Below are 72,089 nucleotides of genomic sequence, written 5' to 3'. Positions count from 1 at the left end.
CTGGAACATAAAAAGCACTAAGTCAGTGTTTGTTTCATAGAAAAACATAAATTCAGTAAACATTTAGTGAGGGTCCACCATGTGCCAGGTCCAGGCCAGGCTCTGGGGACACAGCGGTGAGCAAAGCAAGAACAAGAAGGACACAGCAGCTCCCTTGAAGAAAGGACATCTGGCCTCTCTCCCAGAGTGAGTGATTCAGTAGGGTAGGCTGGAACCCGTAATCTCTTAGGAAATGGCCCTGATAGCCAAGTATAAGCCTTGGAGAGGGGCAGGTTGTTGCCCAAAGTCTTATAGCTGGAGAATAATAAAAACAAGCGCATCCTTAACGTGTCAGACATATAGTTGTTTTATTATTGTCTTGTCATTGTCCCCGATTCACAAGAGAGGAACTGAGCACAGAGAGGTTGAGTCACTTGCTCAAGGTCCCACTGCTAAGGAAATTGTAGAGCCAGGATTGAGCCCCAGACAGCCTGGCTGAGCAAACAGCAAAATGAGACTAATAATCAACTGTCTTTCACTGAGTACCCACAACACATACTGCAAAACACATCATCTTCTTTTACTCTCACACCACCAGATCAAGTAGGTACCATTACTGTCCCCATTTCACAGATGAAGAAACTGAGGCCCAAGGTTATTATGTGATCAAGTTCTCACATCCAGGCAGTGGCAGAGCTGGGGTTTTTAGAAACTAGACCATCTGGCCACCCCAGAACTATTAATTCCCAGCAGCTTTTCCTAGCCTGGCTGGAGCCCGTGTTGTCCCCCTCCATCCTTTCTGGGCCCAAGGGAGTGCGTGCAGAGAATACAGAAGCCGTTGAACCACAATCTGGACAAATGAGCATTATGAGTCGAGTTCTTCTGCCAAGCACAGAAAGCCCTAAAATGTAGCCAGAGCCAAGTGGACGATGTCCTGGACCAGCCACAGCCCCACTCCCTCCAGCCTGACCCTGAGGTCCAGGGTTCTCTGGGAAGACTGGACTCTATCAGGCTCAGAACACACTAGTGGGAACAGCAGTGCTCAGCTCTGCTGGATCCTCCACACACATTATATGAAGGTTGAACTTCACAACCTTATGAAGAATGTTCTAGTTTTGTCCCCATTTTGCAAGGGGCAGGACAGTTCTGGAGACAGGCTGTGAGAGTTCCAACTTCAGCTCTGCCGTCTCCTAGTCACGGCCTCGGGCAACACTTAACCTCTCTGGGCCTCAGTTGCCTCATCTATTATGAGGATAATACACTAGTGGGCTTCCCTGGTGGCTCAATGGTTAAGAATCCGCCTGCCAGTGTAGGGGACACGGGTTCGAGCCCTGGTCCGGGAAGATCCCACATGCTGCGGAGCAACTAAGCCCGTGTGCCACAACTACTGGCCTGTGTTCTAGAGCCCACAAGCCACAACTACTGAAGCCTGTGTGCCTAGAGCCTGTGCTCCGGAACAAGAGGAACCACCGCAATGAGAAGCCCGCGCACCACAACAAAGAGTAGCCCCCACTCACCTCAACTAGAGAAAGACATGCACGCAGCAATGGAAACCCAATGCAGCCAAAAATAAAATAAAATAAAAATAAATTAAAAAAAAATACTAGTGCCTACACTCAGAGGGTGGACAAAAAATTAGAGATGCCAGGTCATGTGAAGCACTTAGAACAATGTCCAGCACGTAATAAGCACTATGCGTTTGCTATTTTAAGGAAACTGAGGCTCAAAGAAGTTCTATGACTTGCCCCATATTACACAAGTGCCACATGGAAGAGCCAGGACTTGGACTCAAGTCTGTTCAATTTCAAAGCAGCCCTCACATCACACATTAAGGGCATCGAGCTCCTTGATGGAGGAGCAGGACTTTAGATTGAAGGGAGACAGACATTTTAAGTTGAGGAAAGAGCATTCGCACAGAGGTGGGAATGGGCCATAGAGCTGCCTAGTAGAAGTGCCAGAGTCAGGGCCCCATCCCACCGTACCAACACCCACCCAGGGCCTGCCCAGTCTGATGGCAATTCAGATCATTTCACAAGTATTTCCTGAGCCCCTGCTATGTGCCAGGCCGGGGCAGAAGGCATGGAGACCAGGGGGAGATGCAAAAGATGCCTGGCTGGGATGCCCCAGCTGTTACTGGAAGGGCTGTTTCAGGGACCAAGACCACGTCACCCTTTTGCTATGGGCCTGCAGATGCCAGCGAGAGCGTGGGCTGAGGGCCCAGCCTCCCTTCCCCCGCTAGAACCCCATGACTAACTCTTTCCCTCCGTCTGCTCCCACACTTACTCGTCCCCCCACCCCCAGGCCCCAGGGAATCCGATCTCTGTGGGCCTGGTTACGGGGCGGTCACCTTAGCATCAGGCGGTAGTGGTGACAGGGGCTGAGCACCTTCCTTTCTCCAGCCTTAGCCACCCCTTCCTGAGTTTCTGACCTCCTCCTCCATGCCCCTGGGGCCTGGGACATCACCCCTCGGGCTCCAGAGGGGCCACCTCCTCCCCCTGGTGAAAGGAGCCATTGTGAGACCAGCCTGGGAGCTGGCAGGCACTGGGCTGGCACACATGGCTCTCCCAGAGGCCCTGGGTCCAGCCGTTCCTGCCTCTGGCTGCTTGGGCCTGCCCAGATGGGAGGGAGGAGGCGTGAGGAGGCTTGGGCTGCTGTAGGGGCTACTGGGCCTCCTGCAGGGGGGCCCCGAAGATATGCTGCATTCTGATTTCCACCTGCCTCAGGGCTGAAGGAGGAGGCTGGAGGGCAGAGCGCTCTGCTGGTACATTTAGAACCTTGGAGCAGGAAGCACTTGCCATCTGGCCCTGGCATAGTTGGGGCCTTCACCAAACTGAAGCTATGGTGTGCTAGACAAGGCCAGAACCTTGTTCCCCAGCAAGCCCAGCCAAGCCTGCAGAGCCCTGGAGGGAGAGGCAGGGCACCGAGGCCATCTAGGAAAGGTTATGAGGTTTGGGGGTGGACGGTGAGGAAGGGAGGAACCTAGGACTTGCAGTTTCACCACAGACTGCCAGAGACCTTCCAGACAGAGCCTGTGATGCTGATGTCATAATATTTAGCTACTATTTATTGAGCACTTACTAAGTGTTGGGCACAGTGCCAAAGACTTTATCTCATTTAGTCCTTAGAACAACCATATAAGGCGGGTGTTATCTATCTGTAGGGCTGTTGTGTACAGTTGTGCAGGTTGTTCACTGCACAAGGGGACCCAGCCAAGGCAGGTGTGCGAAGACTCCAATCCACCCAGTGCTCTAATCACCAATGGTATTCCCGGAGGTTTGTGTCTTTAAAATGTTCTTTTCTCTTTACATTACAGCTGAGGGAAAGTAGGTTCTGAGGAAATTAAATGACTTGTTCAAGGCTTCTTAACTAGTAAGTGACAGATCTGGGATTTAAACTCAGAACTGCCTGACTCCCGGGCCTTCCCTGGTGGTCCAGTGGGTAAGACTCTGCGTTCCCAACGCAGGGAGCCCAGGTTCTGTTGGGGAACTAGATCCTGCATGCTGCAACTAAGACCCTTTGCAGCCTAAATAAGTAAATACCAAAAAAAAAAAAAAAAAATAGAACTACCTGACTCCTAAACATCTCTAGTAACCACAGTGCTGTGCTCAGGCCTGTTCACTTGCACTCCTCTCTACCCTCTTCTTTCCTCTGGCCCCGGCTGTGCAGAGCTGCCATTGTGGTGGGGAGGAAAAGCCTGTGCAGGGAGGCAGGACAACTCACCTGGGTTGCAGTCCCCGCTCTACCACTTATTATTCACATTTCCTCTCCACACCTCATTCTTCTCATCTGTAATGTGGGTATGTCAGTTAGAGTTCTTGAGAAGCCAGCAACAGAAAGCAGATTTGGCTTTTCCTTAAATGACAACAAACAAAAGGAATGCCTTGGAAGGATCTGGGGCTGCCCAGAGAATGGGAGGAGGAGCTGAACTCGGGCCACTGGTATCCAGCAGCAGGGACCAATGAACAGCACCTTTAGGCTAGTTCCCTAAATAATAAACCAGGTCCTGTTATTGGAAGAAGAGGGCATGGTTGCAGCAGCCCAAAGCAACTCGTGTGCACATCTGGGAGGAGGAGGGCCTGCTCATAGGGATGGCCTGAATCAGGCGAGCTCTGGTGGGGAAGCTTTTGCAGGCTGTAAACGAGCAGGAGACGCACGGGAGCATCACGTGTCCCCCCTATGGGCCGAGGAGGCAGTGGCGGCTTCTGGTCCTGGCTTGGCCACTGACTGGTTATGTGCCCTTGGGCAGCTCACTTTTCCTTCTGGACCAGAGTTTCTTCATCTGCAGGAGGAAGGTGATCATCTTCAAGGCCAGCTTTTAGCTCACTTAAGGTGTTAGTAGTAACCCATTCCAGAAGGATTTTGGTTATTACAAGATGTTCCTGGGAGCCATTGCTCAACTTGAAAGAATGAATCATGAACGGTAGAACTTCAGGCATCCATGAAGATGGTATTGGGTGGGGGTTAGTGTGGTCCCACCAAGTGGAAAAACACCCAGTTTGCCTAGGAGACCAAGCAAAGAGAGGGGCAACATGAGCACAGGGCCCTGACCTCATGCCTCCAGAACCTCTGCCTCAAGAGGGCTTCAGAGATCCCTGCTTGGGGGCAAGAGGTTAGTCATGGTTGAAATTTCGTTTGCTGGAGGGCTTCTGGGCAGAGGAAGCAGAGCTAGCTGACAGGAGACAGGGGGCTGCTCAAGTCAGAGTTTGTTTGTTAAAGGGACACATCGACTTGTGCCAGCAGACTGAGGCGCCGTGCAAAGAGGACAGCAATGCTCCTCTCTGTGCCGCAGTTTCTACCTCTGTCAAATGGGGAGAAGGTCACTGTCATGCCAACTTCAGGGGGCCTTTCTGAGGATCCAATGGTACAGTACACATGAAAGAAAACCGGAGGAAGCATAGGGCCCAGGTGTTGGATAAGGACGAGAAGGTAAACCTCATGGGGCAGTGCCTGTTCACTGCTGGGGTCCAGCACAAAAATTACTTGTTGGGTTTCCCTGGTGCCGCAGTGGTTAAGAATCCAGCTGCCAGTGCAGGGGACACGGGTTCGAGCCCTGCTCCGGGAAGATCCCACATGCCGCAGAGCAACTAAGCCCGTGAGCCACAACTACTGAGTCCGAGTGCCACAACTACTGAAGCCCGTGCACCTAGAGCCCGTGCTCTGCAACAAGAGAAGCCACCCAATGAGAAGTCCACGCACTGCAGCAAAGAGTAGCCCCGGCTCGCTGCAACTACAGAAAAGCCCACGCGCGGCAACAAAAGACCCAACGCAGCCAAAAAAATAAAAATAAATAAAAAATTTAAAAATTACTTGTTGAATATTAATAGCTAACATGTAACATGTACTTATGTTCCAAGCACAGTTCTAAAGTTTTCCAAGTATGTACTCTGTTAATCTTTATAATACTACAAGCACTGTTATTATCATTCCCATTTAGAGATAAGGAAGCTGAGGTACGGAGAGATTATGTCACCTGCCCAAGGCCATGCAGGTAGTAAGATGTAGAGCTGGGCTTTGAACCCAGGCAGTCTGGCTCTAGGGCCTGGGCTCTTAAGCATGCCTGTCTGACTGAGTTACTAAATGAGTGACTGAATGAATGAATTAGCATAGGCATTTATGAATGAGTTTTGGGGTTCAGGGCCCTCAAATCTGCTTTGGGAACATGAGCTGAAGCTTCCAGCAAGAATTCCTCTTTTTTCTCAGTCTATCAGCAAGCTCTGGTGTTTATAGAAGACACTTTGTAAATGCAAGATTGTGTTCAAAACAGGTCTCATCATCTTCCTCCAAACCTGCTCGTCCTCTTCCTCTCCTTTTTCCCAATCTCAGCTCCTGCTACCACTGAGGACAGTTGCTCAAGATAGAAACTTCCAAGTCATTGTTGACACTTTTCTCTCTCTCACCTGGCGAGTCTCTGGCCAACTCCTCAAGGTCACAGCAGAAACTTTATCTCACAGCCAGTTGCTCCAGATGTCACCCCTCTCATCCTCCAAGTATAACAGCTTGCTAGGGGCCCCCTGTGTTTTAGGATTTCATGAAAAATGGGCTTTCATATCTTATCTCACTGTGATGGGACTCATGGCTGGTCTCTCGTTCCAGTTAAACTATTGCTGGAAAATGAATGAACCAAAAAGCTTAGTGGCTTAAAGCAATATCATTTTGTTACTATCTCACGGATCTATGGGTTGACTGCACTCAGCTAGGCTGGGTTCTTTCTCAGGGTTCTTCGTGTGGCTGTGATCAGATGGTGGATGGAGCTGGAGTGATGTAGAGGCTTCCTCCACTCACACATCTGGCAGTTGACCCTGGTTGTCAGCTGGGATGTCAACTGGGGCTGTTGGCCAGAACACTTACACGTGGCCTCTTAATGTGCCCTGGGCACAGCATGGCAGCTGGATTCCAAGAATAAGTGTTCCTAGAAATAGGAAGTAAACCTTCTAGTCTCTTAAGATTTGGGTCACTTCCCGTATTCTATTGGTCAAGCAGTCACAAAATCCATATTCAAGGGGAGGGCATACACAACCCCACATTTTGACGGGAGGAGTATAAAGAATTTGGGGACCACGTTTTAGAACGACCACACCTCCTAATCTCTCTGAGGACTCTTAGGAAGGGGTCCATTTCTCTTAGTCAATCTCTTCACTTCCTCCTTCCATATAACCTGCTGCTGCTGAATTCTTTATCTCCTTTAGTTCTCAACTCCCTTGAAGGCCCTTTCCACACCACTGGCAGCCCAAAGGTTGAACATAGCCTTCCCTTTGTAAAAACTTTCCCCAAGTTCATGTGTCAAGATGTGGTAGATATTCACTGATTCATGGGTGGTGGACGACGGGAGTTGCCTGGCAATGCAGCTGTGTACAGATTATTATTATTTCCCTGAACAGTTAGGTTCTCTGCCTCCTGTCCTTCCCAGGGCATCCCAGCTGCATACAGGGGGCTCTCTTCCCACAATTACAATGTCTTTTTAGCCAAGAGAACTGCTGGAAACAGGCAGTTCCCCCCACTAAGAGGAAATCAGGGGCCAGAACATTTCCCCTTCTGCACTCTTGGAGTTGGAGGGGCCCTGAGACATCCTCTAGCTCAACATCTTCCAGACCGTGTTCCTGGGAGCAGTTTTATTTCTTATGCTGCTCATAGATGTTCTGTAGAGGTAGTGTGATCAAATGTGTGTGGGAAATGCTGGGTTAACGTGAAGCAGGCCTCCTCTGACTTCAGTACCATCAGACACCATCCTGCTATCAAGGGAAGCCTCTGATCACTTCTGTACAATACGGTGCCACTGGCCACATGTGTCTATTGAGTGCTGGAAATGTGGCTGGTGAGGAACTGAATTTTAAATTCTAGTTCATTTAGGGCTTCCCTGGTGGTGCAGTGGTTAAGAATCCACCTGCCAATGCAGGGGACACGGGTTCGAGCCCTGGTCCGGGAAGATCCCACATGCCACGGAGCAACTAAGCCCGTGCGCCACAACTACTGAGCCTGTGCTCTAGAGCCCATGAGCCACAACTACTGAGTCCGTGTGCCACAACTACTGAAGCCCGCATGCCTAGGGCCTGTGCTCCGCAACAAGAGAAGCCACCGCAGTGAGAAGGCCGTGCACCGCAACAAAGAGTAGCTCCCTCTCGCCGCAACCAGAGAAAAGCCCACACGCAGCAACAAAGACCCAACGCAGCCAAAATAAATAAATAAATTATAGTTCATTTAACTTAATTTAATTTAAATAATCACATTTGGCTAGTGAGCACCATATTGGAGAACACAGCCCCAGAGCCTTTTATATTCTAATAGGTGTTAAACGGCTTTTCCCAACATGCTTGATCAAAGATTCAATCTCTTTCTCTTTTTTGTGTATGGTGTGCTATTAACCCCTGTTTTGTAGTTTGGGAAATCCTTCTCTGGTCCAATCCTCATTTGACAGATGGGAAAACTGACCCCGGAGAGGGGAAGGGACTTTCCCAAGGTCACACAGCAAGTTAGATGCCCAGCTGAGGCTTGAATGCAAACCTCTTCTCTCTCCTGGTCCAGCTCTACCTCTCATGTCTTTTGACTGCTTTAACTAAGGGTTGACGCCAAAAGAAAGGACCGACACTGAGTTTGTTTAGGGTCCAGTTCTGTGGCAGGAGCTCGCCCATACATGGACTCCTTTCATCCTCTCAATAACTCTGTGAGTTGGGAATTAGTAGCCCCAATATATACATAGGAAAACTGAGGCTCAAAGAGGGGAAGAGACTTGCCCAAAGCGATACATGTGGCCATTGCTTGAAATGATCAAAGCTGTGTCCAAAATGCGCAATCGGCAGGGAAAAGGTGGGGAAACACCAGGAAGGAGAAGAATAAGCCTCCATAACCAATGAACAAAGAATTGGGGTGGGGGTGGGAGCACAGGAAACTGGCCCAGACCCACAGGAAAATCAGGATAAGAGGAGGAAACACTTGAAAAAGACAAAGCTAAAAAATGACCCCAAATGTCAATGTCCAGGAATGAGTGAGTGGGCCTCTGGTCCTTGGACAGCCATTCTATAGGTTGGATGGCAACCAATGGGGAGTTGGTGTGAATGCTCTGGCCAACAGGGGAAGCCATGACAAGCTGGCAAGTGAGAGAACCAATCAGATCCTGTCTTATATGAGGTTTGGCTCTAGAAGGTGTAAACATGGTTTATAACAGCCAAAGAAGCAGAATGAGGGAACAGTTGGTTGCCTTGACTTAAAATTGTGTAAATGCTGCAGCCACAGACGTGAGCAAATGAGCAATGGCTAGTTCAGAAGAAGGGATGACTTAAGAGCCCTCAACCAATAATGAGTAATAAGGGACAATGGATGGCATTGTGCTGTATGGGTCGTTAGAGCACCATCACAGGAGATATTCAAGACTTCTTGTCTGCAGAATGGGGGCTGGGAAGGGATTAGATGCTGGGAAGGCATCACTTCCTCCACCCTCCACTTGTCTTTAGAGAAGGCAACCATACCCCCATTCTCAGGGTCTGCTCCCACAACACTGGGTCATGGGCGGTGGGCCCTCAGCTGGCCAATCAGGTTCACTCTCCTAGAATTTGAAAGTGAAACCTAAACACCGGCCTCTGTCGGGTGTTTGAACTGAGAGGACCTGCAGAGCTGGGGCTGAGGCAGCCAGGAGTCCTGAGAAAGCTAGTGATCGGAGAAGGCGAGGAAAAAGTAGGGGTGCAGCCCAGATGGGCAGCGGTGGTGGCGGGTGATGTCATTTTTTTCTGGTTTTGTCTCTGGCCCCTTGGAGCTGGGGTTGCTTTTCCAGCCCTTGCCCTTACACAAGGATCCTGCCAGTAACCCTCTCCACCTACCGCCCCCCCATTTATGCTTAAGTAGGCTGAGGGGGTTCTGTCCTTGTAACTAAAGTGAGGCGTGTGTGTGTGTGCGTGTGTGTGTGTTCATGTGTGTGTGTGTGTGTGTTTGGGTGTTGGGGGAAATGTATTCAATGTTGTGTCTGTGAGAGCCTGTGTGCCTTGTGAGGGTATATCCTTTCTCTGACCTCAGGTGGTCTTCCCATGTGTGACGTCAGGGGTTGAAGAAGAGGCTCTGTTCTGACAGCCAGCTTTCTGTTGCAATGCTAAGTGCCTCGGAAAAACCACATTCGTTCAACAAGTCAATCATTCTTTCTACAAATGTTTCTTGAATGCCTACTATGTGCCAAGCACTGTTCTAGGCAAAAGGGATGAGGCAGTGAATAAAACAGATAAAAACAAAAAAACTAAACTTTCATGCAAGATCGGCCTCAGTTTTTCCATCTGGAAAGTGGAGCAGGGGCCCCGGGCAAGAGACCTGGAACCCAAGAGGCAGGCGAGGTGGGTGGCTGATGATGCCTCCTGGGCTCGTGTTGCAGGCTGGGCTGGGCTGGGCCTGCCAGCGGGCCTGGCCCCAGCCCCATTCCTGGCCACTGGGCTCCCCAAGCAGCTGGCCTTCATCAGTCACTGCTTAGCAATCCCTATTTGGCCTGGGGGCTGCCCCACCCGCCCTCTGACTCACCCCCTGGGCCTTCCCCAAGCCCCTCCTTTGACCTTTGTGTGTGGTGGGATCCTGGAATACCAGGCAGGGTTCAAATACCAGGACCACCACTTTCTGGCTATGTGACCTCAGGCAAGCTTCTTATTCTCTGTGCCTCTGTGTCTCCCTCTGTAAAGTGGGTATAATAATAGCATCTTACCTCATAGGTGGTGGGATAATATACAGCTGGCACATAAAGTATTGACGGAGCAGTGGGGCCTAAGGAAGCTCCTGGTTGTTACAACAGGAGCCTCAGTTTTCCCCTCTGACCCAGCTGGGCCACCTTGAGCAAGTCTCTTCTCTGAGGCAGACCCCTTCTTCCTCAGAAAGAAAACCGCCCTCTCAGCATCCAGCCTCCAGGGGGGCCCGCCCCCCGGTTAGGGAACAGACCCAGTGTTCCCTAACCCAGTGATTGGTTAAGGCAATTCTGGCGCATCACAAGTGAGGGGAAGTCTGCTGGGAGCCCCAAGGAGGGTTTCTCCCCTCTTAAAAGGGGTGACGAGGGGGGGCTTCCCTGGTGGCGCAGTGGTTGAGAGTCCGCCTGCCGATGCAGGGGACACGGGTTCGTGCCCCGGTCCGGGAAGATCCCACATGCCACGGAGCGGCTGGGCCCGTGAGCCATGGCCGCTGCGCCTGCGCGTCCGGAGCCTGTGCTCCGCAACGGGAGAGGCCACAACAGTGAGAGGCCCGCGTACCGCAAAAAAAAAAAAAAAAAAAAAAAAAGAGTGGGGGTGACGAGGAAGGAGAGAGTTCCCTGTTTGCCTCCAGATGCCATTGCTGGCTTGTGGCCCCTGAAACTGTTGCAGCCTTTCTGGGGCCTGTGAGGGAGGCAGGAGCCAAGGGGTGGAGGATGAAGCCCCGATGAAGGAAAGAGCCGGGTCCTGAGGGCCTGTGGGGACCCTGGATAAAAAGCTGGCACTTGCCGGACTTAGAACTTTGGGGAGGTTGTCAATTAAATGTATTTATAGTTTAAGCCACTTTCAGTTGGCTTTTCTTTTACTTGAAGCTGACAGAATCCTGACTGATAGACTCTACTGAGCCTCAGTTTTCTCATCTGTAAAATGGAGATGATCATTCCTGGCTCACAGAACTGTGAACATCATAGGAGAGAACATGTGTGGGAAGTCCAGCGGCCTCTACAGAACAAGGGGCTCCCTCCTGTCTTCCTCTGCCCGGCCCAGGACCCGGTGCCCCTCACAAATGCGGCTGCCTCACTTCCTGCTGCTGAGCTGACCGCAGGTCCCCGACGTGCCTCCCAGGCTTGACGGGGTGTCCCCTGCGGGCCCAGCACAATGGGAACCAACGTCAACCCCAGCCCCGCGGTGAGTCAAGGAAAGAGGGAACCAGGGCTGATTCTCTTCCCAGGCGAGTGGCAGCTGGGAGAGGCAGCTAGACCTTGGGGCTGAGTCAGGCTCTGCCACAGCCTCTGCGTGTGTCGCCAGCCAGTCGGCCACAGCCATGCCTCTAGGCCTCAGCTATTTTATCTGTAAACTGGGAATAACAATGGCGCCTGCTTCCCAGACGTGCTCAGATGAATTGAGCAGGTGTGGTCAGGCGCTTGGCGGCCGCAGGAGCTCGAAAGTGGCAGCTCCCTTAGTCCTTGACTCCCCGTGACAGCTTTCTGGTCCTTAAAAGCCTGCGACTCTGGGGATCATGTTATCCAGCTTTTTTTTCTTTCTTTTTTTTTTCTTTTATTTATTTTTGGCTACACTGGGTCTTCATTGCTGCACGCGGGCTTCTCATTGCGGTGGCTTCTCTTGTTGTGGAGCACAGGCAAGCTTTTTTTTCAATAGTGCAACTTCTTCAGATAAAATCTTGTGCACAGGAACACTCATAGCAGGAACATTCATTTGCGATTGCTAGAAACAACCCAAATGCCCATCGACAGGTCCCTGGGTAAACAATGGTGGTGCATCCATCCATACAACAGAACACCAGGCAGCATTGAAAAGGGATGGACTATTGATACATGTACCAACATAGATGAATCTCAAAGTAATTATGCTGAGTAAAAGAAGCCAGACAAAAAAGAGTACATACTGTATGAGTCCATTTACATTAAAAAGTCTAGAAAATGCCAAATGGCGTGTGGTGACAGAAAGCAGATCGGTGGTTCCTGGGTAATGGGGGAACTGAAAAGGGGCATGAGGAAACTTTTGAGGGTGGTGGATAAGTTCGCTCTCTTGATCGTAGATGGTTTCCTGAGTGTACATATATGTGAAAACTTATCAAAGTGTACACTTTAAGTGTGTCAGTTTATTGTGCATCAGCTTTGCCTCAGTAAAGCCTTAAAAACAAAACAAAAGTCTCACGTGAAAGCCCAATACATAAAAGTTGAAAGTGAAGGACAGGGACTTCCCTGGTGGCACAGTGGTTAAGACTCCGTGCTCCCAATGCAGGGGGCCTGGGTTCGATCCCCGGCTAGGGAACTAGATCCCACATGCACGCCTCAACTAAGAGTTCATACATGTCACATCTAAGGAGCCCACCTGCTGCAACTAAGGAGCCAGTGAGTTGCAACTAAGGATCCCATGAGACACAACTAAAGGAGCCCACCTGCTGCAACTAAGACCCAGTGCAATCAAATAAATAAATACAATTTTTTTAAAAGTGAAGGACAGAGCACCTCTGGGGGTGGGGTGGGGGCTGGAGTACCAGCTCATGCCCTTGGCCTCTCCCCACCACCCAGGAACACCTTCGGCTCGCTCCACCTGGAGCTGCAGGGTCCACTGGGTCTCCACTAAGCACATTTCAAAGAAACACGGACACTTCTGGGAGAGGGGAAGGGCCCTGGGTAAAGTCACACAGTCTGAATGGAGTAGAACCAGGGGTAGAAGGCTGGATTCCCCCCTGGGTGGCCGAACGCTTTCCCACAGGCACTGGGAGTGGACTGAGTGTCCATCCATGGCCCCCAGGATGGCCCAGCAGCACAATCAGTAAGCGGGTCCGAGATTCATCCTGTGTTCAACCATATACTAGGCTCCGAGGGGAGCACAGAAGTAAGCAGACCCCAGCTTCTCATCCTTAAGGACCTCTCAGCCTACTTGGGAGCAAGAAAGACCTAGAATTCAGAGACAATCAGAGACACAAAATTATAAAGATGGCTTGAGTGTGGAATCCCTGGGCTGGAGGACTGTGACCGCCAACCAAGGGGGCAGCACGTGCGTGTTCCTCTGGCGGCCCCGGGAGGAAGGGTGAATGGCACCTCGTGACAGGCACAGCACGTGGCTCTTGCTTCGCCCCAGGGTGAGACCGCGGTATGCCGGTGCCCTTCGCTGATGTTCCTATTTCACAGGGGAGACACTGAGGCCCAGAGAGGGGATAGAACTCAACCAGAACCAGAGCCTGGGCGTCCCGACTCCAAACCCCAGTCTCTTTCCAAAGCTGCCCCTCGATAGGGTCGGGCGGTTGGCCGTCACTGCTGGGGTCTGGAGTCTGCTGTTCCTCCTGGTAGGGTGGGCACTGGGGGCTGGGCCTTGGGTAGGACAGTGAGACCAGGGCAGGGTGAGGAGAGGATTACAGCCAGCCCATCGCAGCCTATCCCTGGCTGCTGCTGGGTCAGGCGATGACAGCCTTCCTCCCCACTGAGCCCTCTGGAATGCTTGGAACTCGGTGGTGACGGGTCCGGGTCCGGAGTTTCTCTTGCCCTGGAGGGCCCTGGAGTGGAGGGAAGTTCTATATAAGAACTCAGAGCCTTGGCCTTTCCCCCTGCCCCGCCTCTTCCTTTCCAGGGGACTTTGTGTACACCAAGCATGGAAACAGCCACCCTGGGACACTTGGCCTACCCTGGCCAGCCTGCCTACTTCCTTCCCCAGCTCCTGATCCAGCATTAAGAAAAACAACGATCTGTAACATTTAGACAGCTCTGCAGTACAGAAGGCTGCTCTCATACACGCCTTCACTACAAATGTTTTTCCGCCCCTCCCGAGTTCTTATAATTCAGGTGAGAATCATTATCCCCATTTTAAGGGTAAGGAAACTGAAGCTCAGAGCGTTGGGAGATTTGCCCTGCCCACAGAACTGGTAAGTGTTCAGAGTTTATTCGAGATCCCAAGTCTCTGGATTCCTAGCTTTGCCCCACCCTACTCCTACCCTCGTGCTCCTGTCAATACCAAGAGGGAGTGTTGTGTGATGGAAAACACAGGCAGCCTCTGAGACATTCAAGTTTGAATCTCAGCTCCACTGCTTCCTTTTGCTTGCTTTTCCTTGGACGGTTACTTCACCCCTCTGGTTTTCATGGTCCTTTATCTGTAAAAGGGGGTAATAATAGTAACCACCCAGCAGGGTTGACGTGCGAATGAAACGAAATGCTCACACATGAAGTACTTGGCACACGGTGAGCAGAAAGTACTCAATAAATGACAGCGGCTATTTTATCCCAGGCCCTGGAGGCGAGACCATGTCTGTCCTGAAGGTCTACCTGGCCCTGTCTCCTCGCTGGCTTCTGGGAGGATCAAATGAGATGGCAGATGGCAAGGGGCATAAAGTGTATGTCTTTATCTCTGCTAAGGTAGGAATGACCACAAAAGACCCAGATTGTCTGAGTGAGGCTACTTCTCAAATTTCATGTCTCCTCTGGACAGAAGGGAACTAAGAAAATCCTAAAGCATGTTCAGGCAAGTTAGTGTAAACTTCTTTCATAAAGGAGGACACTGAGGCCCCGAGAGGAGCAGGGACCTGCTCACAGCCACACAGCAAGGCAGGGTGGAGGTGGACCCACAACCTTCCCACTTGACCATGAGGTTGATTCCTCTGTCCTGCTCCTCCCAAAGGGGCCCGACCCGGGAAGACTTGGAGATTGTTGCCCAATGTTTAAGGGCAGGTCCAGGATGGAAAAGTCATGTCTTAGCAGGAGCCACCAGTGGAAAAATGAATATGATGGGTCATGAATCAACAGAGCAGTGAGGTTTTCCCACGTCTATCTTCACTGGTAGTCATGGAACCCTGGCATGTACCTTGTTTTAGGAAAAGGACTTCTCCTGAAGCCTGGGCCCAGCTCTCACCGCTGTACTTAAGAGGGTCACCGTCAGACAAGGCAGGTCTGGAGAATGAGATGAGGCAGATGAAGGCACTTCCCATGAGGCACTGGAGGTACTAACCCGGGCTCTTTGATTTGCATGAACCAGAAAACCCAGCTCAAACTGGCTTCAACAATAAGGGGAATAGGACTTCCTTGGTGGTGCAGTGGTTAAGAATCTGCCTCCCAATGCAGGGGACACAGGTTCGAGCCCTGGGCTGGGAAGATCCCACATGCCACAGAGCAACTAAGCCCGTGCACCACAACTACTGAGCCTGCGCTCTGGAGCGCGCAAGCCACAACTACTGAAGCCCACGCACCCAGAGCACGTACTCTGCAGCAAGAGAAATCACCACAGTGAGAAGCCCGTGCACCGCAACAAAGAGTAGCCCCAACTCGCCTCAACTAGAGAAAGCCCGCACGCAGCAACGAGGACCCAATGCAGCCAAAAATAAATAAATTAATTAATAATAATTTTTAAAAACCAATAAGGGGAATGAACTAAATCATGCATCTAAACTTTCAGAGATGGATCCTCAGGTGTGAGCTTGGTCCAGCAGCTCAAGTGGTATCACTATAGTGGTGGGTTAAAACCAGTCCATAACAAAAGGGAATCTTCTTAGACTGTTGGTGGAATGTAAATTGGTGCAGCCACTAGGGAAAACAGTATTAAGTTTCCTTACAAAACTAAAAATAGAGTTGCCATATGATCCAGCAATCCCACTCCTGAGCATATATCCAGAGGAAACTCTAATTTGAAAAGATATATGAAGCAGCCTGTTCATAGCAGCCCTATTTACAATAGCCAAGACATGGAAGAAACTTAAATGTCCCTCAACAGAGGAATGGATAAAGAGGTTGTGGTACATATATACAATGGAATACTACTCAGCCATTAAAAAAAAGAATGAAATAGGGCTTCCCTGGTGGTGCAGTGGTTGAGAGTCCGCCTGCCAATGCAGGGGACACGAGTTCATGCCCCAGTCCAGGGGGATCCCACATGCCGCAGAGTGGCTAGGCCTGTGAGCCATGGCTGTTGAGCCTGCGTGTCCGGAGCCTGTGCTCCGCAACGGGAGAGGCCACAACAGTGAGAGGCCCGCGTACCGCAAAAAAAAAAAAAAAAGAATGAAATAAAGCCATTTGCAGCAACATGGATGGACCTAGAGATGATCATACTAAGTGAAGTAAGTCAGATAAAGACAAATACCATATGATATCACTTATACGTGGAATCTACAATATGGCATACATGAACGTATTTATGAAACAGAAACAGACTCACAGACATACAAAACAAACTTAGGGTTACCAAAGGGGAAAGCGGGGGGAGGAGGGATAAAGTAGGAGTTTGGGGTTAGCAGGTACAAACTACTGTATATAAAATAGGTAAACAAGGTCCTACTGTATAGCACAGGAAACTAGATTCAATGTCCTGTAATAAACCATAATGGAAAAGAATATGGAAAAGAATATGAAAAAGAATATGTATATATAACTGAGTCACTTTACTGTATACCAGAAACAAATACAGCATTGTAAATCAACTATACTTCAATTTTTTTAAAAAGTATCCATTAAAAAAAAAAAAAACACTCCACAAATACTTCAACACTCCCTTCAAAGGAAGCCTAATTATTCTCCCTTTGAGTGTGGGCTGGACTCAGTGACTTGCTTCTGGAGGATAGAAAAAAGTGGAAATGAGAGCATGCAATTTCAGAGACTAGGTTCTAAAAGGCACTGTTTTTCCCACCCCCAACTCTCCGGGGGAAGCCATCTGCCATGGAGAGGCCCACTTGGTGAGGAACCGAGGCCTCCTCCCAATAATTATGTACATGAGCCATCTTGGAAGTGGGTCTTCCAGCCCCAGTCAAGCCTTCAGATGAATGTAGCCCCAGCCAACAACTTCCTATAAACTCAGGAGACTCTGAGCCAGAACCACCCATCTAGGCTCTCTGGATTCCCAACCACAAACCATGTGGAATAAATGTTTGCTGGTGGTTGTTTTTTTTTTTTTTTAATATATTTATTTATTTAGTTTTGGCTGTGTTGGGTCTTCATTGCTGCTCACGGGCTTTCTCTAGTTGTGGCAAGCAGGGGCTACTTTTCATTGCAGTGCCCGGCCTTCTCATTGTGGTAGCTTCTTTTTGTTGCAGAGCACAGGCTCTAGGGGCATGGGCTTCAGTAGCTGCAGCACGTGGGCTCAGTAGTTGTGGCTTGAGGGCTCTAGAGTGCAGGCTCAGTAGTTGTGGCACACAGGCTTAGTTGCTCCGCGGCATGTGGGATCTTCCCAGACCAGGGATTGAACCCGTGTCCCCTGCATTGGCAGGCAGATTCTAAACCGCTGTGCAACCAGGGAAGTCTCATGTTTGCTGTTTTAAGCTCTTAAGTTTAGGGTGCTCTGTACACAACAACAGTAACATAAAAACACAGACCAGGTTCTATTTCTCCATGAAGTCTCTTGGCCCTGCCTTCTGCCTTCCTCCATATATTGGCTTCATCCTCAAAAGGGATCCTCTTTTGGCAGAAGAGCTGCTGCACCTCCAGCTCTCACATTCCCTCAACAGACTCTCCAGGGAACAGTATTCCTCCCAGTAGTTCTGCAGAGGCAAAAAGCAGCTCCTCCCCTCTAAAAGCCATGCCGACTTCTGACAAATCACTGGCTCTGGCTGAGGTAGTGTCCGTCTTTGTGACCAAGGATATGGGAATGATGCATTCCTTGGTCTAAGCCATCAGAGCCCACCCTGGAGCTGGAGGTGCCAACCCAACCCCCAGCCAATCTCATCAGATTCCAATAGAGCCAAATATGGCTCTGTTGGTGGGAGAGATGGGGAACAGATGCTGGGAAGCCACATAATAGCCATGATGTCATGGTAGTGGTGGTGGAATACTCAGGAACAGGAAATTTCCCACGGGCCTGGGCATCCTCCAGAGTGAAGTGATAACAGGGCTTAGAGGTTAAGGTGAGGCCTCTGCAATCAGGCAGCATCCAAATCCTGGATCTATACTCACCAGCTTATGTGACCTATCTGGGCCTTGGTTCCTTCATCTGTAAAATGGGGTTAGAATGCCCAGGAATGCAGGTGGAAGAATGAAATGAGGTGCAGTAAAGGCTCAATAAATAAGTCCTACTGTTCATTCAAATTCTTCACTGAGCACCCACTGTTGCTTGACTGTCTCTTTCCCTGGCTAGACAAAGAGGCACCCAAAGGAAGAGACCGTGGTCACGTCTTTGTCTTGGTAACTCCAGTGCTTGGTGCACAGTAGGCACACACATATGCAGACCTGAATCATTTGGAAAAGGGAGTAAATGTTCTTTTTGGCTCCAAGGGACAGGGCTAAGATCAAGGCCTGTGTGTGGAAGTCCTAGGGATCAGGATTCAATTTGCTCTAAAGGAGAACTTTCAGATAAAAGGAATAGAGATATCCATAGTTATAAAAGAAAATGAAAGGAATATTTATGGAAGACTTACTATGTGCCAGAAATGAGCCTAAGCCTGTTTCAGGTCCTGTTGTGTTTAATCCTCACAAGTCTATGAGGGAAATACTATCATTAACCCATTTCACAGGTGAAGAAACCGATGCAGAAGATGATTGAGTTTGTTCATTTACTCACTCATTTACCAAATGAGTGCCTTTCCTGTGTCAGGCCCTGGGGATTCACCCATCATCAAAACAGACAAGTGTTTGAATCACCCGCTGAGCAAAGAGCAAAGCTGAGACATCAGAACCCAGGTGGGTTTGTCTTCAGAGCTCGAGTGCATGACTATTACATGGATTCCTTCCAGAACAGGATCCTCATAAAGTAGTGAGTTTCCTGTCACTGAAGGTGTGCAAGTGAGAACTGGAGACAGCTAGGGGCCGGCTGTAAGGAATTCCAACTTGGGATGGACTGGGTGAGCTGCAAGGGCCCCGTGGCTGTTCTTCAAGCTCTGGAGCCGTCCAGAGAGCCTCTGAGCACTGAATCAGGCCTCTCCCCGACGGGAAGAAAGGGATGGAGGGAAAAGAAAAGAGGAAGAAAAAGGGGAAGCGGGATGGGCGGACTAACTTCTAGGGCGTGAGCTCGCGCTACGGGCACCCAGGGCCCGGGCGCCACCTAGTGGAAGAATGTGAGAAGCTGCTGGAACAGGAGAGAGAGACAAAATGAAGGAGCTGGCGGTAGGGACGTGGACAGAGAAACTGAATGTGACAGATGAGTGTGTTCCTGCTTCAGCGTTCCAGACCCTTCTGTGCATAACATTGTATATAATGTAAGATATAGGTACATTATAAAATATAATGTAAGACTTTTTTTTCTCCACATTTTGACCTCTCTGGAATCACCATGCGTCTTTACAATGAACGGCGTGATATTTAATAGATGGTGGTGCATCCTCGAATTGTCAGCATCCAAGCTTTGATACAACTTGGCCATAACTCTCACTGATGAAGCCTTCATGATGCTCCAGGCATGAGCTAAGCCCTTGACATACATTATCTTATTGAATCTATGTCCATTTTACACGAGAAGAAACTGAGGCTGGAGGTGAATCAAGATGGTAGAGTCAGAGGACGTGAAGCTCACCTCCCCACACAACCACAGCAAACATACTGTACCTGTGGAACAATTCTCACAGAAAACCAACCGGAAACAGGCTGAGGGAGGCGAAGTCACTTGCTTAGCCTCCCAGTGTGTCTGTGGCTGAGATGCTGCCCCAGAACATCGTTCCTGACCATTGCGACGCTGCACTGCTCCCCTCTTTTATGTCCCTGAGCATATGGTTTTATCACTATTTGATTGCCCCTCTGCTCCTACCCCCCATTCCCGGCCATGTGCCATGAACTCCACTGGATCAGGGTCTGCATTCTATTCATCTCAATTTAATTCTCCTCAGAACCCTGTGAGGTGGGTGCCATTATTACCATTTTATCTGTAGGGGTAAGAGTTTAAATAAATAGAAGCATCTAACATTTTTAAATTTATTTATTTATTTATTTATTTTTGGCTGAGTTGGGTCTTCGTTGCTGTGCGTGGGCTTTCTCTAGTTGCAGCGAGCAGGGGCTACTCTTCGTTGCAGTGCATGGGCTTCTCCTTGCGGTGGCTTCTCTTGTTGCAGAGCATGGGCTCTAGGCACGCGGGCTTCAGTAGTTGTGACATGTGGGCTTAGTAGTTGTGCCGCACGGGCTTAGTTGCTCCGCGGCATGTGGGATCTTCCCAGACCAGGGCTTGAACCCATGTCCCCTGCTTTGGCAGGCAGATTCTTATCCACTGCACCAGCAGGGAAGCCCTAACATTAAAAAAAAAAATGACTAAATAAGAAATATACAAAAGGGAGAACCATAACTGTGTTTTGATGTTGGCATGGGGTAATTCACTTTATCTATTTTCCAAATTTCCTGATTGTACAATGACATTTAAAATGTATTCTGCAATTTTAGTTCATGATCTGCCCAATGGAAAAAAGAATATTAAACATTATGTATACATGGTTTGATCCTGATGTTTGTAGCTACATCAGTACTTCTAAATATATAGGGGGAAAAAAAACCCCAGTTTGTTCCATATATTAGAGGAGGGGGGCTCAGGGAAGGTTGAGTGTAGTCAGGTAGAGTACTTGACCTGAGGTAGGTGTCCTTGGTTATACTTGGATGATGGGATTGACAACGATTTTTTTCTTTTTTTTTTTGGCCATGCCACATGGCTTGCAGGATGTTAGTTCCCAGACCAGGGATTGAACCTAGGCCCCCGCAGTGAAAGCACTGAGTTCTAACCACTGGACCGCCAGGGAATTCCCAATTTGTTTCTCTTTTTGTTTTCCAAATTCTCTAAAAGTGAATATGTATATATTTTTTAGAGTTAAAAACCATCATCTTAAATACGTCTCTAAGTCCAAAAAGGATTAGGACATTAGGAGACCAGAAAGGATATCCCAGACAGAGAACAGCAAGAGAAAAGCAAAGGAACAAACGTGGGAAATCACAGGGTACCTGGCGGCTGCTCAGCACATCTTGGCTGTCTGGATGGGTCCCGGTGGTCGGTGGCGTGAGCGTCTTCCTCCAGGCAGGGCCCAGACCAGTCAGGCTTACCACTCCCCTCTGCTCATGTTGGCTACGTAAGCCAAAGCCTCCATGCTTAAATTGCGAGAAGGGTCCCTACCCGGTTATGCACTAGGGAAAGAACAGATGTGGGACTCTGGGGTTCACAAAGGCCACTTCTGCACATTGTTTCCTATTTTGGGGTTTTTCCTTCCACGTCTCCAATATTCCCTGAGAGCTACTTCTACCCCTGCTTCAGAGGCACCTGGTTACTCTCAGTCTGTTTCCTTTCGCTACAACAGAATTAAAGCTGGGTGCCCTCAATAGCCCCCTGGCTGAGGCAGTCTGAGGGGGTGGCAAGGCACCTGGGGGAGCCGTGGCTTTACCTTGGGGCAGTTGGTTCCCATGACAAGGCCTAGGCTAGATGGGTGGTTTTCGCATGGTTTTTGGTTGCGGAACCTTTTATCAAAAAGAATCCAACAGGGAAGTTCAAAGTTTTAAAAAAAAGCAGAGCAAAGCCCTTGCGAAGCTTACCTGTATCATCTCTCAATCCCTCAACAAAGATCAATACTACTAGTGGCCCCATCGTACAGAGAAAATCTGAATCATAATTCTCCCCACTTAGGACTCTGCAGGGCAGTTTACAAACTGGTGGACTAGGTGATCTGTAAGGTAGTGGCTTTCCATTTTGTTGACTGTATCAATCACATTAGAATACATTTTACATGGTAACCCAGTTCACAAGCATACATATGCACACAAGCACACAGGCACACACACACTTCATGAAATAATACTTAACCTACTATATGTGATTCACACTTAAATTTGCTATTTCATTTTTTTATTTTAATGCTGGTTGTGACTCATTCAACTTTACAATTCACTGCCGAGTCTCAACCTACAGTCTGCAAAACACTTCCTTAATGAAGTTTCAGATGAAGAGTTTATGACTGGCCTATCTAGTGAGAGGTATCCATATAGCCCTCTGCACACATGGCACCATGCTTAAGAATCAGCACATCAGCTTCTCCTCCCATGATACACCTGAAATAAAAGGCCATCTTGGCAAAAAACCTCTTATGATACGAAGGCCTGCCAACTTAACTACATATTGACAAATGTGGAAGATTTTTGCAAAGAAATACAGGAAAAAACTGTATTTCAGATCCTATCATCTTCCCTTTGAAAACGGATTTGCACGGAAGACCACTTAGGAGTACAGCAATAATTGAGTTCCTAAGAGCCAAAAGACAATGTTTGGTATGAGCTAAGATGGATCTTTCAAATGAAAAATACAGCAAATAAGCTTACAAAAGGCAAAAAAGTCTTACAGACTTTTGGAGCTGGTCTTTCAAAGGAAGGAGCAGAGTTGGGTCCTCAGGATATTAATGCCTTTCAAATGTCAACTTCCACACTTTTTCAGAGTAATTTTTCAGAGTGATAAGCTCCATCCTTAGTTTCAATGCCTTTTGAAGAACCACACATATTTGGGCAGATTTTCTACATTCGTTGTCTAATGTGATTCTGTTACAATACCAGACAGGTATATTGAGAAAAATGGCATTCTTTATCAGATGGTGGGAGGGACAATATCAATTAGACCTGCATGTACCTTAAGTAAGTCACACTCTCCCTTAGTCTCCTGATCCTCTTCACAAAGTGGGAACAAATTTTTGCTTGGCCATCGTCCCCCAGCCCCAACCTCCGAAACGGGTATGAAAGTTCTACAGAACACCTTACAAATGCATTATCAGCTCGACTCTGCAGAAACTCTGAGAGCCCTACAGCCACAATTTCAGAAATATTCTCATACAGATACAAATCTGTTTAATATGGCACTGAATACTATATATAAAATAGATAACTGATGGGGACCTACTGTGTAGTGCAGGGAACTCTACTCAGTGCTCCGTGGTGGCCTATATGGGAAGGGAATCTGGAAAAGAGTGGAGATATGTATTTGTGTGGCAGATTCGCTTTGCTGTGCACCTGGAACTGACACAACATTGTAAATCAATTATACCCAATTAAAAACAAATGGCATTGAAGTCTGTCAGCACATGAAAAGATGCTTAACATCATTAGCCATCAGGGAAATGCAAATCAAACCACAATGAGATACTAGTTCACACCCACTAGGATAGTTATTATCAAAATGACAGATAACATGTGTTGGCAAGGATGTGGAGAAATAATAACCCTAGTAAGAAGTTCGGATAGTGTAGCTGCTTTGGAAAATAGTCTAGCAGTTTCTTAAAAAGTTAAGTATGACCCAGCAATCCCACTCCTAGGTATATACACCCAAGAGAACATATGTCCACATAAAAACTTGTATGCCGAACGTTCATAGCAGATTTATTCATAAGAGCTGGAAAGTGGAAACAGCTCAGATGTGCAAATGATGAATGGATAAACAAAATATGGCATATCCATATAAGGGAACACCACTCAGCAATTAAAAAAAAAAATGAAGTACCATGGATGAACCTTAAACACATGATATTAAATGACAGAAGCCAGACACAAAAGGCCACATACTGTATGATTCCAGTGAAATGTCCAGAATAAACAAATCTACAGACAGAAAGTAGTTGCCAGGAGCTGGGGCTGATGGGACTGTCAGTAGAATGGAAAGTGACTGCTAATGGGCAGTTTCTTTTTAGGGTGATCAAAATATTCTGGAATAGGTAGTCGTGATGGTTGCATAACCTTGTGACTATACTAAATACCACTGCACTGCACACTTTAAAATGGTGAATTTTATTAAAAAGAAAAAATTACATTAAATAGGGCTATGATTAATTAAAATCCTTTTTAGACATCCAAACTAAAATTTACCATAGTTACTAGAACGACCACATATTACGTTAGCTAAGAAAATGGGAACCTCTTTGTACTATCATTGCTTTATATGTATTAACTAACACACTTAACTCTTCAAAAACAACTCTGAAGTAGATTCCACCATTATTTAACTCGGAGAGAAGAAATGGCAGCACTTAGAGGTCAAGTAACTTGACCAAGGTCACACCGTAGAAAGCTATGGTAGAAACCCTGGTCTACCAAACTCTATGTTCTTGTCCACTCCAAATGGTTTGCATGTCTTTACCCCCAGTGGGCAAATACTAGAGAGCAGCAATCACCATGTCTTCATTTTCTTTACCTCAAGGCCTAGTAGTGCCTTGCAAGTACAGAGGCAATGACAGTCAATTAAACTTATTTACTCATCTGTTCATCGAGCGTTTGTGCTTCTACGATGTACCAGGCACTGGGGACACAGTCACATACAAGACCAAGTTCCTAAGGACCAAAAACATCATCTCAGGTGGTAATAATTGCTATAGATGAAAACAGAGGAGGGGAAGTTAGGGAAGCCTGTCTGAAGAAAACAAAGTAAAGAAAACAGGTCAGATCCGGCAGTGAAGACAAAGGCCCCGACAGAGGTTTAAAGGAAGAGCAAGGAGGTAGGTATGGCTTGAGCAGATTGAGGAGTAGAGATGAAGGTGCCAAACTAGGTGCTACTGGGTCTTGCAGGCCAGAGTAAGAAATTTGGATTTTACTCTGAAGCAGAAAAAAGTAGCTGAGGGTTTTGAGCGGTACTATCATCTGACAGGCTGCTGGGAACGGAATGGCCTTGTGTGCATGAGGATTGGAGGGTGGACAACGCTGCCACTGATAGTATCAACTCAATTTTGAGTAAATGAGAGTGACAGGTACTGAATGAGACAGAGATAAATCAGAGGGTATGTTCAATTCGGTATGCCTTTTAGACATCCAAATGCAGTTATTAACTAGGTAGCTCGATAGAGGTCTAGGTCAGGGGGAAGTCTAGACGGGAAAGAAATTTGACACAAAAAAAGACATTTAAGGGACTAGGGATTCTTTGTCCTTGGTGGCTTTCCCTACAAACTCTATCACTTCACGTTTCAAAGGATCCACTAGAGATAAAAGAGCTACTGAGGTAGGAGGAAAACTAGTGTTGCATCTATAAGGTAAACCAGTGTTGCCCCCTAGAACCCAAGAGAAGGAAGTGTTTCGACGAATGAGTGAATGACTGAGTCAACTCCTGCCAAGAGGGCTAGTAAAGGATGGAGAATTGATCGCTCATTTTGGCAAAATGGAAGTTAACTGCTAACCTTAACAAGCAGTTCAGTCAAGTGGAGGCATGAAAGCGTGTTGAATAAATGGGACAAGTGAATAAATGGATTGAATGACTGAATGGCTAGATAGATGCAAGTATCCCAGTGATGTTCATTGGTTTGTTCATATTGAAAGGGGTAAATCAGCTGCAACCATCTTAGAAACCGGATATTCTGGGGACTTCACTGGCGGTCCAGTGGTTAAGACTCCACGTTTCCAATGCAGGGGGCACAGGTTCGATCCCTGGTTGGGGAACTAAGAACCCACATGCCCAGTGGCCAAAAACCAAACAAAAAACAAGCACAAACTGGATATTCTGTGCATTTCCTACATCACAGAATTATAAAGTCAAAAGGAAGTCATGTGGGGCCTCCCTGGTGGCGCAGTGGTTGAGAGTCCGCCTGCCGATGCAGGGGACACAGGTTCGTGCCCCGGTCCGGGAAGATCCCACACGCCGCGGAGCGGCTGGGCCCATGAGCCATGGCTGCTGAGCCTGCGCATCCAGAGCCTGTGCTCCACAACGGGAGAGGCCACAACAGTGAGAGGCCCACGTACCAAAAAAAAAAAAAAAAAAAAAGGAAGTCATGTGGAAGATCCCTGAAAGCTCTAAGTTGCCACAGACACATGTAAGGTTCTATCAATGGTGGAGAGTCACTCTAGATACCTTAGTTCAGTCGCTACAAAAGCAGCTTCATTAATAAGCTTTTGCCTTGTTACAAATCACTCTAAAAACCCACCTGTAAAAATAGCCCCTCTATGTCCATCATTTAGATAAACAACTGCCCACTAAGTTTTCCTGAAATTAAGACATGTAGGCATTTTTCTTCTTTTTGCTTCAACTGCCAGAAACTACAATCAAATTAACTGCCTATGTGACAACTTGCTAAGCTTAGGTTCACTTGCCCAAAATTCCCCTTTACTTGTTTCATATGAATGTTGTTGTTTTACCTTATACAATGTTATCAACTCCCAAGTTTCCTCAAATTATATTGCTCACACCACACACCCCCCCCAATAGAGGGAGGTTGCTCCAGTCATTTCTTAACCTTCGTTCGCTTCCTGGAATGTGCCAGGCTTCTTCTGTCTTGGGGTGTACAGATACTGTTTGCTCTGCCTGAAACTCTTCCCCTATGCGTGGCTACCTAGCCCATTATATATGTTCCAATCTCACTGTGTGCTTTCCCTTCATGGCACTTATCACATTAATTACTAAAATAAAGATGGTAAGACAATTTCATCACCTTGTACTTCCCTTGTCTAATCCTCACTCTGCCAAAGGTGCCAAGGGGGTAAAGGCACTGTAAGATTTCTAAGGTAGGTTTCCTGCAGTATTGAGATGGGTAAGTAAAAGTGAGTGGCCAACATTTTTAAATTTAGAAATTTATTGTTTAATCCACAAGCTTTATATAGCTTTAGTTTAAAAAAACAAACAAAAAAAACCAACAAAAACAAAACAAAAACAGTGAAAACAAGACACTATTTCAAAGTCTGGGCCCTTCCAGCTTTCCAAATACAAGAGCTCTGAAAGTTGTATATACCAATCGGAAGAACAAGACAAAATTATGAATGGAGCCATGACATTTCATAAAACAAAATTTTATGTAACTGAAGGATCCTTCCTGGGACTAGTTAACTGCCTTTACAAAAAAAATAAAAATAAAAATAAACAGAACAGAGTGAAATTCCAGTGTTCCAAATCAACTTGTTACACATCAATATAAACCCACAGTGTCCTGGCAAACAACATGCTTTCATTTTCTGTCTCATCCTAGAGCTCGAATCCTGATTCATTTCAGCAGAGACTCCACAGGCAACAGGAAAGATTGTGGCATTAAAATATTCATTTATACTTTTGTGGTAGTTCAACAGTGGTCTTATTTCTGGGCAAGCTTGCAAAAACCATACAAGGTTGGAAGCATCATAACTTAAATGGGTGCTAAGACTCAAATGAGAAAAAGGAAAAAAGAAAGAAAAAGTAGAAAGAAAAACCTCTGGGAATAGACAGGGGCATTTAAAGGAACCATAAGAATGCCAACAATATTTAAACCCCCTTTTTTAAAAAGGGGATTTTTTTTTTTGGCTTAAAATATTTCACTCTAAATGAATTTATGTCAGCTGTCAATGAAAGAATGTCACTAATACACTGTGGACACCTTTTGCAATGTATATCCATGCCCTTTTTTTTTTACATGGTGAACTTCAACCTAGCAATTATTACAACAAATGTTATAGTCTAAAGCTCAAACACATTTTTAGCAATTTTGAAACTGAATTGCGTACAAACCAAATAAAATTTACATCATAACAAACATTTCCACCTAGGACTGTGGGGACACTTGAGCCTTCCGCATTGATCTCAGGGCCTTTTCACGCAGGTGCTTTTCTAAGTCATCAAGGTTATCTTCAGCCTCACTTTCAGTCTCCTAAAAAAACAAAAAACAAAAAACAAAAAACAAAAACAAAAACAAAAATCCCAAAAAGGTCATATCATTAAATCTTGAGACACCGGTGGGAGATGCTGAGTACAGAGAAAAAGAAAATTCTTGTGATGTGTGCACAACTCTAAGAATACACAAAACCCCCATAAAATCACTATACTTTAAATGGGTGAAGTATATGGTATATTTAATTATATTGAATTTCTTTTAAAAAATATACATTAAGCTTTTTGGATGCCATTCATATTCTTATCGTTAGCCTTAGCAAATTCCTGCTCTTGGTAGGTGGTAATAGAGAAACCAATCAGAAGAGAGTTAACAGCTGAGCATCCAATTATTAGAAAAAAATTACTTAGCTACTTCTCAATACCAAATGATTCAGCTATCTGTACAAACTGTAAGACGGTGTTTGTAAATACCTTCTTAGGCTCTGGCTCTGCCTCTGGTTCTTCCTGTGCTGACGCGGCTGTGGGAGCAGCAATGGCTGCAGGGGTCACAGGAGCTGCAGCAGCTGCGGCTACAGCCTTTTCCTTCTTGTGTTTTTTGTGCTTCTTGTGCTTCTTATCCTTTTTGTGTTTCTTGTCCTTCTTTTTCTTCTTTTTCTTTCCACCTCCTTCTGGGTCTGAATTCTAGAAATCGAGAAAACCAAAAGCAATAAAATCAACCTGTCCAACTAAACAGTTTATTTCTTCAAGGGAATAACCAACTGGGCTAATCTCAGGATTTCATGTGGCTACAGGGGGAAAGAAAACCCAGGGCCAATCACCACCAAGAAAAGTACTCCTAAAAGATGGGAACCACCACTGAAAGCAAAGACTTCCAAGAGTTGAAACAGACCTTGAAGATAAATGATTTTTTAAAAATTTCCCCAACTAACTTCACATTAAACCAGGCCTCCCAACCACAAGCTATGAATCAGGTCTCCAAGACTGGTCTGAGTCAGGGTCTACCACCAGATGTAAGGAAAAGCACCATGTGCAACAGGAGGAAAAGTCTCTGAACTCAACTAGACCTGAGTTGAATTCTGGTTCCTGAACCTATTAAACTAGTTGACCTCAAATTGCCTGATGTGTTCTGAGGCCTTTTTGTCAACCCAAAATGGGTATAACAATCCTTGATAAAGCTGTTATAAAAATTAAATGGGAATATCTGTAAATCACCCACAATACCAGCCTAACATGTAGGCTTTTAATAAATAGCTATTATCCTAAATACAAGCATGTATGAATGCCACATCTCTAATCACTGTCTGATCTATCTCTAGAATGCGGGTACATTGTTCTCCACCGCATATATTCCAAATTTAAGCAAAGGGTAGGCTCTGCTAAAATTGCATCTAGTCTATAATTTTTAAATCTCACATTTCTAAGCATTACTTAAAATTCCTCAATCCAGTCAGTCAGTCTGGACAATAATTCAATCCTATTAAGATGGACATTCACCACTGATTTTATACAATACAGAAACCTGCCATGATTAATGAATCACAAAGAAAACAGTTTAAGTTCTGATATTTTAATATCCCAATGATATTTAAGCTTGACAACATAAAAACAACAGTGTTATTCTTATCTATGTAGCTTGCCAAAGATAAGGCACTATGGGACAACAAAGTACTTTCCACTCCATCTAACACTTCACAAGTTGTGAGGTTCATTTTTTATTATAGAAATAATGTATTTACACTGTAGGAAAAAATAAGACCATTAAGATGTAAAGAAGAAAAATTAAGATCACTCATCATTCTCCTTCTAACACATAACCACCATCGACATTTTGGTATCTTCTTGTGATAAAGTGTATTTTTTCTTTATAAAAATGTAATCAGACTAATAGACATGATCTGAGATTGAAACTTTTATTGTGACCATAACTATCCCAAAACCTGTCAAACACTACAGAAAACAGCAGAAACGCTAAACTATTTTTCTCCTAGATAACAGAATCAAGGGTAATTTTTTTCTTTCTGTTCTTCTAAATTGTCTATATAACCCAATCTTCACCACCAAGATTATAGAATTTAATAGTATTAGACATATCACAAATTAGTGGATGTCTAGAGTACTAAGCATGGACTGTGATGCAAACACCACCACTTAATTTGTGCCTCCTTTTGAAGTCCATCTGAACAGTAGAAAATAATGTTCCTCTGAACTACAAAAGACAAAAAATTCTCTCCTTCCAAGTGACCACGTATAATTATAAAAGATGTCCAAAACAGGGCAGACATACCCTTGCCGGTGATGGGCTTGGTGTTGGGCTTTTAGCCTTTTTAACCGGTACCGCTGGTGACCAGTTGGTAGAGGGTGACTGAGACTGGACAGGGGATGGAGGTGCTGGGGGTTTTTTAGCTGCTGGCTCAGGAGATCCCGAGACAGATCGGGAAGATGAGACCCTCCTTACCGACTGAGGGCTTGGTGAGGCAGCTCTAGAAACAGAGGGAAAAAATAAAGCATTTAATATCCAAAAGCAGAGATCCTTCTTTCTTAAGAGAAAACAACCAACTACCATTATAAAACCAGATCATGAACTTTAAATATTTCACAGCACTTAGTCTGCTGGTTGATTATACTAACACTTATCAAATTTTTATCACCTAAGTCTCCTGGAGAGTAGTTCAAGCCCCACAATCCTCTATCCATTCTGTTAATGATTCTTTATGAAATTAGTAATGCCAGTTCCTACATTTAAGACTGTTTTTATCAGTCACATAGACATGCAAGAAATATCCTATGCATCACTTCAGAGCTAGGTTTGGAAACAGACTCAATAAGCCTGATATCCCTAAGAACCAAGTAAAAGCCTATGGCATTTAGCTTATACCATGAGGAACTATCCTGAAAACGGAAAGGATCTATGAATAGGACCTAGAATTTGCCTTAAAGTTTGTATTCACAGCTATTCTTTTCTGTGATTTCTCAGTTGGGGGGCGGGGGGCTTCCAAACATAAAGAGCTATGCAAGTTAGTGTTCCTAACCAAAAAGGATAGAATATTTTTACTTTTTTATCTTTTTGGGTTCCGGAGTCCTGGAGACTCTCCTAATGGGCCTAGAACTTGGAGATGGGGACTGCCTTCTTTGGGGTGATGATGATGCTCCTCTTCGAACAGCTGGAGGACTTGAGGAGGTCTGAGGAGCTCGAGGCCGTGGTGAGGGCGAATGCCGTTTGTTTGGTTGTGGTGACCGGGCCTCCCGGGTAGATCGGCTCGGGGAAGACCCTTTCCTATGCTTTGATGACAATGAAGGCGAACGTCTCTTGGTGACTGGGGAGCTTCTTTGTTTGGGAGGTGGCGAATGGGAGACCCGACGCTTTGGTGGTGGAGACGGTGATGCCCTTCGTTTAGGAGGGGGAGGGGGTGAAGCCGTTCTTCTCTTTGGAGGTGGAGAAGGAGAATATCTCCTCTGTATTGGAGGAGAGTATCTTCTTGGGGAAGGTGAGCGACGACGTGGGGGAGGAGAAGGAGTCCTAGGAAAAATAAAAGGTCCAACAGAGTACAAACAGAATGCAAAGAAAACTATGTACTTATACAGCACCACACAGAGAGAGAATATTTCTAAGTGGAAATGTCATGCATTTAAACTCAATTAAAGTAACAACAACAAAAAAATCACTTAGTAAATTCCTATTTATCCTAGATGACTACAAATAGGTCATTGTGATTAATGGAGAAATTTAGTTTTCAGACTGAATTCAAATTTGTCAAAAGTCATTTAGCACAATCCATGCAGAATCAACTTAATATTTTTTAAGAGAATTTTGCATTGCTCTAAGGAAACGGAAAATCCATTATCACTATGTAGCAACTAGATAACTACATAAGCAAGACTCTACTGTGTTCAACTTGAACTCAGGAAGTCTGTGCTTTAAAGACCTCTCCGGTGTGTGCGGTACCCTCTCTAAACTGGTGTTTGGACTCTGAATTAATAATTAGCGTTCACTTGCACAGCTTTAAAAGGTATCTCTACCCTGCCCCCACCAAGACAGACTTACATTTTTTGTGCATCCAAAGAGCAGTATTCAATGGAAGTCTACTGCTAGGCAGAACGCATCCCTGTCAAAGTCTCAACTTGGCCTTCCTCTTAATGCTTAATCCCTGCATAACCCTAATTTGCCTCTCAGGAATTAAACCTCAATATAACATTTAGTTCCAATGGCCTGATTTTCTCCTGAAACATTCAGACCTTGAGCTCAAAATATTTTCCTGCCTAAAAATCAGCTTTGGGATAGGCCATACATTGGGCAACACTGTAGAGTTTTCCATTTTGCCCTTATTATTTAATAACTCTGAACCCCCATTTCCTCACCTGAAAAATGGGAATACCACCTACCAAGCAAGATCATTTTGAGGAGACATGAAGTACATAAAACATCTACCACTTTACCTGCCACATAATGGCCATTCAGGAGTTGTAGTAGCAACTATACCGCTTGATAATGTGTTTGAGCAATGCTCTTAAAGATTTTTTCCCACAACTTTTATTTTGAAATCACTTTTGATTTACAGAAGAGCTGCAAAAATAGTGGAGACTTTCCACTTAACATCCCATATAACCACAGAAAAATTACCAGAACTATGAAATTAACCTTGGTATTAACTAAAATACTAATGTCACCCCAGTTTTTTCTACTAATGTCCTTTTTCTGTTCAAGGTTCCAAAAATCGGGATCCTACATTGCGTTTAGTTGTCACGTGTCCTTAGTTTCTGCCAATTTGTAACTGCTCCTCAGTCTCTCTCCCTCTCATGATTGACATTTTTTTGAAGAGTACTCATCAGTTACTTTGTAAAATGACTTTCAATTTGGGTTTGTCTGACAGGGTCAGCGCTCTGTGTCCAAAGATCCAGTATCCACAAATTTAACCAACCATGGATCGAAAATATTTGAAGAGAAAAAAATTCAGTAAGTTCCAAAAAGCAAAATTTAACTCCCCACTATAAAGTTAATATTTTTTCCCTCTGTAATCACTAGTGATCCTGCCTTTTAATTTAACATCTTTATTGATATGTGGTTCACAAATCATAAAATTCACCCATTTGAAGTGTACATTTCAATTGTTTTAGTATACAGTTGACCCCGGAACATGGGTTTGGACTGTGTGGGTCCATTTATATGTGGATTTTTTTTTAATACGCATTGCAGTACTACATAATCTGCTGTTGGTTGAATCCGCAGATATGGAGGGCCAACTGTAAAGTTATACTCAGATTTTCAACTGTGTGGAGGGTCGGTGCCCCTAACTCCTCTCCTTGCTCAAGGGTCAACTATATTCACAGTGTTCAACCATCATGACTCCCCATTCCCATCCCACCCTAGACACCACTTATCTAATAACTCTCTATCTCTACAGATTCGTGTATTCTGGACTTTTCATGTAAAAGGAATTGTATACTATGTGGTATTTTGTAAACAGCTGTGCATGTCACTCGAATAAAATATTTCAATCACAAAGATTCAAAGTTGCTCCCTTTAGCTCCCACTAGCCTATGTGATAAAGTACCTTCGTCGTGGTGGTGGTGTGGGAGACCTGCGTCGACGAGGCGGAGGGGCAGGAGAAGGAGAACGTCGCCTTCTGGCAGGCAGTGGGGAGGGGCTTCTCCTCCGTCTACCACTAAACCAAAGAAGAATTATAGTTGATTCAGAGTCAGTAACATTTATAACTAAGTGATCAAGATGATTTAGTTTCAATCACTGTCAACCCAAAGTGCAGCAGCTATCACTCTATCCCTCAAAGCAGTGTTTTTCAAACTACAGTGTAGTTAGTCAAGACCCTGGGTGAGAACCAAGATTTAAAAAAAAAGAAAGAAAGAAAGGAAGAAAAGAAAAAGAAAATCAAAGTGCTTTAACTTGTGGTAAGGGTAAATTTTGTATTGTGAAATTTTTGTTTCTGTATATAAATATGCAATCTGAGTCATGACATAGAACATTCTTAACATGACACAGGGTGAAAAAAGTCTGAAAACACTGCCTTAGAGCATTGCTTTTTAACTAGAATGTACATCAGAAACAGCTTGGAAGTTTATCTGAAATTTGTGTTCACCAGGTTTGGGCTATGGTCTAGCCGGTATATGTTTAAAAAGGTGCTTCAAGTGATTTTTGATTCCTTGTTAGGAACAACTGTTCTAAAGCCTAGAAAAATACAATGTTCTAATACAGATATTTAAAATTTAAGGCCCAAAGTCTGGGTGTCACTGTCACTGCTCCAAGTTCTTGATTTTTTAAAAAGAACGTTCCCACAGTTCAACAGTTGCAAACTATTAACTAAAAACACTACCCCAAAGACAAAGGACCAAAGCTGTCTGAGCACTAAAGCCATTGGGAGCAATATGGTTAAAATATAGATAAGAATCACAGACCTTAATTCTGAGCTGTTAGGCACTTAACCAATTAACACAAAAAGCACACCTGAAAAATACAATTATGATCAACTGGACTAACTCATAGTAGTGTCCCAGCAGATATACTAAAATAAATACCAAGCCAGTTTGACATCTATTGGCTAAGTTTGTGTATACAAAGAAATCAAATAATATACAATTAACCCTTAAACAATGTGGGGGGCTCGGGCTTCTGCACTGGCAGATTCAATCAACCGAGGATCGTGTAGTACTATAATATGCATTTATTGGAAAAAAAAAAAAAAGCCACGTGCATGTAAGTGGAGTCACACAATTCAAACACATGTTGTTCAAGGGTCAACTGTAATTAGTTCTTAATTTCTTGCCCAGTACAGGATTGATGCTTCCTGTGAATCTGGAAGTATTTTCTAAAGTTTCCTAGTCTTGATTCCCCATTAAAACTAAGGAGAGTTCATTAACAGAACTCTTTCATTGTTCTGTTCATTAACAGAACAATGAAAATTCTGACATTCATTAGTAAATTTAATTTTTAATTTAAAAATTCACTCTGAACAGATTTTAAAATTTAAATAAAAATTTAATTTAAAAATTCACTCTGAACAGATTTAAAATATAAACTACAAGACAGATAAGCTTCAGGTGAAACGTAGACAAAATTGTTAATTACAAGAAAGAACAGTAAAGGAGAAGGAGAAGTAAAGGAAGAAGCCACTTTACCAGAAAGGCTAATCTGAGAATTACGGGACCTAGAGAAACAGGGTGGACTACAGTACTGTTTCAACAGGTAATGAAGATTTCAAATGGGAAAAGACATTTGGGTTTTGATTCAAAAAAGAAAAACAAAGGTTTACACTCGCAAACTTTGAGGGTGAGATGATACAAAGCAGAACTCCCAATGTGTTATCAGTAGGTGTAATAGCAAAAGAGGCTACTACTGTTGATTATGTGACTTCTCTTTTAAAATATTCTCATAAAAAAATTTAACTCCGATTAGAATCTATTATAATACACTAATGACCTGAGATATTTATTGTGCCTCAGTTTCATTTGTAAAATGAAAGGCTTGGAGTAACTAAAAGGTCCCTTTCAGTGATGACCTTCAATGTCCTATGTTTCCATGTAAGAAAATAACCAAAAAGAGAATAAGAATAAAACCAAAACCTTAAAAAAAACAAAAAACAAAACCATAACCAAACTAGCATACTTAGAGGAACTACAAGAAAAATTTGATAATCACTTATAACTGGAATCTTGACACCCGATGGCTCTATGACCTAAAGGCTACAGTTTCTTACCTGAGCTGATATGGCACACATATCAGGGGTTTAAAAGAAGAGGAAGAAGTAGTAGAAGAAGGCTAAACATTTTCTAGTTACTCTGAATACTAGTGCCAACTCAAGCCTTCAACTGTGTGTAGAAATTGTTGAGTAGAGAGGTCTCCCCACACCCAAACTGCACGAGAACCAGTTTCAATAAGTCTCAAAACATGAAGTAGCCCTCAGTCCTCGAGTATGTAGGAATACAAAAGTCTTATAAGAACAAAGACAGCCTGCGATCTCTGCAGTGACCTCTTCAGAATCACCTCACTTCTTCACTCGTCAGGCTGGTAATGAAGACAAGAAGTTATAGATGCAACAACTATCTTTTTATACTAAGTATGATCAATACACCATTCACTGTTAAGGAAAGAGTGTTCAATACTCAAAGACAAATGTTTAGAAGCATGAAAAATGCTGCATTTTTCAACCTTTAAACTTTATATATGAAATATTCAAAGCCAGGCTGTATTTCCCTTCTTAAAAATAAATACTGAGGTGTGATCCCAAAAAATTCTTTCTCCATCTCCAAATCCTAGAGACTTGATGGCAATCTCTAACATCATTAACCATAACCGGCGGGGCGGGGGGAATCTTACCACTAACCTGATTTTGTAAAGCAATTTTTTAGCTGCTGTACTAGCAATTTTACAGAAACCTGGAATAATCACAGTTGGGAACAGAATGCTTCTGTATCTAAATTTTTTTTAAGGTTTCTATTTTTTCTTGTCAAGTAAGTTACTTCCACAGCACAAACACACCGTTTTGCTCCATCATCTACACTGCCAACTGGTTCCAAAGAACCTTTCCAAGAAAACACTCTTATTAATTAGTGAGACTACTTAAAACAACACAGCTTCAAAAACTGAGCTATAAAGAGAACAATGTGAACATTTCAGGAAGGATACTTAGAAATTTAGTGACAGCTAAGACCTCAGAAAGCAGAAGACTAGCAAATACACTGTAATTGCACAAAACTCTAAATTCAAATGATGCTCTAAAATGAACACTGTGTATGCTTTTATCATTATTTTGATGTGTAAGAAAATATAATCAAAGCAAAACAATTGAGGAACTTCTCCACAGTCATACCCTGTAAACGTCAGAATGGCATGTTACCTAAACAGTAAATTAAGTCACTAAAACTTTGACATGTAATCCTAATTTACAAAATAGCATCTAACCAACCTTTTAGTCACTGGCGATTGCCATCGCTTTCCCATCTGCATCCTGAGAGCAGTGGAAAAAAACAAATGTCAAGAATTCCATTCACCAAATTAATTACTTCAATGGAGTTAAGTATCACTAATGGAGATACATTTTTTTAGATATTCAAACATGGTCAGGAGTTAATGCTATGATTTAACTGTTCTATTCTAGTCACGCACACATTCGACATGCTGGTACAAAACTTACTAAGTTCTCATTAAATAGTAATGACCACGGAACAAAGAAAACCCAAATACCTCCCAAATCTGACCATCTCCTACTGTGAGTTCTTTAAAGGAAGGAGTTAAGCAAATTCTAAATAAGCCCACAGCCCATCCCTTAAGTTATGAAGTTTCATCACAACTACAGAACACCAGTGAAGACATTACCGAGGGGAAGTCTCTTTCTGGCGCTTTCGAGGTGATGGAGAGGCACTCCGGGAAGGGGAATGTCTCCGCCGCCTGCCTACCTCACCATTCTTCACGTGGGACCTTTTGGGTCGCTCATCTTCTGAGGAAGAGGAGGAGCCAGAATCTATAATTACACAATAAACAAAAATTTACATCAGGTCTATGCTTAAGAGTCTGTCTACGTTTTTGGAATCTAAGCAGATGGAGTGTCCAAATTAGCAAATCAAGTCCACTAACATAAGCAAGCACATATACAGCCATCAGTTCTGAAAAAAGGTAATATCGATATGTGCTTAATGACTTGAAAGTCAAGCATACATAAATATACGTTATTATATAATTACGTTATACAAATCATTTCCACAGAACAATCCAACAAGACAGGGTCCCTTATAAATCTAGTGATCTTCCAGATAACTAAGTAAAGCTTAAAAAGCATCTCAAGCATTATTTAATTCTTGTTACTCTATGTACTTTTAAGGCTACTGAAAGTCTTACTAGTAGCATTTGAATAATTTACTTCATACCCCTATTATTTATCAAACAAACAAAATGTACGTGACATTTCCTACAGGCCTGGTAACAGTCAAGGACTGCAAAGAGAAACACTTCATTTGTACATGGTTTCCTTAACTTAAAATAACTAACAAGTCCCAAATACCAAAAAATATCCAAAACTTACATGCATTTTCAAACATTTCCATGATTAACCTCATCTTAAAGAGTTGCAAAAGCTGTATGGCTTTTAACTGACTTAATGCCACTGTGGGATGCTTTGGTTTCCATTTTATAAATGAAAAGCAAAGGTAGTGCCTAGACTCAGTCACAAATACCAACTAAGCGAATAAAACCAGGATATCTGGTTTAAAAATCAGGTTTCTGCGTACATACTTTTTAATTCAGAAGTTCCACTTCTAATTACTATTTTACAGATATACTCACATAAGCACAAACACACAAAAAAAACTAGAAATAACCTAAATGTCCAAATAGGTGAGTGGCTCAATAGATGACAGCATATTATCAAAATTTTAAAAATGCTGCAGCTGGTAAATAAATGAGGTAGATCCTTAAGAATTAACAAGGAAAGATGTCTAGCTATAGTAGGTTAAAAAGGCAGGCAATATAATCTACAGTTTGAGCCTGTGGGTTTTTTGTTTGTTTTTTTTTTAACCACAGATACTTATACATGCACAGAAAATTTCTGAATAAAAGCTTTGGGGAGTAAGACAGGGTTGAGGAAAGAAATATACTTTTCCAATTTCTATTCCTGTTTTAACTATTGTACTAACACCTCCTCCTAACATATTTATACAAAGGCACAAAAATATTTCTCCTAAGTATGGATACATTCACTACACTTCCGGATATTTTTATCTTAAGTATTTTTATTAGGATATGTAGAAAGAAAAAAACGTAACCAGTGTCCATACCAGAGGAAGACTGCTGGTTCTGTCGTCTGTATTGGCGTCTCTGCTGCACAGAATCTGCTGCAGCCATTTTGCCACCTTTATCTTCTTCTGAAAGATGGATGCATTTAGAAAGTGTTTCTTTAGTCATGCATACAGAAAATGTAACATATTTGAATTGGCAAATGGTCTCCTAAACCTTTATCTGGTTGGGTCAAGCAATACAGCTACTCTTTTTTAATAAAGGAGGAGCTTAAAATGCCAATTTAAATGCTAATTTAGACTATCTTCACTAAATATAATAAAAATAAACTTATTTAGGCATTGTGACAGTTCGGTCTGCATGCCAAGCACTTTATAAACATTATTTCAGTTAACAACCAAAGACCAAAAGGATGGTACTGTTATCTGCATTTCAGAGATGGAAAAAAAAAAGTAGAGGCTCAGATAAATTATTAAAACAAACAAAAAGTAGTTAGTGGAGCTGGGGATTCAAACAGGCTGGTCTGACTTCAAAGTCCTAGCTCTTAACCATTAAGCCATATCGTATAATTAATCTTTAACCAGAATCTAATTCAGCTTAAAAAAACCAAAACAAACAAAAAACACAGAAAACACTTACCTGATTCAGATAACTCCACTTTTCTAGGCTTGGGTGCTGGTGAAGGGGACTCTCTTTTCTCAGTACCTTTATGTTTTGTCACTAAAAATAAGGGGAAGAAAACCCCCACTTACATACATACAAAAACAAAACAAAAAGCAACACGTCTTCTTAATAGTACAAAAAGAAGTGTGACTATTCTCATAAATAATTTACTGACAATTAAAAAGTTCCTATAAGCCCCTGTTATCATTACCTGAAGTAGAAGCAAGAATTTGTAAATGTTTGGTGAAAAGCCTCAGAAAGTTCTACAATGATTTTCCAATTTTCAAATTTTCAGATTCTCCCAAGAGAAACTTTAAGAGAAATTGGAAGCTGCTGTTTCTGAGTAGAACAAGCTCTATACTATGCATAACATTCAGCTCAGTAAAGTAAACCTCTGTGAGCTACCCTACAACCTAAAACACACACTCTTAACTACAAAGGCCTCATCAACATAAGAGCTTTTAAGCACCCACTACAGGTTGGTCCAGAAAAGTAATGAAGATGATAAATGATAAATGACATAAGATCTGATGAAATTTTCACAGAGAAAAATATCTGGTCTGGAGAAGAGGTACAAATTAGTCACCTAAGAGGCTGAAGGCTTTTGATGTAGAGTATAACCTTCACAATAGCATGAGGGACTTAAACTACCTGTAAAAAAGTAGACCTTCACAACGGTAAAAATATTAAATGCTAAGGCTAGAGGATCCTTTCCAAAGATTAAAAAAAAAAAAGTAACCTCAACCGAAGTCATGCGGGTAATTGAAATGGACTAGGATCTGAACCCAAGACACTATTTCTATATCTATGGCATAGGCTTTAATTTCTAACAATTACTATCTCTGTCTACACTATCCATCCCATTGCTTCAACTAATGTCAAAAGTATATACACAGATAATCATTAATCTTACCCTAGATTAACCTGAAACATCATTTGAGACCATTCCTCTAAGAACTAGACTTGAAAACAATATGATCCCCTCAGTACGCTTATACCTGTTTCTGTTTAATTAAAGCAATTAACATGGAATGTTTAACCTAGAATTTAGATACATTTCATTTAACAGACGCTCATTCAGAATACTGTAAAGGCTTATTCTAAGGGGCAGTAATTTAGCAATCTAATCATCTTTGCTGAAGTAATCCAACTGAAGAATTTACCACTATACTTTTAAAATACCAGCATTTTATTAATTCTACCTAATAAGCCTCTTGGACAAATCACTGGATTGGGTAAAGAATCCAGTGACTAGATAATCTAGTGATTATCTAATTATCATGAAATATAGTAGCAAGACTGCATTTAAAACTTGTATTTTAGGACTTCCCTGGTGGCGCAGTGGTTGAGAGTCCGTCTGCCCATGCAGGGGACACGGGTTCGTGCCCCGGTCCGGGAAGATCCCACATGCCACGGAGCGGCTGGGCCCGTGAGCCATGGCCGCTGAGCCTGCGTGTCCGGAGCCTGTGCTCCGCAACGGGAGAGGCCACAACAGTGAGAGGCCCGTGTACCGCAAAAAAAAAAAAAAAAAACCTTGTATTTTAGGGCTTCCCTGGTGGTGCAGTGCTTAAGAATCCACCTGCCAATGCAGGGGACACGGGTTCGAGCCCTGGTCCAGGAAGATCCCACATGCCACGGAGCAACTAAGCCCGTGCGCCACAACTACTGAGCCTGCACGCCACAACTACTGAGCCTGCGCTCTAGAGCCTGTGAGCCACAACTACTGAAGCCCGCACGCCTAGAGCCCACGGTCTGCAACGAGAAACCACCGCAATGAAGAGTAGCCCCCGCTCGCCACAACTAGAGAAAAGCCCGCGCGCAGCAACAAAGACCCAATGCAGCCAAAAAAACCAACCAAACAAACAAAAAAAACGTGTATTTCAAGAAATTCAAAGACATGAAATAGAAATGCCTTTAAATTTTAAAGGATTCAAAGTATTTTTTGGGTCAGTACTCTTCATTTTTAAGTGTCAGTTAATCTTAATTCTTGAAAAAATATTATAGGCATCTAGTCATAAACCCAAACGTCAAAGTACCACCTTACAGAACTGGGTTCCAAAATGTGTTTGGAGCTGGTTGTTTGGATGCCAGAATGCATTTTCCCCTGAGAAACATTACAAATGTGGTTATGTTTGCTATATAGTTGGCAAATACCTATTTAGTAAATAATACAATTGAACTACAACATTACATTTTTTCCCCACAGAAACTTGTATTTGGAGTTTTATCCTGATCTAATCTCTCAATAATGGTTTGGCTACAAGTCTTAAGTCATTGTTGATATAATCAGCATTAAACAAGTATCTACTCTGGTTTAATAAGACTGAATCATAGCATTATTAATATCATAAATGTTTCATCAATGTTTGCTTGTCTAGATAAGATTTTCAACAGCTTATTTTTATTAAAAAGTTTATTTTTATGTTAATGTTGTTTCATTTTTAGTATTTAAGGGACAAAATCATTCTAGCATGATGTCTGAAATCTCCCAAGTCAACTGAAAAACCAGAATTTAAAATTTACTTCAATAGGGCTTCCCTGGTGGCACAGTGGTTGGGGGTCCACCTGCCGATGCAGGGGACGCGGGTTCGTGCCCCGGTCTGGGAGGATCCCATATGCCGCGGAGCGGCTGGGCCCGTGAGCCATGGCCACTGGGCCTGCGCGTCCGGAGCCTGTGCTCCGCGGCGGGAGAGGCCACAGCAGTGAGAGGCCCGCATACAGCAAAAAAAAAAAAAAAAAAAAAAAAAAATTTACTTCAATAGTCTTATTAATCATTAACCTTGCAGACTTGCTCAAAAGATCACTTGTAAAGATAAGTCACTCTGTGACCAGAATTAGTAAAATAATCCGTAAGTATCTACAGAGCACATTCATATGGTTACCTTGATCTAACTCAAAATTATCACCACCACCACAGGTATAGAGCCCCTGTAAACATACTTCATTAAATATTCCACTGATTTCAAAGCACTGTTTTATGTACTAAGATAATGCCAATTTAACTATGACATGCCATTGATTACAAAATGCTTCCTGAGGACCCTTTCAGATGAGAATGCATATTATACGCCAAATAATTTACCTCTAATTCTCCAAAATAGTTTTCCTGCCTCCCACTCCATTCACCCATTATTAACAGCAGAACCTTAAAGCCCTGATTGATGACTACCCCACGAAATACAAAAGTAAAATCTATCACATTTCAATGGTATCAGTGCTCTTATTAGCAATGGAGACTGCAAGAAAGGAATTTCTGAAATCATACTACCCGGTACAGAAGCTGAAAAACTTTACCCTGCCTTCTATTTCCCTCCTTTAGCAATCAAAACAGGCATGTGGGGGTAGGAAAGTTCGGAAAGTGTACACTTCTGAACTGGGAATGAGAACCCAAATTCTAGTCCTGGATGGCTGACCTTGACCAATTCACTTAACCTGAGAACCTATGACAACTTCTGAAGTCTTTCCTAGCTCTGAAATTTCATCACAGAGGGTTGGGATCGTTTTACTATAAAAAGCTATTTATCTCCAAGTAGTTACAACCAATATTCAGCCTCAGTGGACAAAAGGCAGCCTCTCACTACACTACCCACAGTCAATCTCTTTGGCTGGGTTTTGTTTGGACATGGAAGACCTGCCCCATAAGCCACAGGAACGTAACTGGCCCTTTGTCTTCCACCTTGACTTCTCTCCTATGTACATATCCACTGTGACTTGTTTCCAGAAAAGCAGCAGCCCACTCTTCCCGACAACATATCAAGACACAAGAGGTTGGTTATCTGTGCAGACCCTAACAAAGGTTAACAAGTAATTCTTAACAATCAACCGATTTAACAAGGATTCAGTCCTTCTGCTCAGGTACTTTTATTACCCTTTGGCTATATGATGTGAACAGAAAAATCATAATCTGATGTGTTTTTGCAAAGTAACAGGTGGGAACATTCAAACTATTATTTTACTAGAGAACTTTCTGGCTCCAGACAAAGGAAAGAAGTATTCAGAAGTGCAAAAACTTCACAGGAAAAGAAAAAATAGGTCAGGAAAACAGGCATCAGATTTGGACACGGTGAATGGAAACTATTTTGAACAAAAAGTAATATGGGACGTGATATTATGAAAATCTATCCAGTTGCCTATCCAATTTATCCAGTTGCCTAAGTCTAAAGGGCCAATTCAACAAAAATGACCACATAATATTTATGTTATCAGCAAATTAACCTATGGTTCAGAAAATAATTTGTACATTACTCTTTACAAATTACCATCATCTGTCAGTTCCCCCCTCACTCTGATAGCTTGTCTACACTTCACAGTAACAGAGATCAAAAAAGCAAAATTTGCCTTTCTAGAACTGCCACACTGCAGGGTTGTGGGGCCAGTGGGTGGTGGTGGGTGGACACAAATGAAGCAGCAGGGTGCTGATTAGAAATCCTGCTCTCACCAACTTCATAAAAACATACAGTCAAGATTTTGCCTAAGGTATCCCTAATTTCTTCATTTATAACCTGAAAATTTAAATGGGATCAGAGCAACCCCAGTATATATTAATCTACAGAATGCTCCTTAACATCCAATTACTATAACAGTTCTTCTAAGATCTCCCCCTCCCCCACTACTCACCTATCACGCTGTGTATATCATTCCAGTCCTAAGCACCAAAGGCCCAATTCAAATGGATACCATAGTTTTTCTCCGTGTATATTTAATGCTAAAGAAACAAACCCCAACGGACCACAACCTTCACTCAGACTAACATGGCATTCTACTTGCCTGGCAGGATCACAGATCATAAATTCCTCAGAAATCAATCTGCAGAATAAAGCAAGGACAATACTCAGAAGAACCCTGCCTAGGGCTTAAATTAAAAAAACAAATCAGCTTTTAGGAGGACACCATGTCCCTCCCTAGGAAGTACAATGTGGCCAAGAAAGAAATAAAACAGAATATGAAGTCCTCAAATAAGATATCAAACAAAAAATCTGCAGGGTAAAAAAAAAAAGTTAACTGGTCTCATAGTAATAAAAAGATCCCTTACCATGACAACACAAACTTCGGTAAGCTACCCCAACTCAAACAGCCCACAGCTGGTAACAGTACACTTCACCTACTCAATTCCAGAGGGTACTGCTAAAAACAAAACACTTTTACATGTAAACTCCATTTCAACAAACAACAAGAACTTAAAGCAGGAAAGAAAAGGTGAGCTTCTAAGCAAATTTACAAAAAACATGACATACAAATATTACCCAGCAACTTCATACTTTGAAGGGAGTAGGGGATAGCAACAACTGACTAGGTATTTTGTGGCCAAATGAAGAAAGAACATATTGTTTTTATGTGCTTGATTTTTACCTTTACCTGAAGTTCTCCCTGGAGAGACAGAAACACGACTTTTCCTCGTACGGTTTGACTGCTGGGGTGTCGGGGAATGACGAGTTTTTGGTGGTGGAGTTGCTGGAGGTGATGGCCTGTGCCTTCGCCTCGGAGGGCTTGCTGAAGGAGATAACCTACGAGTTTTTCGAGGGGGGCTGGATGTCCTCTTTGGAGGCTTCTTTGGCGGTGACCGGGAACGAGATGAAGAAGAGGACGAGCTACTCCCGGACAAGGATGCCGATGAACGCCTTCTTCTGTGGAATAAAGTACTCATGTTCATTAACTACATACTTACAGAAAATGACCTTACAGGCATGTACAGTTTACACAACAATACAGCTATTTTTATCCAACTTTTGAGTTTATGTAGCTAAGCACATAAATGAGGTTTTTTTTTTTTAATGTGGAACAAAACCATAACCTAGGACAGGAAACAGCTAGTTCTGAGACTAACTAAATAACTTATTCTGATAAATGCTTCTGAGTTGTCTTTCCAGTAGTTATAAAATATGTCAAGTGCTGTAAGAGAATAACTAACCAGTCTCTTCCCTCCTTAGGAATAATAATATGAGTGTTTTGGAGTTTGCATACAAAATTTGGGTGGCAAAGTATTTTTTTCATTTAATAACACAATGTCATGCAACCTTTATGTTGCATTTTTTTAAAAAAACGTGCAAGATTAGGAATTCATTTAGCTACATAAACTTAGAAGCAGGGGACTCTCGAATTCTGCGGCAAAATTTGTGGTAAGTTCTGTTGCAATTATGTGTACCTGCAGAATTCACCTTTGGCGGAAGAATTCCTGAGAACCTGAAAAAAAGAAACCCTACCTTAAGTGTGAGATAAAAACTGGCTGAAAGGGAATCTTACACAATCTGCAAATTATCTTCACTGTTAAATGGCTCAGTAAGCAATTAAAACAGGCTGCTTGCAAAACTCCAAAGAAGTAGCTGTTTCCACTGATCTTATGCTAGAAAGCACCAGTATTACTTTTTCTCCAAAGGAGAAACAATTTTAGAAAAGTGTGATGCCTAAATTGACTGACCATTTACATCTTCAGTCTCATTTATTGGTAGTAACATCAATTCTGTAATTTTTAGTAGTAGTTATAAAAAATGGTTCAATATACCTTGACAAGCCCTCTCCAAAGAAAAATATCTTGTTTGTTTTTGCTTTATTTTGGCCACACCACGTGGCTTGTGGGATCTCAGTTCCCCGACCAGGGACAGAACCCGGGCCACAGCAGTGAAAGCACCAAATCCTAACCACTAGACCACCAGGGAATTCCCGAAAAGTATCTTTTTTAAAAATATGGGACTCTGAAAAACCTCAGACTGCAGAAACAAAATTACGGACCTTACTGCTTCCCCTCTTTTATTTCCAAGTTGATTTGGTTCCTTGAAAAAACCTTATAGATTCAAAACACAAAAAATTCTGTCCTAAGTATAATCTGAAGCACAATCATCAGTTCCTCCCAAAAACAGGTGAAATGTATCATAAAGAACGCACAAAACTCTGCTACCAGTGCACCATGCCTCCACTTTGGGCAGGTGTAGCAACAGTCTTTTTGTTAAAAGTTATAGATCCTAACATTTTACCTTATGCTAATTTAAAAATGATTTTTTAAAAAGAACACTGGTATTGATAGACTTTTATGCCCAGTTTCTTCAAAAATAGATACCAAACTGCTAATAATGGTTAAATCTATGGAATGGGATTGTGGGTAATTTTCAATTCATCTTATTTCTGTTTGAATTGTTTCCAATAAGTACTCTTCTTTAATGTGAAAAAGACACATTAAGAAAGGTATAATGCAAATGGGTTATTTCAATACTGGTAAAGCAGTTTATTGGCTCTGTAGTCATCTATATTCAGAAACCAGTGGTAATTAAAAGACAAAGAAGGTGGCTAATTCCCTTACTTGATAGGATTTCTTGGTAGGGTCTGAAGTGGTAAAGATTATTAACACAAATAACTGGTAAGATTAACACAAATTCACCAATAATTTGTTTTTTATTTTCCAACACTAGACTAGTGTTATCACTGCACAAATAACAGCATTACATCTCAAATGAAGTATCTCTTTATTAAGACACTACCTATTATTACTCATGAGTTCTTTTCTTCCAGGGGAGCACTAATTCAAAGATTAGCCTAAAACAAACATTGTGTCCTTTTGTACATCTGACAATTTCAAACTGAAAAAAAAACAAAAAAACCAAAAAACCCCAAAACTCTCACCGTCTCACTGGAGATCTACTCCTTCTATGCCTTGGTGGAGGAGGCATTCGTCTCGGTGGAGTTCTTCTTCGAGGAGATGGCCGTCTTCTTGGGCTTGGCCGCCTCCTAGGTGAGTATGATCTGCCATAACAGAATTAGAATCTGAGTAAATCATGAGCAAGGAATGAATTCCTTAACATAGTTTTCTCAACAGCTACATTTAAAAAATGGATTTCAAGGGACACAATTTTCTATTTGTGTAGAGATTTTTAATGGAACCTAGAAAGCATCCCTAAATTGTTGTTGGAAATCCAAAGCGTAACATTTGTGCTAAATGTTTTCCACAGCTTTGATATAATTTACCCAATTCTACCTAGGAGAGTTGCACATAAAATCTAAGATCTATGCAGATCTTAAAGACACTACTCACCTTGATCGGGATCTATGGCGCCTTCTCGGTCGAGTATGAGAAGGGGAGCGAGAACGTGTCCGGGATCTTGACTTGGAACGTGACCGAGATCTTGGTCGGGTCTTCTCCTTTTCCTTTTCCTTTTTGGAGTTTTTCTCTGGAGAAGGTTCTTTAGGCTCTGGTACTGGTTCAGGCTTGGGAACTTTCAGGATGTCACTGTGTGGGGGGAAAAAAAGCTTATTTTGTGCCTTTTCTACTCAGACTCCTAAGTCTTAATACAGTAATATAAACAAGCTGTTTCTTTAAAAAGTTTTCAAAATCCATGAAGACATCTAGAAAGATATATACACATCAGTGAAATCCAGTGAACTAACAATTCTAATCACATACATTTTTTTTAAAAGTGCAAAGTTGTCCATAATAGTGGGGGAAAAAAAGGCAAGTTTTAGTATATAAAATATCTGAAGCAACACAACCAACAGGTAACAGTGGTCACCTTTGGGTCATCTTACTTATACTCCCCTATACAATTTGAATTTCTTTTCAACAAGCTAACTTTATAGTTTAAAAAATCTACAAGTAAAACAAGTAAGTTTATGTTTGTAACTCACAGGTATCATATTTACGGTCACTTAATAACAGCCTAATTTCATTATACATGAATTTTTATGTACTTGCCTAGTAGAAGTGGCCTCTTGTACTGAAGGTTCTTTGACTTTCACTGATGGCTCTGGGAGCTCTGGAGTTTTTTCCTTCTTCTCTGGAGCAGGGGAAGGACTCCGGCTCTTGGTTCTGTGACGGGGAGATCGAGAATGACTGCGCTTTCTCTCTCTCCTGACAGGGGAAGATCGTCTTCTAGGGGAAGGAGATCTGGATTTGCGTCTAGGATGAAAGCAATTTTTTTTCAGGTTTTTTGAATAACGTGGACTGGGGAAGAGGGTCAAAAGGAGAAGTGAGATAAATCTTTTTAATTACACCATTACTGTTTATATCTGAGAAGTTCCTTATGGAAATAAGATATCCTATCACACTTACTTAATAGGAAAAGGGCCAACAGAAAACCAGAAAAACAAGCAAATGAAGGATAACATTCTCCAGTATACCAGGTATAACAGAGGAACACACTGACGTAGGACTCTAGATTTAGGTTCTCAATCATTCCCAGAGATGAGAAGACCAAAGAACAACTTTTCAGAGGAAGCAGATGCATAAAAGGAAGGAAATATATAATAATAAGTCAAACCTTAAAAAAACAGAGTTTAGGTGCAGACAGATCCCACCAGAGTTCATCAGGTAGAGTCTAGGTATTCCAGAAAAAATGACCAGTGCAATTAAAGCAAAATGTTCTTCAGAAGGGGACAAATATATCAAACTTGCATAAGATAGCTTTTTTGGAAGAGAAGAAGCTCCCTTTCCATTTCAATAATAGTTTCCCTAACTTGAAGTAAAACAGTAGACCTGGTTCATCAACAAACAGTTATCATTATGATTTGTGCATAACTCTAGAAATACTGCTTCCCTGATAAGCAGCTTTTAACATCAAGTATATAAATAAAGGGGACAAAGATATTACCTCCTCTCTTTACTAATTCCAGCACATTTATGAAGAAATTAGCAGAACCCTAAAAATGAAAAGCCTAATGGAATTCTCACCACTCACCACAAATATAAAGCTGAACTGTGGAGTTGAAAATGGGAACCTAACCATAGTCTCAATGGAAGGAAGAAGAAAGCAAATATCTGTTTTGGGTTCAGCACAACCATCTAAGAAACGCAGAACAGGGAATTAGGTAAGTACAATAACAAGGGCTAGTGGGTACAGATTTCTAATTAAAAAACTAAAGAAAAAAAACCGGAGTAAATTAAAATAATAACTTAAAATAATTTAAACTAAAGCAATATGAAAGATAAGTCTAGATTTTGATTTAGGAATTAGGGGGTTGACTAATTCACCAAAATTTTAGATATAATTATTATAGTCAAAAGATGATCTCTCAAAAAAAAAGATGAAATATTTTAGTCCAGAGGCAAGCCATAGCTCAACATGAAAACTGTATGATGGAAGAAATTCTCTGAATAGTGCTGTTAGCTTCCTTTTTAACTGTGTAACTTTCTGGACACAAAATACTTTAATACCTAACACACTCATAAAACATTAGGTATGCAGACTGTACTGTACCTTCTTGGGCTTCGAGACCGCTCCCTTTTTTCTCTGCTGCTTTCTTTTTCTTCCTTATCCCTCTTATCCTTGTCTTCATCTTGCTTTTTCATAGATGCCAACTTTTCTTGTTCAATCTGTAAAGATCAGGTTTTCAAAGTAAACAGTTGAACATTTGAGATCAACAAGCAAATTGAAGACTATACCTGATAAACACCAATGTTAAATATAACTGTCATTTCATCAGCCCCTGGTTTTCAGCAAGACTGTTCTTTCTTCATCCATACTACACACTTTAAGATTGGTACTGAAGGGCTTCCCTGGTGGCACAGTGGTTGAGAATCTGCCTGCTAATGCAGGGGACACAGGTTCGAGCCCTGGTCTGGGAGGATCCCACATGCCACGGAGCAACTAGGCCCGTGAGCCACAACTACTGAGCCTGCGCGTCTGGAGCCTGTACTCTGCAACAAGAGAGGCTGCGATAGTGAGAGGCCCACGCACCGCGACGAAGAGTGGCCCCCGCTGGCCACAACTAGAGAAAGCCCTCGCACAGAAACGAAGACCCAACACAGCAAAAATAAATAAACTCCTACCCCCAACATCTTCTTAAAAAAAAAAAAAAAAAAAAGATTGGTACTGAATACTTGCTGAAAATTAATCCCTAACAGATGAACTAAAAAAAAATGGCTGTTTTCAAGCTTAAAAAAAAAAAATCCTATTTATCTTATCTTTTGTGATTTAACATGTATTGCCTATAAGAAGAGCTTGTGCTTACCTTTTACACTGTTATTAAAGTTCAATTTTCTTTTAAGCTAGATGTACTATACATACATACATACATACATATATATATATATGTATTTTTTTTTTTAATTAAATCTACCAAATCATTGGACTCTGGGACAATGACATTCTAAACTCTCTGTTTGGGTAGGGGGTGGGAGTGGGAGAAGTAGAGAACCAAAACTGAACGTTCAAATATATCACAGTAAAGGAAAACATACTGATCCTAGCTGGGACATGTAAAACTTACAGTGTCTCAGCAGTCTGAATACTACTCCCTCAAATCAAACATTACGAAAAAGAAAAGGCCATTACTTGTCTCTGTTTTATTTCTTCTTTCTTCAGTTCTAGGAAAGCAGAAGGGATTCCAGCGATGTTTTCTTGTGCACTTAAGAGCAGGGGCCACAGTTCTCCCATAAATTCTCTAGCATTTTTTCCATTCAAAAACCCAGTCAGGTTGATTTGCATCATTTTGGAGTCTGGATTCTGCAAAAAGACATGACAGGAAGAGAAACAGGTTACTTCAAAACAAACCAACTGATCAACCTAAAACTCATTTAAATTAGTATTTTTTAAGTCTATCATAGGGGCTTAGATACATATATATTCTTTACTATTTTAAAAATAGCTTTCCCTAGTAGTTTTTCAGCAATATAATCTCTAGCACAGATTACCAAATTCTCTCTCACTCTACCAAAAGCCATCAGAGAGCCTGTTAATCCTTTGTGGATTTCGTAAGTATTTTTAGACTATGGCTGTTAGTGGGCCTTACATTTATTAACTTTAAAAACCATCATGGAACATCCACAAATTCTTGCATTTACTAATAAGGAAAGTGTTTGCGTCCCTGGAAATTTTCCCTCAATGAGAAATGGAAAAGTACATAAACTGTTCACTTCTCGCTAACACTGCAGATAGCTTTCTATAAAATATCTACTGTCCAGTTATGAAAACTAACAAGTTATGCATGCACTCTAACTTTTGAAGACTAAGCTGAAAGTCTGACTTCTACATAAGGAAAATCTATTATAACAATGCCTTGAATTCTCAACTGTCCACAAAGAGCTAAGAGGTCAAGATTTCTCAAAAATAACTGGATTTTTAAATGCTAAATCTGTTGGTCAAGCAACAAGGTCCATATAACAAGCACAGCTCAATAGCACAAAGCAAGTACAGATTCCAGGTGTCTTCAGTTTCTTCTTGGAACCTTGGGGGTTTGGAATCGCCAAGTCCCCTGTAGAGAAAGATGTTCCCTTGGCTTGCTTCCGACTCCCTACTGCAACTCAACCACCTTGAGTTTAATGTTATATCATTTATCTAAATTGCAAAAGACGAACAAGCAATAATGAGTACACAACCACAAAAAAAGAAAAGATTGTTTAAAAAAGTTCTAAACTTTAATCTCATGCTCACTACAAGGGGAATACTACCAGATACTTAGGTTTTTAAAATGCACTAAAATACAAATTAGTAAAGCATTTCTCTAATAAAATCTATCTTTAATCATCATTTAAAAAACGTTTTCCCATATTCCTGGTTTTCTAAGTAAAATGTATACATTTAAAAGAAAGCACATTCTTAAAATTAAATAGTATTTGAAAGTATTCAAAATAAAACGTAATTACCAAATTGTATCTTAAAAATAGAAATACCTTATCAGTTGAAATGCCAACTGTTCTGTCAAAACACAAGGGCGAACTCTTTGGGAAAAGGATTAATGTAAAAGTAAATTCACATTGGTATATTTGCCAAAAGGTTATACGGTGCATCTTACTGTCCTTTGGGTTGTCGTGGTAAAATAGCAAACTATTTTATAATAGAACTGTTTTTAAACATCAATTCTATCGTCATCTCATATTATCTCTTATGAAGAAAGGAACAATTACATTAACTGGCTCTAATAACACTGTCAATTTATTTCAGTCTGAAGTTTAACTACAATGTAAACAAAAAATTCTGTGCCTAAGATGTAACTGATGACTAGCTGACATGCAGCTACAACTAAAAACTTTAGTTCCTTGATTATTTTAAAAACAATATCCAATCAAATCAGAATTGCCCCTCATGCTTCACATAAAAGTCCATCTCATAATAGTATTTTTAAAGAGCAGTGTATAGATTTACCCATTGCTCTTTCCTGTTTGTATTTTTTTTGTTGTTGTTGTTGATGTTCGGCCACTTTACACAACTCACCTCCAAACACACACTGCATCATCAAGGGAGTTGGGTCAGAGCGACATTGGGACACTCACTCTGCTGTGACCTAATAAGGTGATGGTGCTATACTTCAGACGCAAGGAATAACTTCCATTTTGGTTCAGGCCTTTTAAATCATAAATCACATTATCATTAGAAAATTGCTGTCAAAGTAACTTAACATGTAACAGCAAAATTACAAACAATAAGTTTGATTTTTCACCTGTGTAGCTTTCAAAACTATGTACCTTCACTAAACTTCCAGCCTTAATAGTTGTTTACAAAGTGAATTCTTTTCACAACAAACATTGTAAAATAACCCTCCTATATTTGTACTCCATAGAAAAATTCAGTTTCCATAGATTCACAAAATTATGTCACATATTCAGAAATAAGAGCCATTTGTATATTATTACCTTCACTTCCAGCTGGTTGAATATAAACTCAATCACAACATCATCTTCAAACCCAAGGATTTCCGTTACTCGTTTTGTTATCCAAGGCTTTATAACCTCCAAATTTACTTTGCTCATGTCCACCTGATAAAACATGCAGGCAGTTATTACTGAGTACAACTTCACAATCCTAAAAGAAAGCTCACATAAGAATTCTGTCTAATGAAGTTCCTTTTGGCTTATGAAATTCTTTTGTTTAGCATGGTACAATTTAGCTCATCCTTATTTGTTTGCGCTAGTCTGTGTGTGTGTGTGTTGTTGTGGCTAAAAGATGGAAAATGTTTAATTATAAATGTTTTCCTTAGTATTCAAGTTACAGTCCATCTCCAAAACAACCAAAATGTTTGAATCAACTGTGCTATAAAGGTGTAGAACAGTTTATCAAAAAGAATACCTTTTTTTCTAGGCATTCTGCGAATTTCAGCTGCTTCAGTAGCTTCTTCTGTTTGTTGCTGAACCGATTATCCTGTTCTGCACTTGTTCCCTGCAGGAAGAGAAACACATTTCAATTAAGAGCTCAAAGTTAAATTCCTGCTTTTTATCAGCTAATGATGGCTATGACCTTTACAGCTGAAACAGAGTAATCAAGTAAACAGAAACACCATAGCTAATATTCATAGGTACAAAATGTACACTCTTTTCGCAACAGAGCTAACATTTTGAAAACTTGACTATTTAAAATTTACAAAACATATGCTCACTCTAATAAGTCAAACAACATGCAGACTACAGCATAAACCTAACACCTCCTCCACAACCAAGTTAAGTTTGATGTGTATCTTTTTCACCTCTTTCTATGCTAATAGACATTTAAGGATTTTAAATGAAATACAGAAAATACTAACACATACTTTTAAACAAGACCATTAAGTTTCATCCTCTTCTGAAAGCCAGTAGCATGCTTGCAAAATTATTGTGGCAATGCATATAAACAGGGGGAAAAGGAAAAAGAACAGCCTGAGACTATGTTGTGTTCGTTTTCACAACTTTCAGAACTCGGAATGCCATGAGAAATATAGGTTTACCTTAATAAACTCAATTTCTGTAAAGGAACTGGAAAAATGAGAGCTTACAAATACTACATTAGGACATCAAGTAATCACTAGTCTGAGTTTTGTCATTCCCACTGGCCCAATTAAATACGGAAATAGCTGGGTGTGATATGAAATCTACTGATTGGTTCAAGGAGTTGGCCACTGTCCCTTGAAAAGTGATCAAGAAAATTCTTTTAGGAAGGTAAAGAACCTGTATTAGAATCCCAGCTCTGCACTACTTAAGCCATATGACCTAAAAGTTACTTAACCTCTCCAAGAATGTTTCCTTACTTGCTAAAAACTGCCTTGCAGGCCCGTGTACATCAGAAATGATACACATATGGTAACTGGCATGTGGCAGAAGTCCAGCAAACGAAAGCTACTATTTCTACCTTAACTGAAAAATTCAGTTTACTACCTGAATGACAGTGTACTAAAAGGATAACTGCCCTAATATCTTTTAACTCAGAGCTTAAATCCAATCCAATCAACTCCTCTAAGGAACTGTAGGCAGTATATTAAACACTGCACCCTTTTCTTCAAGATTTTTACCAACACTAAAAGTAAACCTCGTTTTTAAATTTGTCAGCCATCTTGCTCTTTTTCTTTTGGAATTCTTTCCATAGGAAATAAAAAAGCAAAAGAATAGGCTGTGTTTCAAAATATTCCATTCAGACTACAAGAAATAGAGTATTTACTACAGAATACTTTGATAGAAATTACAAAATGGAGAGTTCATCTGCAGTGTGAAAATTTGATAAACTCAACTGAAACTATCATTACATAAATAACCATAGTACTGTTTGCATAACCTAAGAACAGTCAAATAACTGGCTGCGTTAAGTCAAATGCCTGTAATAACACTTAAACCTTTAATGAAAACCTAGTTAGCACATTTAAAGTCAACTGAAAAGGAATTTCAATGCTGGTTTTGGAGTGTCTAGAGCTATCTTTACTAAAGTCCCGGTCTTCCCCTCTTTTAACTTTTCCTTTAAAAACACACATACAAACTGCATATTATATGCTCCAGAGAGTGGAAAGAGCCAACTTACGTGACATATAGATTTTGACTTAGACCAACTGGTCTCTATACGGTCCGTTCTGCATTAAAAAGAATTTGCAGACTCTAGTCCTATTAGTGTCACTTGCCCACCCATCTAGATCTCGACTGGGTGCTCATTCCCTACAGGAGTGAAAAAGGGGACGAACAGGCTCCAGCACGCGCCCGATAAAGCACGGGCCCTCAGGGCCAACTACGACGAAAAAACGTCCCCGTCTGCAAGTGAAGCAACTTTCCTCCAGCGGACTTTCAAAAGAGTGAAACAAACGGGGAGGGTGAGGGGTGAGGAACGGTGAGCGGGAAGAAGAGTTGATCTACCCCATTCCCCCGCCTCCATACACGCGCATACTTTTTGTTGCACCCTCTGCCCGGAGAGTCTCAGATTCAAACGTTCTAACCACAAATTATCGGCGTTCCCCTCCCTGAAGGGATATCAAATTGGGCGGGAGCTCCCGCGAACTCTGACCCCGAGCCTCCGCGAAGGTTTAGACCAGGAAGGGGGGGGGGGGGGTCGGCGCCCGCTTTCTCAAGAAAAGCGGCTTAACGCTGCTTCCGGTCCACGCTCTCCTGGGGCGGTACCCCCAAACCCGTCCTCCCCAGGACCCTGCAGCCGCCGGTCACCTCAGGGTTTCCCTCCGGCCTCCCCCCAGGGACTTCCTCCTCGCGGGTCCGCTAGGCCCCAGGACCCGGCGACGCGCGCAGCTCGGCCCGCAGGCCCCGCCAAGCAGGCGGGCGGGCGGCGAGGTACTGCTTCGGGCCATTCCCGCCGCCATTTTCCGGCGACTGTCGCCGCCGCGTAGGGGGGGACGATTCCGGAGGAGGAGACTGCGCAGGGGCGCACCGGTCCCCGCCGCAGGGCAGAGGGGAGCGTCCGTTGGCATCAAGGATCCTTAGGATCTTGGAAGCTTCCGCTCGCTGGCTACCCCGTCCCGAACTCAGGCCTCCTGCCGGGCCTTACCGATAAGCCCCTCACCTCACCCCAGATCCCCGCGTCCCCACTTACGCGGAAGAATCCCGCGTCCATCTTGCTGCCTCGCTCGGAGATCGCTCCCTATCCCAAGGTGCACCGCGCCACCGCGACGGAGGGCGGGACCGGCAGGGAAAGCGGAGCGCCGGGACGCAGAGCGCGCCGCTCCACCCGACCCACCAGCCGACACGAGGCCGCGCCTGCTCAGTGTGGCGAGCGCCCGGCACGCGTGCGCACGCGCGTCCAAGGAGGCGGGCTGCTACCAGGCTCAGAGCCTCCCCAGTGGCCAGTCCGAGAGGAAAACCTCGCGATCGCAACCAATGGGGGGGGGGGGGGGAGAGACAGAGACAGAGAGAGAACAGAGAGAAACAGAGACAGAAAGAAAGAGACGGAGAGAGAGTGTCGTTGCGTCGCCCCGCCCTGCGAATCCTTTTGTGGCGCTCAGTCGGCCTTGTTCCCGGAGCGTGAATTGACCCATCCTTCCTCCCGTAGTGGCGGAGGCCTCCCGCCCTGGGGGGCCCATAGAGCGATTGAAGAGAAAAGCTGTTACCTCAGAGTGACGCTAGTGGGGCCGCCCGTGTCGTTATGAAAGTTGTGACTGTGTTGTTTTTACGAGTTTACCAGTTACGGAGATCGGCCCTGAAGTAGTCGAGCTATGCAGTATGAGTGAAATCTGCATTCTGGCCCTGCTCTCTCGGCTTTCCCTCCCGTCTCCGTACAACTCCTTAGCTTTGGGGAGAAGCTGGAACTGTGGTTTAGATGAATTTCGGTTTCGGCTGCCGGGTCCCCACGCTAGCGGGCAGGAAGCTGAGGAGAAACGTGCCCCCCCGGACAGAGCCTGACGGAGAAGCGGCCTGCCTCCAGGCCTCGGGGCCCTCGGGGCCCTCGGCCTCCGCCTCGGTGGTCCAGTTCTGCCTCCCCAGCGCCCTGCTCCGGCTGCGAGGGCTCCGGCATCGGATGCCTTCTGCCAGACTTGCCCTAAGGGCTCTCTTTTTCTCTGAGAGGGAGCATGTAACCGTTCGGTGACCATCTTTTGTAAAATACCCCCACCCACCCCCCCCCCACACACACACACACACGCAAACACTAGCCTCCCTTTCCTGCTTTTTGTTCATAGCACTCATCTTGAAACTATGTGTTTACTCTTGTGGTTTTAAATACCAACTGCCTCCCAACAACGTCATAGATTTCCAGCTCAGATCTCTCTCCCGAGCTTCAAACGTGTATTGGCAACGTCCTCCTGGACGTTTCCACTTGGATAGACGGCTCCTGGTTCCTCCTCCTGTCTCCCGAACACCCTCCACCCCGCCAAAAACCGACCCACTCCTCCCAAAGTCTTCCCTGCCTCGGTTGATGGCAGTATCTTTCCTTTTCTTTAAGACACAAGCCTTGGTTTCGTTCTTGACTCCTCTCCGCTTATATCCCACTTCCAAACTGTCAAGAACCCGCTCTGCTATCATCCTGCTTCAAAGCACTGTCGTCTTTGGCCTGAACTTCCGCCCTGGGCTCCTAACTGGTCTCCCTGCTTCTGCCCTTGCCACTCAGCATCTATTCTAAATGCAGCAGAGAGATCCCGTTAGAAACCTTAGGCGTATCATTCTTAAGCTCAAAACCTCCCTATTAATAGGCCCTTATTTTTCTCAGAGCAAAAGTGGAATCCGACCTGATGCTCCCCTATCTCTTCTTTGATCTCATCTAGTACCCTAACACTGGTCACTGCTCGAACTTCTTAAGCTAGCTCCTGCCTCAAGACCTTTGTAGTGGTAACTTCTGCTCTTCCCCCCAGATAGCTACTTGCAAATTTCAAGATTTTACTCAAGTATCACCTACTCAATGAGGCTACCCTGACTGCCCCATTGGAAATTGCTCACATATTCTCTCTACATCCCTGATGTCTCTCTCTCTCTCTTTTTTTTTTTTTTGGCTGCGTTGGGTCTTAGTTGTGGCACACACCATCTTTTTGTTGTGGCTCGGGGGCGCTTCCTTGCGGTGCGCGGGCTTCTCTCTCATTGCGTTGAGCGGGCTCCAAAGCGCGTGAGCTCTGTAGTTGCCGCACACGGGCTTAGTTGCCCCGTGGCACGTGGGATCTTAGTTCCCTGACCAGGGATTGAACCCGCGTCCCCTGCATTGGAATGCGGATTCTAAACCATTGGACCACCAAGGAAGTCCCCCACTGATGTCGCTTAATCTACTCTGTTTTTCCCCATAGCATTTATCACCTTCTAGTATTTGTTTACCTATTTTTAATGTGTTTATTATCTGTTCCCCACACTAGAATGTAAGCTCCATAAAGTCAGGGCGTCTGTCTTTTTTGTACACTGATATGGCCCTAGCACCTAGAACAGTATCTGGCACATAGTACAGGCTCAAATAAATTTTGCTGAACAAACAAAAGCTTTGCCAGAGGGTCAAAGATGGGGAAGTAACTGGTTTCCACATAACAAGCCAGTTAACCAGATGGGACTATGAAATCACAATACACATCTTATTACTATTCTCGATGGTTCTGATTAGTCATTCTGTTTTATCCTTCCTTCACTGTTTCTGCTCTTTTGCTGCCAGTCTTGTAAATGCTGGTTTTCTTTCTGGCTCTGTCATTGACTCTTTTGTCATTTCCCTAAAAAAGGTAACCTATCCGTCCTCTCTTGGTTTCAATTACCTTTTTGTCTCTCAAACCTGTATATATCAGGCACAGGTCTGCCCCAAACCTATATTTTCAACTTCCTGCTGACATTCGCTTGGATGTCTGTAGGCACCTCAAACTGAATCCATCTTTTGTCACCTCCCTGTCTCACCCTCCCTTTTCCCATTCTCAGTGAGTGAGCACACATTTCTCCTTGCCATCGTTCTTCTCTTCACACTCTATAACCATCACATCTTGCTTTTTCTCCTCAGTCAACTTCCTTCTGGCCCCATTGCCTCTTGAATTCAGGCAATTTGGATTATTGTCGGGATCATTGCACTGACCTATTAACCATTTTCCCTGCCTTCAGGGTTGATGTCTCCATCCTATATCCAGAGTGATTTTCCAAGATGATAATCTTGATTCTTTCACTCCCTTGTTTAAAACTCATCGGTGGCTTCTCAGTTGTCCTCCAGATAAAGCCCAAACTAGTTACTGTGACTTACAAAGTCCTTTATGATTTGTCTACTGCTCCCTTCTCCAGACTCATCTCCTGAGTTAATCTGCTCCCTCTCCCCGTGTCTCACTTCTTTTTTTTTTTGTTTTGTTTTTTTGCTTTAAGATTTAATTAAATATCACCTATTTCTGTGATAGCAACATCTATATACATAACATGAGGCCAATAAAATTACATAGGATTCTGAAAGTCAAACTAGTCTCTATCTCCCTGGTATTGTCACAACACTAAGAAGCCAAAAGGAGAAGAAACATGGTATCAGGAGCAATTTGTTTTGTATATCTCACATGGTACAGTTTGTAATAGGTTTATGGAAAAGTCAGGTTGCCCCTTTTTCTTTTTGCGGTATGCGGGCCTCTCACTGTTGTGGCCTCTCCCGTTACAGAGCACAGGCTCCGGACGCGCAGGCTCAGCGGCCATGGCTCACGGGCCCAGCCGCTCCGCGGCATGTGGGATCTTCCCGGACTGGGGCACGAATCCGTGTCCCCTGCATCGGCAGGCGGACTCTCAACCACTGCGCCACCAGGGAAGCCCGCCCTTCTTTTTTTTGACATTTGTTTTCGTTTATCAACATAGATGTCGGTTTCTTTTTTTTATATACAGCAGGTTCTTATTAGTCATCAATTTTATACACATCAGTATATACATGTCAATCCCAATCACCCAATTCATCACACCATCATCCCCACCCCCACGGCGTGTCTCACTTCTAAACTGCAGCCACACTGAACTACAGACACTAATCTAATGATGAACAGGTGAGGTTTCAAAAGTCAGTTTTTTGTCTGTACGTTGGTAAGCCAAAAGAGACTAAGAAGTGACTCAAATGTCACCTCCTCAGGTGAGCCTTTCCTGAGCAGCCTTCCAGAAAACAGCAGAACCCTTGCCACCACCCATCCTACCTTGCTTTATTTTTTCTTCATAGTACCTGACATTGTTATCTGTTTTGTTTACATGCTTACTGTCTTTGCCCTCTTAAAAAAAAAAAAAAAAAAAGCTCTATGAGGGCAAAAATCTTGTCCATCTTGTTCACCACTAAAGCCCTAGTGTCTGAACAGTATCTAGTACATTCTTGGAGGTCCATAAATATTTGTTGAATGAATGTATGAGTGAGAGTCTAAGGCTCAGTCACCAAAAGCATTTCTACCAATGAGTGAGTCTGGTCTTTGAAATATAACCATTGATTCTATAAGGAAAAGTCCACATTGAAAAATCTGCCGAGGCAGAGCAGGCGCCTCCCTAGAGGTGCAGTGGGGAACTACAATACTTGGCAGTGAAGGTGTTCGCAGACACCATCTCCTGTAAACTCTGATGCTGTGCAGATCAAAATGGGCCTTAAAGCCAAGAAGCCATCCCCAAGGTGGCTCTTTGCTATACCCGGTCTTTAAGTCCTCAAACTGAACTTCAAAAGGCTAATAAGCATCCAACCTTGGTGCTGATCCTCTAGGTATAGGCTCCATTTCCTCTACTGCTTTTCCTCATTGCTTGTTGATTGCTGTTAATGGTATAGGGGTTTCATTTGTTGCCTATTGTTCCTGTCCTCTAGACTCACTCCTACTGAAAATACATTCACCGCTGTGCTCAAAGACACTTTCCAGAGTAAAATGTATCAGCTTTTATCCATCAGTCATTTTTATCTCAGTTATGAGATTATTTCAGTCTATAGCTTGTTTGGTAAATTTGTTTCATTTTGAGATTGATGAAGAAATCTTTGGGGAATAAAGGAAAATAAAAGCTTAGTTGAAATTATCAATAATAGATCAAGCTGTCAAACTATAAGAAGATTTCTGTTTGTGTTTGCATATATAAATATCTAACGTAAAAGACATAGAAGTAGCAACCTGGGGTTTTCTGAACCTCACACTTTCCTAGTCTAATTGCAAGGCTCACTAGATGGCGATCTACCCTTTCAGGATAACATACCTCTTTGGCCAGAACTTGTTTCTAGAAATAAGTAAACTATCATAAAGACATATGGTTTGATTCGTTGTTTTTTACTGAGCCCTTACTCTGCTCAGCATGGTATTCTTAGATATAGTAAGAGATACAAAGGAAGTTTAAGACAATCCTCAGAGAGCTTATAAGCCAGAAAGATAGCAGCAACGGGCAAAGAAGAAAACTGTAACTGTCTGCTTTCTAGCCCTTAGAAAGTCCCCCACAGATGCTATGTTCAGACATTGTGTCGGCACATTTTTAAAAGAAGGGCTTGAAGAACAACAGAAGTGTCCATCAGATGGGAAATAGGAGCCATAATTAGGAGAATTCTCTTTCCCATCTATGTTTTCTTGTGTTTCGATGACAGTATCTTTCTTTTATGCAGGGCCTCAAAATAATAGCATTTACCATTTTGTGGGGCATACTATGTCAGACTTCATGTTAATGCTTTAAACGCCTTAGATAATTCAGTCCTCACAATAATACCTAGTAGGTTGTTATGGGCTGAATTTTGTCCTCCCAAAATTCAGTGTTAAGAGTCCTAACCCCGGGTACCTCATAATGTGATTGTATTTGGAGACAGGGTCTTTAAAGAGATAATTAAGTTAAAATGAGGTCGTTAGGGTGGGCCTTAATCCAATACCATTGGTGCCCTTATAAGAGGAAATTAGGACACAGACACATATAGAAAGAAGAACATGTGGCCATCTACAAGCCAAGGAGAGAGGTTTCAGAAGAAACCAACCCTGCCAACACCTTGATCTCAGACTTCTAGCCTCCAGAATTCAAGAAAATAAATTTCTGTTGTTTAAATCAACCGTCCTGTGTTACTTTGTTGGAGCAGCCCTCACAAGCTAATGCAGAGATATTATCCCCATTCTAGAGATGAGTAAAGTGAGACCGAGGAAGGAGAAGTTAGTTGCCGAAAATCACACAGCCAGCGTATAACAGAACTCAAGTTCAGGGTTTGGTTTATCTGCTGAGGGCTGAGACCTCAACATTACAAACGACTTGACACTGAGGGAGGGAATGTAGATAGACCTTATCCTACTGGTCATTCAGTAGGCAAACAAGCCTCCTCAGTCTGGTCAGTGAATGCCTCCCAGTCTCACCCAGGTGAGAGGAAGGGAAAGCCAGAGAGGCCTGGCTCAACTTTCTTCACCTTTGGGCTCAGAACTCTTCTGGCAGTGGTGGCCATAAGTGGTCAGTGATGCAAATCATTCTTGACTTCATTTAAAATGAGCCACAACTCCTGTCATTCTAAGAGGTCTTTCGTTTTTCTCTTTATCCCCCGTACCCAAATTCCCTAGCTGGGCAGGGTCCTTATCACATTGTCTTGTAAATGTAGGGCTGGCTAGAAACCAGACACAGGGAAGTCAGCAAATATAAATTTGGATCACACACCTTCCCTTTCTGCCTTGGGGAATGCCTGAGGGGTTGTGGTCCAGTGACCCATGGGCAATGGATAAAGACATTTAGGCCAGCTGTAGAGTGTATGAATTATGACTTGACCCATTGCTTACATCCCAAGGAGGGTCACCATGTCATCAACAAATCAGGATTGTCTAACTTAAACGAACCTACAAGCAGATGAGTGGGGGTAGTAGAGCCAGCATGTGCACTAATCATATCTAGACACCTACTCCCACAGTAGGAGTGCCTGTCATTCCTCCACTCTCCTAAGGTCCAGGCAGCAGCTGGAAAAAGGGTGAGGAGCTTCCATACCTGCAAGGCAACTCATGGACCATCACAGGCACCCAATATAGGTTGAGATGTTATGGTCTTCAACCTCACGCCAAAGAAGTATGTGTAAATGTAAAGTGAATTAATAGAAATGTTAGTCTAGAATAGGTAGATTAGACATTTTATGTTGGAAAGTATTTTGTTGTATTAATAATCCTATAATAAAAAATATAAAATTTTTAAAAGGCTACCTCTGGTTTGTTTCTATTTCTTATATTAAAGCCAACTAAGTGAATACAAAACAATTCACTGCACAGACACTCTGTGGTTTGACACCCTAGAGTTGTTCTTTCCTAGAGGCTTAATTTTTATTTCCCCTGAACATTTAAGAGACACACCTGGACTGTTCTTCCTGCTTCACCCCAAGCTGCTCAAGATGGTGAATCTGGGCAGCCTGATTTAAAAAATGTAGATTCTTGGGCCTCACCCCCAGAGTTACTATCTGTGTGGAAGGCAGGAATCTGCATTTTGAATAAACATCCCCAGGAAATTCTGATAGGGAATCTTACTTTGGGAAACACCGTTTTGATTTTTCACTAAGACCCTGAGAGCTGATTCTTAAAGCCAAAATCCTCTGCTTTAGACTCTCAGGGTAATTTATGTCCCATTACCAGTTTTCCCCTGGTAAATCTTTGCAGAGCTCCACAAGGAAAGGTCAATGCTTATTATGTCCTCCAGAGACTCCTTCTACATATAGTCCAACCCTCACCCTCCCACAGCTTTCTCTTCTTGTGGAGTAAACATAGTTTCTCCAGGGTGGCTCTGGAGGGACTGCGGAGCCATCAAAGCCCCCTGTCTCAAACCTCAGAGAAGACTAGGGGCCTCTGACCCAGATAATGGACCCCTCACAGTTGCAGACCACTGCCAAATACCCCCTTCAGTTGTGACTGGAAAACTGTGTCCACCTCTTGGTGATTATAGAGCCAAAAGACACAACCAAGCCAAAGATCAGGAGAAGAAAGGATTTATTACTTGCAGCAAGTAAGGAGAACACACTGGGGATCTTTCCTAAAGCAGCATCTCCCAGAACAGTAAAATTGGGGAAGTTTTAAGCTGAGGGTACATGCATATTTATGAAGGGGCTTGGACAGTTGACAGAGTCTAAACTTTAGTTGATTGAAGTCACCAGGGTCAGAAAAGGTCAACATCATCGTCCCTTAGGTTCCGGTTGATCTGGTGGTTGAGTGCTTCAGGCTAACCTTTACCACTGAAAGATAACCGGAAGTCTTCACAACTGATATGTTATCTTTGTTACTGTTACTTCTCTTGCCTGATAGCAGGTAATGTTTCTGCATTCTTTTGTTCCCTTAAGATCATTAATTACTGAGACCTGTTCAAGGGCAAGCATCGTAGCCAGGATTAGATCACAAATGGCTTAGGCCAAAAATGGCTTCTCTTATGTCAAGAAAGCCATGCTTCATTCTGTCTCTCCAGGGACCCCCTACCCTATCTGCTTACATAACCACAGCCCCTCAAAGTTTGGGGCAATCTGCTGTTGGTCCCTGACAAGGACCATTGCTAGCTGTGGGAAATGCAAGAAATGAGGAACAGTAGGAATAAAGTGGTCCCCAATCTGACCTGCCACAAGCCCAAGCTGCTCTGGATTTTCCTGATAAGGAGGGGTTACCTGCTATTCTTCAGGACCTAGTTTATCAGGGTCTGGTCTTCTAAAGTTTTGGGCATCACTATCAGCTCTCTAAGAACTGGTGTCTCAAGTCTGAGCTCCATTTAACAGTCTTGTTTCTGGGAATATTACCCCCAAACTGGGTTTGCCTCTTGGTGGGTATCAAGCCAATAGACACAACCAAGCCAAAGATTGGGAGAAGGAGGGATTTATTATTACTTGCAGCAAGTAAGGAGAACACTGGGGATCTTTCCCGAAGCAGTGGCTCCCGAAACAGCAAAATTGGGGACGTTTTTTGTTTGTTTGTTTGTTAATAGGTAAACCAGATATTTGCATGTTTAATCACATAAAGAAAATATCCATATAGTTAAAAAATGTTATCAGTTGTATAGTATAGATGCCATATAAAAAATGTCTACGGGGTTCATCTGAAATTCTTTAACACTACGGGCAGAATATAAACCCAAGTTCGGGTGAAAGCTACTCTTTCCACAAGCACTTATGCACATCTTTTAAGATCGTCTAGGACAAGTTTGTAACAATGATAATAATACGAAGAATAACGATGATGGTGGTAACAGCTCACATTTATTGAGTTTTTAGCATATGTCAGAGCTGTTCTAAGTATTGTACATGAATTTATTTAATCCTTACACCAACCTTATGAAGTTAGAACCGTTACCGTCAAAACTGGGGAAGTTTTAAGCTAATGGTATATTCATATTCATGAGGGGGATTGAGCAGAGGAGAACTCAGCATAGAATTGGGGCAAAGGTTGACAGAGTTCAAGCTTTAGTTGATTAAAGTCAGGAGGATCAACATCATCCATCCTCCATGTGGGTGGGGACCTTACTTGCTGCAGAACTCAAAGATATATTATTTTTTTTTGTTTTGTTTTTTTTGTTTTTGTTTTTTTTTTGTGGTACGCGGGCCTCTCACTGCTGCGGCCTCTCCCGCTGCGGAGCACAGGCTCCGGACGCGCAGGCCCAGCAGCCATGGCCCACGGGCCCAGCCGCTCCGCGGCATATGGGATCCTCCCAGACCGGGGCACGAACCCGTATCCCCTGCATCGGCAGGCGGACTCTCAACCACTGCGCCACCAGGGAGGCCCCCAAAGATATATTATTATATATATCTCTTGAGGAACCAGGACACTGCCCCAATGCAGTACTATTGTTTCTTGACTGCTCCTCCCTTGTTTCTGCATTCCCTCCCTTAAGATCATTAATTACTGAGACCTGTTCAAGGGCAAGCATTGCAGCCAGGCTTAGATCACAAAATGGCTTAGGCCAAAATGGGTTCTCTTATGTTGAGAAAGCCATTCCTGGTTCTTTCTCCAGGGACCTCCTAACCTAATCTGCTTACAAAGGTTGCCTTGAAATCCAAGGTTATTTCTCCAGGATATCTGAACCTCTAGAAATATTCTACCACATTGATAGATGGTCCTCTGTGATCACTCTGGTGTGAACTGAAGGCAGATCACTCCCCCGCCATGGATATTTGTGAATCCAAACGTGTATTATATCTGCCATAAACTTCTGACTTGTGATGCCATCTTCCTGGGAAAGCGAAGTGTTCGAAGCTTTGATCCACAAAAATTGGGTGGGAAAGAAGGGTTGAGTCCTATTTAGATCTCTTGGGTTGTTATGAGGGGTGCTAAAGAAAATTGGATCTTATAGATAATTTAGTTAATAGCATATGTCAAATTTTATTATAATCTTGTTCCAAGGGAAAAGGCTTTTTAGTGGGCCAAATAAAAAATTTGCTCCAGGGACTTCCCAGTGGTTAAGACTCTGTGGTTCCAATGCAGGTTGTGAAGTTCGATCACTGATTGAGGAATAAGATCCCACATGGCCAAAAGATTTAAAAAAAAATTGCTCCATTGTGGAAAAAAGAAAATGGATAGATAATCATTGTTTGATCAGATAAAGAAAAAAGGATTTCTAGACTCTTGATAGAAGACGCTCAGACTCTCAGAAGTCAGTTGGGTAGGTGAGTAGCTAGTTTCCAGAATAAGTCTTAATCCCATTAAAATTCATCAGAAACTTGTTTTAAACATTTTCTCAGAAGTTTTGTTTTTGTTTTTCCTAGAGGAAAGCTGTGAATTAGATCCCACAGAAGCATTTTTCCCTAGATCAAGTTTGGGACAATTTATCTTTTACTATGGTTAAATAAGTTTCTATTTCTAAAATGTTTAGCGTAGTCCTTGGTATATACAAAACTTTAGAAGTTTTTGAGAGAGAGAAGAGGAAGAGAAAGAGAGAAGAAAAGAAGAAAGAGAAAGTTATTAGAAGCTACATTTCTCTCTTTTTAAGCCTTAGCTCTTAACTCTTGTTAAGAAAAACTTCAAAATTTGGAAATAGGCTAAAAGGAATTATTGCATTTCTTTTTAATATTCTGGGGCATTGCCTAGCAGGTCTTATCAGTGATTATCCAATTCTTTAGAGGAGTGTACTTTTATTTCATTTATTATTTACTATTGATTAAAACATTTAAAAACTCTGAAAGCCTAGATGCTAATTTGTAGAAGACTGAGAGCAATGCAAATGCTTTTTGTCCAATGGCAATACAAAAAAATTTTACCAGAAAAGAGAGCCACAAAGATTATGGTTTTATTGCCCTTTGGGCATTAATTTGTTTTCTTTTTTTCCTGATTTTCAGTCTTTCATTCTCTCTGTTGAGATGATATCCATTGATCTGCTTTTTTGTTTTGTTTTGTTTTGTTTTTTTCCCCCTGGCCACACCACACAGCGTGCAGGATTTCAGTTCCCCGACCAGGGATTGAACCAAGGCCACAGCTGTGAAAGCCCGGAATCCTAACCACTAGGCCACCATGGAACTCCCATCCATTGGTCTGTTTCTAAGTTCACTGATCATTTCCTTGGTTATAGCCAACCTAATGTTGATCACATCCAAAGCATTTTTGATTGCAGATACTGTATTTTCAGTTTGGGGATTTCCATTCTTTCTTTCTTTTTTTTTTTTTTTTATAGTTTCCAAATCTCTCCTGAAATTTCCTATGTCTTCAGTCACTATGTAGATCTTCTCCTGTAGACTCTAACAAATTTATCAATTTTATCTCAAATTCTTTGTCTGCTAACTCCAATGTCTGGGTCATTTGTGGGTATCTTTATACTGTCTGATCTTTCTCTTTATTACAGGTCACAGTTTCCTGTTTTGTTGAATGTCTAATAATTTTATTATATATTTGACATTGTGGATATGTCATAGAAACTGTATTCTATTATCTTCCTCTGAAGAATGTTGTTTTATTCTAGAAGGCAATTAAATTACTGACAGATCACTTTGACCATGCTTTGTTAGGCAGATACAGTTCAGGAATTGGGGTCTCACAAAGAAAGGAGAGAAATAAGAGGGCAAAAATAATTTTTTGAAGAAATACTAGCCAAAAATTTGGTTTAAAAAACAGTACCCAAAGATCCAGGTAGCTCAACAAAACTTAAGGAGGATAAAGTCAAAGAAAACCACACCTAGGCACATCATTATCAAACTGTTGAAAATAAATAAAGAGAAAATATTTAAAGCAGCAAGAGAAAATAGTTGCATTGCAAATAGGGGAGCAATGATAAGAATGACAACTGATTTCTTATTGGATTGGAAGCTAGCAGATGATGGAGCTACATCTTTAAAGGGCTGGAGGAAAAAGAAAAGTCAACCTAGAATTCTATATCTAGTAAAAATATTTTTCAAAACTGAGGGTGAAATCAAGATATTTTCTGATAAATCAAAGCTGAACCGATTTTTCACCAGCAGACACTCACCACAAGAAATTCTAAAGGAAATTAAGTAAGTTGAAAAGGAGTGATAACAATTGGAAATTTCGATCTACAGAAAGGAAGGAAGGGGGCTGAGTTCCCTCCCTGTTGGTTGTTTGGCCTGGGGTGACTCAGCACTGGAACCCACAGGGTCCTTAGTGGGGCTGGTGGTGGACTCCAGGAGGGCTCAGGCCAGGGAGTGCCTCCCAGAACTTCTGCTGCCAGTGTCCTTGTCCCTGCAGTGAGCCACAGCTGACCCCTGCCTCTGCAGGAGACCCTCCAACACTAGCAGGTGATAAGAATGGAGGTGAGCCTGATGATGCTGAACTGGTAAGGCTCAGTAAGAGGCTGGTGGAGAATGAGGTGCTCAAGGCTATCCAGCAGTATCTGGAAGAAACACAGAACAAAAACAAGCCAGGGTGGGCTTCCCTGGTGGCGCAGTGGTTGAGAGTCCGCCTGCCGATGCAGGGGACACGGGTTCGTGCCCCGGTCCGGGAAGATCCCACATGCCGCCGAGCGGCTGGGCCCGTGAGCCATGGCCGCTGAGCCTGCGCGTCCGGAGCCTGTGCTCCGCAACGGGAGAGGCCACAACAGTGAGAGGCCCGCGTACCGCAAAACAAACAAACAAACAAAAAACAAGCCAGGGGATGGGAGCTCTGTGAAAACTGACGAGGCTGATAAGAATGGCACTGACAGTGCCAATAACAGGAAATGAGACCTGAAGGCAGGCAGGTCCCCGCCGTGAGAAGCATCGTGAAAAGTATCCCTGCTCCCTCTGCCCAGTCAATGGGCTAATTTGCATTGTGCTGTTTAAGTGTCTCTTGTCCAATCTGTGGAGATTGCCTAATGCTTTCATGATTGATGTGTTTGCATTCCTGAAACACAACAGAAGAGAAATGGAGTGCTGGGACTATCAGAGGAAATTAATTTATGAAGGAAGAATGGCACCGGTTTCACTTGCCCTCAGCCGAGGCTGTGGGAGAGAGGATTTTGCGTTATGCCTCGTGGACTCAAATGAAAGGCCATGGAAGGGGCCTTGCTGTAAATGGAATACTGCCATTTCTATTGCTTTGCAGGGCATTTGACTACTTTATCTGAGGCCAAAACACACACAGAGCTAACGAGTGCTACAATTAAAATGGTCACTGTTGAAATTATTATCCATATAGTTAGTCCATAATGTTTCACATTTGTCCTATGTGGGCTGTTGCTATGCAGTGATCTTGTTTCATGTAAATGATATATTTTTGGTGAAATGCAACCTTTTCTATAAATGTGGGCAGCATTTAAAGTTTTCTTTTTAACCCTCTTTTGATAAGTCGGTGTGCCATATTTAATGTTTTTCATTGGCATTTGCACATAAAATGTATCATATAATTTTTTTCCCATAGGCCAGAAACCTATTGGAATCCGGGACTTAATTAATGAAGCTTTGTGCTGAGAGAGGATGGGTCTGCAGTCCAAAGTGAAACAGATAAAGGAACTTTTATTAAAGCCTGAAACTCAGGCCAAAATTAGGAGGGAGCTTTTTGAAGGAAGTCATTAACAACAGTAATGAAGGAAATGATGTTGATTTCAGCACAATTTTGACTTAAGCTCTACATTGCTATTGTGGTACCAGAGTTTATGAATTCTTTTCAGCTCATTAAATAGCTCTTTGGTAAATGTCAAAGAAGTGTTCTGATAGAGTCTGCACAACAGCAAACCAACAATGGTAAGGAATTAACAATTTCTTACCAAAGAAAACTGATTCTGCACTGTTATTTTTAAGCTGAATTTGTGTTTTAGAATGTTTATCTCTATAATATCGAGATTCATTTTATAGAAAGGACTTCTTAATTAGCCTTTGTGAGATGTTCATTGGTTCCTCACAAATAAAATATACAGACCGTGGAAAATCATTTACAGACAAAAAAAAAACATACAGTATTTTAAGGGTAACTTGTCTCCTGTTGACATGATTTTTGTTGTTGTTAAATCAAAAGAAGCATTGTTCACATGTATCTATGCCTAGTGTTACTTTGAATGTTTATTGATCACCAGTACTTGAATGAACATTTTTTTTTTGCCGTACGCGGGCCTCTCACTGTTGTGGCCTCTCCCGCTGCGGAGCACAGGCTCCGGACGCGCAGGCTCAGCGGCCATGGCCCACGGGCCCAGCCACTCCGCGGCATGCGGGATCACCCCAGACCAGGGCACGAACCCGTGTCTCCCGCATCGGCAGGCGGACTCCCAACCACTGCACCACCAGGGAAGCCCTGAATGAACATTTTTAAATGTAATTATTGCAATCACTGGTTAAGAATGTTTTATAATGTCCATATGTGTTATTTTTCAATGATCAAAATGTAATTTGCTGGGCTTCCCTGGTGGCGCAGCGGTAAGAGTCCGCCTGCCAGTGCAGAGGACACGGGTTCAAGCCCTGGTCCGGGAGGGTCTCACATGCCGCGGAGCGACTAAGCCCGTGAGCCACAACTACTGAGCCTACGCTCTGGAGCACGTGCTCCGCAGCAAGATAAGCCACCGCAATGAAGAGTGGGCCCCGCTCGCCGCAACTAGAGAAAGCCCGCCTGCAGCAACAAAGACCCAACACAGCCAAAAATAAATAAAAATAAAATAAATAAAATTTTTTTTAAAAATGTAATATGCTTTTTAATTTCTTTTTTTTTTTTTTTTTTTTTTTTTTTTTTTTTTTTGTGGTACGCGGGCCTCTCCCTGCTGTGGCCTCTCCCGCCGCGGAGCACAGGCTCCGGACGCGCAGGCTCAGCGGCCATGGCTCACGGGCCCAGCCGCTCCGCGGCATGTGGGAGCCTCCCCAACCGGGGCACGAACCCGTGTCCTCTGCATCGGCAGGCGGACTCTCAACCACTGCGCCACCAGGGAAGCCCCGCTTTTTAATTTCTTAATGAATGTTTGGGATTTTTATTTTCTACTTTTCAGAAGATAAGCCCCAGGTCTTACTGTATCCCTCACAATCTGAATTTGTTTGCACTGGTTCATTTCTAAAGAAAATTGTTGAAAAATTTCCCTCCCATATGATAATCACTGGTAACAGCTTTTCTATAGTCAGTGTAAAATTGCTGCTACTAAGAGATCATGATGGAGGGTGAAATTATTAGAGATCAAATATGTAATCATTTCAAAGATAAAATCCAGTTTACCCATGGATTTTAGCTATTTTTTCACTGGGTAAATTATGCCGCATTTATTTATAAGTGAGTTTATGCATTTTCATGCCTCTTAATAAATGTATTGTTTTCCCGTAAAAAAAAAAAAAGAAAGGAAGGAAGGAAGAATAATGGGAATGGTAAATAAGTGGATGAATATTTAAAAATACAACTTTTTGTTCTTTTCTTAAATTTCTTAAATGTCAATTGACTTTAAAGCAAAACTAATAAGAGCGTAAGTTGGGATTTTTTTAACACATGTAGACATAAAATATGTGGCAATGACACAAAGGACAGTAGAGGTGTAAGTGGAATTATACCATTGTAAAGGTGTCAGTTTTCTCCGAACAGATTTATTTTTATTGTCCATTATCCAATAAAAATCCAAACAGAGGTTTTGAGGAACTTGCAAGCTGATTCTATTATTTTTATGAAGACAAATGTCCAAGAATAACCACTGCTAAAGAGCAATTTAAGGTGGGAGGCCTCGACCTCCTGTATTAATTAAGAAAATGCAGTATCTTAAGTGAAGTAAGTCAGAAAGAGAAAGACAAATACCATATGATATCACTTATATGTGGAAACTAAAATATGACCCAAATGAACTAATCTATGAAACAGAAACAGACTCACAGACATAGAGAACAGACTTGTGGTTGCCAAGGGGGAAGGGGCATGGGAGAGGGATGAAGTGGGAGTTTGGGATTAGCAAATGCAAACTATTATATACAGGATGGATAAACAACGAGGTCCTACTGTATAGCACAGGGAACTATATTCAATATACTGTAATAATCCATAATGGAAAAAATGTAAAAAAGAATGTATATATATGTATAACTGAATCACTTCTCTGTACAGCAGAAATTAACACATTGTAAATCAACTATACTTCAATAAAAGAAATTTAGAAAAAACAACAAAAAACCAACAACAAAAAAGCAAACATATTGACAAACTCACCAAAGAAAACAATAGCATAGAAAAAACCCCACATGTATATGAAAATTTGACATAAGACAGAAGCAGCTTTGTAGATATTAGAGAAAGGATGAGTGACACTGAGACAACTGGTTATGCATATAGAAAAAATGAAATTGGATTCATAC

General features: G+C 42.7%; 2 protein-coding genes across 3 annotated transcripts; one reads left to right on the top strand and one right to left on the bottom strand.

The window, feature by feature from the left end:
• Positions 1-26,523: 26,523 nt before the first annotated feature.
• Positions 26,524-55,667, bottom strand: SRRM1 (serine and arginine repetitive matrix 1). Of its 2 annotated transcripts, none has more exons than XM_079697336.1 (18): positions 55,632-55,667; positions 52,929-53,018; positions 52,496-52,618; positions 50,199-50,369; positions 49,122-49,237; positions 47,621-47,824; positions 46,964-47,158; positions 46,555-46,674; positions 44,293-44,567; positions 38,920-39,000; positions 38,322-38,408; positions 36,868-37,012; positions 36,458-36,499; positions 33,095-33,205; positions 30,598-31,062; positions 29,830-30,025; positions 28,017-28,226; positions 26,524-27,582 (listed from the first exon to the last, which is right to left on the bottom strand). In XM_079697336.1, the coding sequence occupies exons 1-18, from the start codon at positions 55,650-55,652 to the stop codon at positions 27,478-27,480; spliced, it is 2,757 nt and encodes a 918-aa protein (XP_079553462.1). In that variant the 5' UTR covers positions 55,653-55,667; the 3' UTR covers positions 26,524-27,477. The 2 variants fall into 2 exon arrangements, with proteins under 2 accessions (XP_079553462.1, XP_079553463.1); XM_079697337.1 differs by having other exon boundaries at positions 44,299-44,567; positions 47,621-47,734.
• A 3,818-nt stretch (positions 55,668-59,485) lies between these two features.
• On the top strand, positions 59,486-68,528 carry LOC307063878 (A-kinase anchor protein 7 isoforms alpha and beta-like; the record flags this gene model as incomplete). The annotated part of the gene is made up of 3 exons (XM_079720219.1): positions 59,486-59,493; positions 68,056-68,227; positions 68,454-68,528. The coding sequence occupies 3 exons, from the start codon at positions 59,486-59,488 to the stop codon at positions 68,526-68,528; spliced, it is 255 nt and encodes an 84-aa protein (XP_079576345.1).
• Positions 68,529-72,089: the final 3,561 nt, after the last annotated feature.

This window comes from Hyperoodon ampullatus (assembly GCF_949752795.1).
Source record: "Hyperoodon ampullatus genome assembly, chromosome: 2".
In the NCBI taxonomy this organism is placed as follows: domain Eukaryota; kingdom Metazoa; phylum Chordata; class Mammalia; order Artiodactyla; family Ziphiidae; genus Hyperoodon; species Hyperoodon ampullatus.
Note: the sequence above shows the minus strand (reverse complement) of the source record. Positions and strands in the feature narration are given on the sequence as shown.

What these genes read in the sequence shown, in the direction of transcription:
- SRRM1 (XM_079697336.1), bottom strand. Translation starts at nt 55,652, where the DNA reads ATGGACGCGGGATTCTTCCGC. An exon ending in CGGTCTCGAAGCCCAAGAAG is followed by an intron (nt 47,825 to 49,121) that starts GTACAGTACAGT and finishes CTTTCATCCTAG; the next exon opens with ACGCAAATCCAGATCTCCTT. An exon ending in CAGAAAGAGACTTCCCCTCG is followed by an intron (nt 36,500 to 36,867) that starts GTAATGTCTTCA and finishes CACTGCTCTCAG; the next exon opens with GATGCAGATGGGAAAGCGAT.